The sequence below is a fragment of the Serinus canaria genome, chromosome 4 (assembly GCF_022539315.1).
Source record: "Serinus canaria isolate serCan28SL12 chromosome 4, serCan2020, whole genome shotgun sequence".
Lineage (NCBI taxonomy): Eukaryota > Metazoa > Chordata > Aves > Passeriformes > Fringillidae > Serinus > Serinus canaria.
In genome coordinates this window covers 44,618,118-44,689,703 of record NC_066317.1, presented here as the reverse complement: position 1 = coordinate 44,689,703, position 71,586 = coordinate 44,618,118, and the positions used below count along the sequence as shown (strand labels likewise).

At 43.7% G+C, this 71,586-nt stretch overlaps 1 protein-coding gene across 2 annotated transcripts; it reads left to right on the top strand.

Moving 5' to 3' along the window:
- The first annotated feature begins 22,016 nt into the window (after positions 1-22,016).
- On the top strand, positions 22,017-56,277 carry PDGFRA (platelet derived growth factor receptor alpha). Of its 2 annotated transcripts, none has more exons than XM_030238722.2 (23): positions 22,017-22,244; positions 29,463-29,523; positions 30,866-31,180; positions 33,941-34,204; positions 34,858-34,988; positions 36,301-36,472; positions 36,575-36,764; positions 37,248-37,363; positions 37,833-37,959; positions 38,461-38,654; positions 39,110-39,204; positions 39,314-39,446; positions 43,484-43,588; positions 44,260-44,370; positions 45,085-45,238; positions 46,246-46,412; positions 47,596-47,684; positions 48,209-48,331; positions 48,913-49,024; positions 50,612-50,711; positions 50,822-50,927; positions 51,632-51,867; positions 52,906-56,277. In XM_030238722.2, exons 2-23 carry the CDS (start codon positions 29,475-29,477, stop codon positions 53,051-53,053), a joined length of 3,237 nt encoding a protein of 1,078 aa, XP_030094582.1. In that variant the 5' UTR covers positions 22,017-22,244; positions 29,463-29,474; the 3' UTR covers positions 53,054-56,277. The 2 variants fall into 2 exon arrangements, with proteins under 2 accessions (XP_030094582.1, XP_009098751.1); XM_009100503.4 differs by having other exon boundaries at positions 22,019-22,244; positions 47,569-47,684.
- The last annotated feature ends 15,309 nt before the right edge of the window (positions 56,278-71,586 follow it).

Sequence of the window (71,586 nt, the reverse complement as noted above, 5' to 3'; positions counted from 1 at the left end):
TCATTGACTGCAAGGCCAGTTTCTAAGATAATACTGACTGAGTAAGAACTTCAGAACTCTGAGCATACAAACCCCAGATTGTAATGTCACACAGGACAGCTATTCCTCTGATATTCTTCAATGTACTCTACTCCTCCAATCCCAACATTTTCAAACAACAACAGCAAAAAATGTGCTTTACTAAATGCTCAGGGAGAGAATTTTTACATTGAATTTTTGTGCCCAATTGTGCACAATAGATATTACTGTCATTTTGTGGACAACTGATTGCTGGCTTTGAGATCCAGGTATCTATTAAGCTTTACTGCAGATTTTTGGGAGATATGTGTATTTCTAGCATTCAATGTGAAAACTTGCAGCCTTTCCTCTGAAGATGGTGGGGCACGATAACAAGTGCCCATTCATCAAAAAAAACCCCCAAAAATGCAAATACAAAAAAACTTTACATACAGTAAGACACCTTTGGTGGAAATACAATTTTTTTCTGGTTTTGTTTTTTTCTTTCAAGTGGAAATGTTTACACTGGTTATTTTCTGTTAACAGTGAATGGTAACAATTTAAGCATACACCTGAAACCAATTTTCTTTTAAACACAACAACCCAAGGAAAAAAAAAATAACATGTAAAAAGCATAGGTTTGTCTTACTATTTTCCTTCATGGACTGTATTCCAGCCTGCTCGAATAAACTCTTAGACTGCATTCTTGAAGTGAGACAAAATGAGCCTTCACTGGCAGGAAGAAAAAAAAATACAAGCATTGGTGATGCTATATGTTTTACAGGGTGTCAGAGCTGCCTGTTATTCCACATTTCCCCAGACTGCAAAAATGTGAGAACTGCCAAAAACAAGACAACCACCCACCCTCTGCTCTAAGTAATGATTATAAAATGTTGTAAGTATACAACATTGTCAAGGGGATATTTTTACTTTTAACATGCCTTAAATATTCAGCAGTGTGTTCAAATTCTTTGGAAAACAGTCATTATAGTGCATAGAGGATTTCAGCTTGAAATACTGAAAGAGTGTCAGAGAGAGACACACACTTCACTGTAAGCAAACATTTCTGTCACTGGGAACACAAAAGCTGCCTTGTTCATAGTGTTTCAAGTGAACCATTTTAGAGGTGCTGTAGTGGATTTACAAGATGAGTTGACAGTGCTATTGTTAATCCCACTCATCAGTGTAAGTGTACAAGGATTTCCCCTTGGGAACCAAGTCCAACAGGCCTTTGAATCAGAATACTTTCTTATTTGGTGATTTCTTTACTGACCTGGTCCTGCTTCTACTTCTGCAGTAGGTTAGCTGAAGGCATGGGCTTTAAAGAGAAATCTTGAGAGCAGTTTCTAACTAGAGGGAACAGGGGATTGATGCTCTTAGCATTTAATGTCCATTGCATTTCTTATCACTATGGCTATACACTGGAAATGTTCCCTTTTAATTAGAGAATTCAATATTGTGAGCACACTTCAGAGGTTAAGTATGTGATTAAGTGCTTTCCTGAATCACTCTCTGGAGACACCTCTCTCTCTCTTTCCATGAATGCAGAGGCAACCAGCTCAGCTGCAGACAGAAGGCTAGAGCTGGCTACTCTTAAGTTCCTTCTTGGTGGATATGACTGTAAAAGGAGGCTAGATGGTTTTTCATTTCCAGATCACACACAACAAGTTCCATCAGGCAGTGTCTTCCTCTCCAAATCTATCTGGTGTCATTAAAACCTTATTCAAATTTGCTTTACCCTCCCTTGGGCAAATTCTGCTGCTCAATATGATATAGCTCTGAAGGCTGCAGCAGTGGGTGTCTTCTGCTCACAAGCGTGTCTGACCCTCCCAAGAAAGACTTGCTTTCTTACTACTATATGTTAAGCCTTAATGTTTGGGAGAAAAGTAGTTGTGGATGCATTCCTTGCCAGCTCAGAAATTATGATGAGATTTTCCTACATTTTCCCTTTTTTTTTGGGAAGTGATGTTGAAAGAGCTGGATTTTTCAGGTGTGGGGCTTTTTTATGTGGGTGGGAGGTCTATTCTCCAGTCCTGCCCTGTCTACATTCCATATAATAATCTTCACCTCTGTGAACTTTTAATGGATCTTCTTTCCTGGGGAAGGTTTAGAGTGAGTAGTAGCATCTCAAAGGGGTTTTATTTTGGATCAGGTGATCTAACAGTGGAAATCTGGAATAATTTGACTTAGGAAGAGCAGTTATGGGCAAACGCATAGTCAGTCTGGTGTAGTGACTAGACATTAGTCATTTGGTAGGCAAGAAATTAAATCCACTGGCCAGAAAATGTGGAATAAGTGAGGTCAAGCCCTTCGCTCCTCCCAATTCCTCCATCCCCATCCAACCTGTGCAATGACTGTTGGAGTGTGGGGTGTGCTTCAGAGTGAGCTCATCAGAGCACTACACACTGGTTGCTGTATGGCATGCATGTCAGAAAAGAGCAGGGATTGGGATTTTCTGGTCTCACCATCATGAAGTCAAGAGCTATTGAGGCAATGCTGCTGATACAGTCTTGACAAAGAGACAAAGATTGGGCAAAACCTTAAGAGGCCTGATTGGTATCTACTGTGCTGTTTTGACAACTTTATAAGAAAAAAAAAAGAGAGGGTAATACCATATTTATCTAATACATTAACTTCTGTGAAGTTTTAGTTAGAAGCACCTTTGCACATGATATAGATTAGTTACAGATGGAGAGAGCACATACAGGATAAAATATTTCATACTCTTTTATTAATGACATTGTTTCTTCATTTTGCTGTTGACCTCAGTTTCAGGTCATCTTTGTAAGGTTTTTTATTGGGCCCCAGATTTACACTGCATGTATATTGTCCAAACTGGAAGGGTTTCGTGGTATTCTCTGCTTCCTTTCCTTAGACACTGCTAATTCATGAAGTGCTTCTGCAGAGCCAAATTTGGTAAACTCATGTTGTCCAAAAATTTGGGAAACCCATGTTGTCCACCAGTAATTGGATCTGGCATGTTGAAAGAAATGTTCTTGTGATGGGCAAGAGAGAATGACACCTTTTTAATGGAAAAGAATCTATATTTTAAAATACAAACACATGTGTATAAAGATTTCTTTTTCAATTACACATAATACAAATAAATAATAATTTTAACAAGTGCTTAGTTTGTGAATTCTCTCAGGTGATTTCCTAGAATAGTTTATATAAAATGGCAGGTAATGTACACTTGCTTTTCTATTATTTTTGCTATTCTCTTACCTGATTCTCCTTTCATATACCAGGGGTGAAGCAGTGGTGTTAGTTCAAGGGGATTCCTCCTGATTTGGACCTCATAGGCAAGAGTGGGATCTTTTTGTGCTGAGCTGATGAACATTTTGTTGAACTGCTCAGGAAAATATTTTGACTGATGAGAGAAAATGCCTGTAATACAGCCCTCAATATGTTCAGTTGGTGTTGCTGTCATTTAAAATCGTCAGCTGAGCTTTGACAACATGAATGTTTGTTATCTTTTCCCAGGAAAGTAAAAATCTTTCTTCATTTCAGTGGTGCAAAAACTGGCCTGTCAAGAGAGTATTGCCATTTCCAGAAGGCCATTTTCAGATTTACGGGGTTAAGTCCCTGACAGTTTGATTTAAAATATAGTTATGATGAACTGTGTGAAGGTTTCGAATGATGCATTAGAGCAATATTGCTTTTTGCAGTAAAATGACCAACTGTTATTTCCATTCCTCCAGAGTTCATAAGAGTTATAGCCTCTTCCTGGAATTTGGAAAACAGTGCTGATTCACTCCACTTTAAAAGCAGCTTTAAAGCACGGTGGGAAAATGTTGCATGCCACAACTCCTTTGAGCAAAATTGCCACTGCTGCCTTTTTAATATATAGAAAGGGCAACACCAGTGAGAAACCTGCAATCATAGACTTTCTTCTCACATAGAAACAAAATCAACAGTCTCAAAAAGGACTATGACTTGGCAAAACAAAAGCTGTGGAAAAAATATATACCCTATAAATATATATACTATATACAATAGAAATACATGCACCCTAACTTGTTGGTGTTGGTGTGTTTAAGATGACAGGAATTTTTTTCTGCTTAGAAACCCATAGCAGATGGAGCACTGTCCATCTTTTACACTTGCCTTCTCTCCTGTAAGAACTGAAATGTGACAAAAGAAGTCAGTAAAGGACTTTTCCAGTTTTATTTTCAATTGCTTTACTTGCATTTGATGCCTTTTTATCAATATGAACTTGAATCCCAAATTTCTGGCCGCAAGCTGAGCTACAGCTTTGCTTCAGAACAGAGCAGTTATACCAGTGCAGAAGGCTGCAAGCATTGTCTGGGATAAGATGTTTAGGACTTGCTGCACTGCTTTTAAGGGAGAAAAAGACACAGAGACTTTTAGATGACAGACCAAGGCAACATTTCTGGGGTAAACTCCTGGGTGGCAGCTGGGTGACAGATGTTCTGACACAGCCACTTTGCACTCCAAGCAGCTCTACCCCGCTTGCATCTGCCCAGGGAGCACCTCCCATACAGCCATTCCTTTTTTTTTGTAGTCAGAGATGGACCAGGTGAACTTAATTGGCTTAATGAAGTGATTTTGGCTAGCCCAAGCCATTTTAGGAGAAACCTATCAGGGAGCAATCCTCTGAGCAGCTACATGGACAGGACAGAGACTGGTGGAGCTTCCCTGTGGGGATGGGTGCAAGGAGCAGAGGAGCTGGGAAGCTCCAAGGGCCAGCTGCTGTGATGTTAACAAAAATGTCCCTCAGCAGGTTTTATTAGCCTGGGCATGGTGCCACGCAGCTGAGGGGACAATGTGCAGCCAGCAGTGGCTCTGGGGTCTCTGCAGAATGCCCTGCTGTGTAGTGTAGACATCTACTTTGTGTTTTCTTCAGACCATTCATGCTACAGCTGTTTCTAAGAGGCTAAAAATGCCTCAGACTTGACAAGATGCATGGAGCTGAAGCCCAAAATGAGATTATTCATTTGTCTGATGTGGGCTCATGTATATCTCAGGTTATTAAATTTCACCTACTTGTTTTTTGGAGTCTGGAGCTGATCCAAAGCCTACTGCAGCCTCTGGAATCACTCCAGAAAGTTCAATGGGTTGTGATTCAGGCTTTGAGTCAAGCCTCAACTTTATACATTTTTAATTATTGAAAGGACTCTAATCCCCTTCTGCCTCCATGTGTGCTGATACAGAGACCTCATTTTCCACTGGTTAATGCTGAAATTTGTCACTTTTTGCAGGAAACATGCAGCATTTTCATTCAAGGCAATCAAACTGTATTTTTCTAATTGATTTTATGGGTATGTTAATGGAGTTGTGGCACAGAATTAGGATGGGGCTGATACAAATTATCTCTAAAACTCAATGAGTTGTGAGAATAGAAATTGAAGTATTGTCCTTCAGCTTCAAATCACAGATCTCTGCTCCCTGTGCTGCAGGTGATGTCCCCAGAGGTGAAGGGTGAGTCATACCCACAGAGATGTCTCAGCATCCCTATTCAGCTAAGTATTCCCAAAGCTCTGAGGAAAGAAAAAAACTCTGGCTTGTTGCTAGAGTATTGAAAAGCAGGTATTTGCCTCACATCATTCACAAGAATAGCAAGTGGAATGCAGAAAATTTATTTCAAGACAAAATATTTCTGCTTCTGGAAGCAGAAGAGAAGAAAGGGAGATAGAGAAATGACAAGGAAACTCACAAAGCAAAGGTGGCATTTGTCATGTGAACCTGAGCAAGCAGAACCTGGGAAAATCTCAGTTTGCTGTCTGTCAGCAGCAAAGAAGCAACAAGTGTAAGCAAATGAGAAGAGGTTGGCACAGCACCAGCACCATGTATAAAATTATTTGAAGAAACTTAGATGGTGAGTGCTGAAAAGGAGAGAGAAATCCTTGAGACCAGACTGATAGCAGCTGTGTTCAGAGCTACTTAAGAAATACCCACAAACTTAATTCCCTTTATCGTTTCAAACAGAAGATAGAATTGAGTGTTGAAAGAAGAGTGCAAGGGCTAATGTTTTACAGATATAAATGACATGAGGTCCAGATCACTCTGCAAATATGACTTCCAGTTTTGCCTGATTTAATGGCATTCCTTTACTCATGGTGGTGTAACAAGATGGTTCAGCACACGGCTGAGGTATATTTAGTGAAATGCTGGCCCCTCCACACCACCTTTGAAGGGCTGTGTGCTGAGAAGGAGCCTTCCCAAGCTGATGCACTAACAATGTGCTGAGCTGCCCTCAGAGGAGAGTACCAGCTATCAGTGAAGTTAGCAGGTTGCAGCTTTGGTTCCATTCCTGGTCTTTTTCTTGCCTGCTCTCCCAGCAGTTTAATTCAATACTGAGGACTAATCCTGGCTAGCAGCTAACGACTGCAAACTTCAGAAAGGTGTAATCTTCCTGATGACTTGCCCAGTACTCTAGGAAATTTGCTTCATTACTGATGTTTTATTTACCAATATATTTAAGCACACTTCTCTTTCTCCTCTTTTTTTTTTTTTTTTAAGTATTCTCCCCTCTGGTATTTACTCTGTTGATAAATTTTCAAGACATTTATGCTTCAGTTCTCAGTTTGACAGACTGAGGTAGTCAAGCTCTCCAGGTGTCCTCCCGCTTTCAAGGAAGCTCTTCTCCTGTACCTAGGATTTCCTTTTCATGGGTATTCTTGAATACAGCTGAACAAAGTGAACCCAGGGCCTTGCAGAATGGCATTTGTTCTTCCATCTCTCTGACGATAACTTCTATCCTGATATATCCGGTTATCTGTTTGCTTTTTTTTTTTTTTTTTGACCTTTATGTCTGTAGGAGATTAAAATTATCCCATCAGTCTACAAGCCTTTCTTATATCCACAGGAAAAACTGTTCATATCCCATTGGTAGATGGTCTTGCACTTTCTTATGCCAGAGTTCATCTTTCTCCTCTCACTTCAGTCCATAACTTCTCTTTTGCCCACTGTCCTGTCCTTTTGCCTACCAGTGATTCTTCCCAGCTCGATGCCAATAGACAATATTGGCTGACTCTCCCTTGCTGTACTGCTCTAGAAAGGCTTTTGAAGAGCAGCTGTGGCCTTTGCAGTCCTTGGCCTCCTGGAAGAGCCGCCATGGATACAGCATGTTGTTACTGGCTGTTCACCAAACCCAGCCTTGAGCTTCATCACCTTTACATATATACAACATCTGGGACTGGAAACTTACTGCACTGCAAATTCTATTTCTGACTTTTCCATCTACAGGATGGCCTAACGGTTCTTAAAGGCAGTGACCAACTTCAGTGCAGACACCTTTCTGTATTTCTGATGATAAATATGAATGAAAGGAAATCACCTAGCTTCTTGACAATTGTGTCTATTTTAAGTTTTGCCTTTTATCCTTAGTGACCCAGAAAACCCCATGTTCTTTCTTCAAGATCTTCCTTCCAATACAGGTAAAGAATACCTTACTGTTTGTTTTAAACATTTTCATGCTTCTCTTTATGAAATTTATGATGAAACTTCCTTATAATTTTCTGCCTAATATTTGCTGGCTGTAATTTATGTTTTCTTTATCAGGCTCTCAAAAAAATGATTTCTCCTTTTGACTTTGAGTCTTTCCAACCCTGCCAATTTCTGTATTGTTGTGCGGTTCTCCTCTCTCCTGAGCCTCTAATGATGCTTCTTTCCAAGGGACTCCTTGATGCTGGATGTGCAGAGGCTAAGACTCTGCTGGGGTAAAAAGTGCAACAGAAAAAATTTATGGACACTGGGAATTATTAAACAGAAAATATTAAATGTCTCCTTCTGCATTTGCCTCTATTTCTGTGTTACTATTGACCATGGGCCCGTGGTCTGGCTCAGTACAGCTGTTATTGCTGACAGTCTTGTCCACAAATCCTGGGCTTTTCTGATTTCCCTTAAACTTTAGCAATGTGAGAAGCTTTCTGTTTTACTGAAATGTCCCCTTGTGAACCCCAGGGTGTCTGGAGGGTGCAGCACCAGCATCACCTCCTGCACAGATGCCCACAGTGCAGCAGCACCCACTGCTCCACTGCATCTCCCTCTCACCTGGAGCCAGGCCAGAGCAGCTGCAGTGCTGCAGACCTCAGCTCTGCAGACTGCCCCTGGGACCACTGTGACACAGGGGCTAAGCACTGTCACACTTGGCCTCTCAGCCATGTGACTGCAGACTCCGGGACAGGCTTATCTATATTTACATGTATCCATTTATAGATATTCCTGTATATAAAAAGCATCTTTTGTGGCAGGATACTAATCTTGACTGATTACATTCTGCAAAAAACTCCCAAACAAGCCACTGCTGGAAACAAGCCCAGGTGTGAAGGGAAGTGTAGATAAATTAGGAAAGTTGATGGATAAAATATACTTGCATCTATAAGCACAAGGAAGGCTACAATAACAAACTGCTTCTGTATATGGTTTATTCATATGGTTCCCTATGTCTTATTTTTTCAGTTCTTCCCTCTGCACAGAAGTGAAGCTGGTTTTGGCACTTTCTGTATTAGTTAGAATACCAAATAATAGATTTTTTTCTAATCTTTCTCTGGAAGATGTGACTTATGAAGTTATCTACACTGATCCAGAAATGCAATATCCTTCTCTTCTGAAACTTACAGACCTTTGCTAAGAGATGAAAACACAGGAGAAGAATTGCCCAACTTTGTTAGTTTATGGGATTATGTCAGGTCATGTAAATAAAACAGCATTCTTGAAATCAGAATATAAGGTAACACTACCAACTTGAAAATATGCCTATGTCTGCATATTAGGTAGCTATCAAAGTGGCAAGTAATATGCAATATACTTAGCAAACTTGGCAAATCTTTTTCTTTTATGAGGGAGTGATTAAACTTTTTTTTTTTAAGATAAAAGGTTCCTTGTAAAAATATAAAACTCAAAGATTACAAAAACAAACTAGTATGAACAAATAACGTGACAAAAATATTTCAAAGGAATTTCAAAACAGATGCTTGAGATAGCATTTCAAAACTGTGCTAGTGGGACTTGATTTTTTCAAAGGGTTTCTCCAATAAGAATCATAACAACCCAATAGTGATCAAAGTTTGTAATGAAGCAAATTCAATGCCACGATACAACTTTTTGATCTATGTCACCACACCCTTCAGAAAAAATGAATGACCTTTGCACCTCAAAATCCTTTTAATATAAATATAGGAAAGGAAAAATCTTTCCAAAATGCTATTTTCTGTTCAAAGCAGTTGTCAAATAAAGTAAATAATAGCCTAAATGTTATATGCAGTCATATTTCCTGATATTTTCTTGTATTTGTATTACCTGCATTGCTGAAAGTGCTGCGTATCTCATACCAAACACTTATCAATATTTCATAAAATCATGTATTTTTTAAAAATTTCCTATCTTTTTGTGTACCATAGGAGCATTTAGGATTGCAATCACCCTGTCTGTTCAAGCCACAGCGAGCCACATCAGCTTCAACCAGATGACACTGGAGGCAGAAGAACCTGGAAAGGAGCTGTGTGCATTTTTTTGATCCTGTTCCTGGTTTTTGCCACTCTCTGTTCTCAGAATTGTTTAGAGAAGCCTTGCATCCCCAGGCTGACCAAATCCATCAGAATCTCCTTCCCTCTCAGGTCTCTATCAGCTGACTCAGTCCAGAACTGCAGCAATAATCTCCTCTGCCTGTGCCACAGGCGCAGCTCAAAGCCGCGGCGCTGGCTTTGCCACAAAGGAGCAAGCACTGACCTGTCTTTCTCCTGACCCAGTTTTTCTCTGTCCCTGGTGCAATAAGTGGGAATGTGCTGCAGTCTGAAGACAGACAGATGGAGGAAGAGTCTCAGGATGTGACTGTTGCAAGAGCTTGAAAGTGAGCCAGCAAAACTTAATCATTGCACAAAGGAGTAAACAAGCTGAACTGGAGTATGGAGCTGAGATAACCCCGATGTTCAGTGTCAGCTCTCAAGCTGGGGAGAGTCACCATGCCACAGGGATGTTTCCCATTCTTGTCTCTCTTTCTCTCTTTTTTTTTTTTTCCTATATTCTTTGAGAGGAAAAAAAAAAGAAAAGGAAAAATTAAACTCAAAGAAATGTGGAATATGGGAACCTGGTAGTGTTTTAAGTAGTTTTCTTTTTTCCCCTAGGCTATGATTTAGATCTTCTTAATTTTGTCTAAAATGAAGAGATTTCTCAGAGAAAAAGAAAAAATTTCCACAAGAGTCTATTGAAAATTTCCAGCAAAAAGCAGCAATCTGTTTTGGCTTATTGAAAATTTTAATTTATGTTAACAACTGTCAGAAGCCCATTTGAAGCAGTGATTTTGCACTGTTTGCCAGAGAGGGATTTGGGATGGAAGATATCCTGCTTGATGGTAGAATATCTATCCTGTCCTGACAAGCTACATTCAATATTCTGAGTTTCTTCCATAGTGATGCTGAAAAAGAACCCCTGACATGAGGAGATGTACAAATTGGTACAGCTTATTGAAGTTTTTTAACCACCTTATAGTGAGTTTTAGGAACCCTGATCTTAACCCAGCTTCAGGTAGCATGGCCAAGCAGAAAGACTTTTTACACATGATATGCAGAGGTATGGGTTATGGAGCTCCTGATTAGTTCTTATGTAGTTATTATAACAATATTTTTTTGTGTTAGGGAAAGAGAAATGCTTGCAAAAATATTCTGTTGTATCTAATAAATTACATTTCAAGATGAAAAGCTAATATACTACCTCTGAGTAATGTTGCTCACTACTTAAATCCTTCATCAACTTCAGAAACTATTTAGTAAAATATTTAGTATGCTACAGCACATTTTAAACTTTTTTTTTGAACTGCTTTATACCAGAGTGGGCCCTACTTCATGAGAGGAGAGGGAAGCAGGAGGGTGGTGGTTTACCTGTCTATAGCAGGCATAGGCATCCCAACAAATTTAAGACTTTTATTGACCGTGTTGTCCTCAGGATCAGGACCTCCAAATTTTAATAGCTGTCTGGTGGCTACAGAAGCCTCTTTATCTGCATCCTTCCTCTACATGATAGCAGCAAATCCAGCGACTCCACCAGATGCAGTGCACAGCCTCTTTAAAGAGTGTCAGACATTGCTATCACAATGCACCTCAAACCCAGAGAGCACCAGCCCAGCTGATCTGTAGGGAGTGAAGGACTGGCTGGGTGATATCTGCCAGGTCAGGAGCCAGAGCCTGAGAATTTCTGCACATTTTTGGGAGTATTTGTGCAAAGCAAGTAGGATGCCTGCTGCCTGTGAACAGAAAGTAGAATAATGAAAGACAATAGGAAGAGGAAGGAAAGAAGCAAAATCTGAAAGCAGCCTTTACAGGGCTATGGAATGATTAAAAAAGGGTCATGAGCTGTCGTGTTAGTCTGGCTGCAGATAGGAAAGGATCTCCTGGCCCCATCACCCTGGGCACTGCCACCACGGGGCCTTGGGGCCCTTCTGTCCCACCAGCTCTGCACACACTGGAATCCTGTCGTGTTTCTTCCAGAGGCGCCTCTAAATCTCCAGGGGCAGGAGTCAGTTTTGGATGGCGTGCAAGAGCGCTTGCAATGCCTGTGCAGAGCCTGCTCCTCTGCTGCGAGAGGCTGAGGAATCTAAGTGAACGGTCAGCTTCTTGAGATTTAGGAAACAGTCTGGTATTCAGGCTAGAGTAAAAACAAATGTTGCCTGCAAGAGCAGATGAGGATGCTGTCTCTCACTTCCTGGAATTTAGGGCTGGCAAATGCAGAATCCTTTTAATTCATATCATAGCAAGGTCTTCTGCACATTCCTTCTGAATGGGAGATGCTGGAAGTGGAAAGTTGGCTCTGGTTTTTATTGTTTCCAAAACAAAGTCCTTTTGGTGATATTCCTGACAGAAACACTAAAAACTTTTCGTAGAACCCCACCTCCAGTACACTGATTTTTCTGAGAGACGTCTAACGGATCCCTGTAGGTACAGCCTGTTACATAAAATGTTGTCCTTACAGATTTTCTGATTTATCATTTCAGTTTTCAAAAAGTGAAAAACATCATGAATGATCACTATGAGTTCAAAGGAAAAAGATGTCCTCTTGATCCCATTCTTTTCTCACTGTAACTTTGTGGATTTCAACCATTGTCCCTCTTTTACATGAGTGAAGTTACTGTAATCAGTATGAAGTGATTGGTCTTTCTCCCTGTACAACTAGCACTAACCTGAGTTGATCCATTTAATTTGCTTGGTTGAACCAAGTCTTCTGGACCATAACTCCAAAGGGTATTTCATGTGTTGGTATACATGGGCCCAAAGTTTTCTAAACTAATATGAACAGAAATAGTGGGTGGTCTGAACTTTCACCTTTGTAGCCTTGTAGCTTCTTTAGTGAATGCTAAGGGGATAATTAACATAAATGCCAGCATGAGGGCACAGGCCTCTGCCTATGCTTTCTCCCCAGGCTTAGCTGCTCTGTCTCTTCTGGATTTTCCCTGCTGGAGACATACTCATGCCACTAAAGTGGACCTAATCATCCAATCATCAGCAAAAACACTCTCCATCCAAACGGAGGATTTGAGGAATGGCAGCAATGCATTTCAATATGCCTGGAGACCCCCACCTTAAAGACCAGGAGGCACCCTGCCTGTACCCTCTGCATGTGGCTGTACCCCCTTGCACTGTGGTCCTGTTCTGATTCCAGGTCTCAGCATAATCCCTGACCTCAGGAGACCACAGACTGTGTCTTTTCCAACAGGAAGCCTGCCCTCCAGTGTGCTACTCTCCTGTCCCTCTGGCTACATCTCTGGGCTCAGGTGTGGTGGGACTTGGGTCTCCTCAGCAAATGGCAGAGATGCAGGTCCACAGGAGTTAGTCATTACATTGCCATGAGACACACTCAAAGTGACATCAGGATGACATCCTATTTCTCAGCACTGACTCCTTACCAAAGCCACAGTGCTGCCATGTTTGGATTCATTACCTGCTCTCATAATGAAAGGGTTACTTTTTAATCCAAACAGGTTCAAAACAGGTTCACTTTTTAACCTCTGTAGAGATCTGAAAGGTTTTCTCCCTGAAAGGACACCTCACCACAGACTACTCTGGGTTTGACTTATGTGGTGTCTCCTTTCTGTTGTGGTTTCTGGAGATGATGCAGGAGTTGCAGGGTTGGCGAGGCCATGGAGCTGGGTGGAGGGAGCCCATGGTGCCTGTGCTTACAGACTATGCTAATTTTATTTTTGCTTCTGGGTGGGAAGCCAGCAGTTGGTTTCAATCCCAATTTGAATGTGTCTTTCTCAGAGTCTGGCTCTCTTCTTGTGTAACACTGTGACGCTGAGATATTCTGGGACACTTTTACTAATCATGGCAGAGATGCATTCCTGGAGACTGGAGCGAGGGTGTTTTTCAGTGCAGGGCCACATGTTTGAGTGATTCCAGCTGGGAAACCCACTCTCTCTGGTGGTCTGATGGAGCAGAGGTTTACTGACCATCATAAAACTGTGCCACCCACCGCAGCATGACTGCCTCCCCCCTGTCACACACATTCCCCTTCACGCTGCACACCCCTGTGACCTGGGGCTTCACCCTTGCTTCTCCTGGGTTTGGGCAGGCAGAGCAGTTTAGAAACAATGATGGCAGAGAGAAGGGAGGAAACAAAGCTACCCAAAAATGACAGCAGATTTTACTCAGGCTCCAGTGGATGCTTTGAGGGACCCAACATGGTTTTTTGAAAGACGGTTTGTTACATCCTTAATTCCAAATAATCCTCACTGCTGAAATGGAAAGCAAATATCCTCCACTGTGATCCTGCTTCTCTCCTGCTCTTCAAAATAATTGAGGAGTGATACTTACACAAGGTGACTGCCTACCCTAGCTCCTCTTGTCCCTTTATCTTCATTCAGATGCTAATGATGGTTTAAACCAATGTTTGTGATTCACAGGCCTAAAGCAAAGCTAGGCAGAAGGTCTGTAGACAGTAGGGGAGCCAGCTATTTTTAACTCTCCTCCTTCCCTAAGTCAATATTAGGATAAGCAGCAATGAAAAAGGCCAACACACGGAGAAAGAATTTGAAGCCAGGAGAGCTGCAGAAGCCGTCAGAACAAGCAGCCTCACAGGGCAAAGGGCAGCAGAGAGACACTGGCAGGTGCTAAGAGGGCTGGGGGACCGTTTGTCTCCCACAAAAAAAAAGCACTAGACTCCTGAGATATTTACAATGGCTTCTGTCCACTCAAAATGTCTAACTACCTATACATTTTAACCTCCCCTAAACAGAGCTGTGTGCCTCCAGCATCCCTGTTAATGCAGGGGCTATGGTTATACTTCTGAGTGCAGTTTTGATCAGCCCCCAGCTGTACAGCAGCTAATGTTTCTGGGGTAAAGCATTTCCTCAACCCTTCATCTTGTCAAGTTGACTAAATCCTACAATGTTTTGGAAAGGGATAATCTGAACGGGCTTCAAAGATTCTTTCAGACTACCAGAGACTCTGCTTGAAGCTTGCTTAGCAAGAGATTCCCAACCTAGTTTCATTGAGGTGTAGATTTCAGTAATATCTTTTTCCTACAGAAATATATAATGCATTGGGAGGAAAAAATCCAAGAAAAGAAAAATATAAGTTTAGTGATGGAAATGATGGAAAGGAATTGCAAGAATTTATTTGAATTTATGTTGGCTTTACAAATGTTTTCTCCTATTGCAAAGAGAGGGAGAGAATATTCTGTACTTTCTTGACAGTAAGAACATGCTTGTATTTCCTTTGACTATGAAATAAAAAACAGAGATTAAATGACCTGTGCCTATTCCTTCTTCTTAGTGTCCATGACTGATGGACAAAGAGAACTGTTCTGAACTGGGCATTTCTTTGTTTCCTTACCACTATTCCTTCAGCACTTAGCCTGTTAACAAGGGACAAAGGAACAAAAACATGGATGGAAATAGGAGCCAGGTTGGTGAGGGATTACCCCACAATTCCCCTTCTCTGAAAGAAATCTCAAATGTGTAAAATCCTGGCTCTTCCAGTAAGTGTTCTTTCAAAGCTGCAGTCTGTTCTCCTCCCGTGTTTGCTTCCTGCATCCTCCCAAGGCATTCATGCAGGGCAGAGAAAGGATGGTGGACAAGCTCACTGCTGGAGGAGGTTGTGTGATGTGATGTGTTAGGGTGCTTCCTAGTTCTACAAACCTGCTCAACAGAGAGATTAAAAGATTGCTCTGTGAAAGAGTCAGCTTCACCATGGTGTCTTTGCTCACTGATTCAGCAAGGAGTCAAAAAAGAAGGCTGACAAGGCTTGCCACTCATGTACTTTTGAAATAACAAAATAGATTTGACTCCTCCTACATGCCAACCCCACTTAAAAAGAGCAAAATACATTTTCCAAATACATGTTCTTCATACCCCACAAGGAATCAAAGATAAATGACCTTTTGCCCTTCACCCCTTCTTTTCCTACACACCCTGAAGAGAGATCTGATTAATCCATGATCAAAATCTGGGGCCAGTCAAGAGCATGATAAATGTCCTTATGATTTCATTGGTGCTGAAAGGCAGACCTAACAAAAATTGCTCAGCATCTTCTCACCAATTGCAATCAAATTATGGTAACATATTTTCTGCGATGGGCATGGGCCTAACAGATACAGTGACAATGGACATAGAAACTGTTAAATGTCATCTCATTTTCTTACAGAAAATTGTGTAGCAATTTATAGTATTTCAGCATTCCTCTAGGAACTCCTTGCAGAGGTTGCTTTCCAGGGTTACTAAGGAACTAGACAATTTCTCCTTCTCAATGTGTTGAGTTTAGCAGTCAGATAACAAGGTTTGCACCATAAAAAACCCATGTTGATCAAGGTCTAAATTCAGAATTATTTCAGTGCTTGTGTTGTGGCTAGAGCAGTGAAATTCGTTACTTCAACAGCAAGCAGAAGTTTGCAACTGCCACAGCAGCATTTGTATCCTTTTAATGGAATTTGGTTTTTTTTGGACAATGTCCTGAAAAAATTAAAAGTTTCTGTACATAACATTATAAGCACTGTTACTTGTCAAGGGTTAACTTGGTCAGTGGAACGTAAGTGAAAGTTTTAAAATACTGCTGTCATAGAGAACAAATGCCTTCAAAGTGTCTATAGCATATGTTATTTAAAAGAGCATTGAAATAAAGTCCTGGGTTTAATTATTTTTCTTTGCAGAACTTCTCTAACTTTATTGCCAAAGAAAAGACTTCCAGAGCCAATTTTTAATCTTAATTATACCAGATTCAATCTGGAATATTTCCCTTGAAGTTAGAGTTACACCAGGTTTACACAAAGCAGAATCTGGCCCAGTCTCCACATTAGACTCTTTCTCAAAAGATAACGCAGATTAAAAAGCAAAATATCTGACTAAAAAAGACCCCAGCAGTCTAAGGATCATAATGTAACTAAATGCTGCTGTATCTTCTGTTCTTGAGCCACATCAGAACTTTCCTGTCAAAACCTGAACTGTAGCTTCACATGCATGGCTATGGGAACCTTTACCTGCATTTTCCTCTCATCTCACTCTCTCATTTCTCTCCACAACCACCCTGCTCAAGAAAGTGCGTATAATTGAGTTCTCTGAAGGATTGTCAACAACAAACAGGCAAGTGATCATGTAACTGAGGCAGAAAGTGCTCTCTGCAGAATTACATGAGGTACAGACTAAAACAAGGGGATCTCGGAGAAAAAGGCCAAATAGTCTTTTGGAGAAGTAACAAAAAAAGGGAGGAACTGTTTTCCTTGACATTTCAATGTTTCAGTCTCTCCTGCATCTGAACTAAAGAAAGGAAAATGAGGACATGGGCATTGGGCACAAATGGGCATTGGAACTTGGAATGGCTTGAGGTGTGATTGGTGCCTGCCTGATTTCTTCCATCACTGATTTGGGCCATAGAACCTTGAGTACAGGAGACATGCAGTGCTGCAAGAAGAACGAACATGTGATTTGTGCCTCCTGCTGACATACCTCCAGCATAATCTTGGTAAATATGAGTAAAATGAGTGAACTAATTCAATGACCAAGAGGAATGGCTGCATTCATTTCCAGGTCTGGAACGTTTTGCTGACTGTGACAACTCTTGCAGCTCTTGTAGTTCTTAGTGGTGGCTCCACACAAATTCCAATTCTGCAAGCTCTTAGGAAGCATTAATGCCTTTCCATCTTCTTAATCCTTGGGCTAGGGTAGATCCAAGTTCAGAAACACTCCATGCCACAGAAATAGAGAGACAATGTTTTATTTGTGGGGGTATTTTGGAGCTAAATTGAGGAGAGGGATCCTTTTAGAAACCTAATTACAATTAATAAACCTTGGCTGTAGCTCCAGTATTTCCACAGCAAATCACCCCAAAGGTGTGTGTTAATCACTAAGTGCCAGAAGAAAACCTGTTGTGAGATGAAAAATGACATCCCTTGCCTGGAGCATGGGCGGTTCTGGGCACTCAGTGAACAGATGCGTTTCTCTCCTGAGTCTGACACTTTATCATGCTCAGCCTATCTTGGTTCTTCTGTGCCCATGGTAGGAATGTATGGTGGACATGATCAGCCCAGAAGTACATGGGGACTGACACTGACACAGATGTTGGCACATGCCCTCCGTGTCACAGTGAGCACAGCCGCGACATCCACGGTGGCCTCCACACCATCCAGCTCCCCCGTGCAGAACTCAGGGCTGGGCTCCCAAGCACAGTAGCCCGAGGGGAGCAAAGCTGGTACTAATATTAAATAGCTGCAGAACGAAAGCAGCTTGGTCTGGCTGTGGTTTTGTCCTGCTGTAATCCATTAATTGCTGCAGCTCCAAAGAACAAAGGCAGGGATAATGGTCTCGGGAGTTACGAACTGAAGTCAAACCTGGGCTGTATCAGCAGACGATCCTTTGATTTCAGAGGGAAAATTTATCATTTGTGGCAGGGGAGGAATTTATCTCTCTGCTTTACTTGCAACACTCCTCATCCCCCGAGCTGCTGAGCCGGGTGCTGGCTGGACCTACGGTGCTGGACCTACAGGGCTGGAGCCATTGGGTTCCCGGACGGCTCCTCTTGCCATACTCTCCAGCGCCGGTCGGTCTCTGACGGAGCCCGGAGGCAGCAGCGATGCCCCTGCCGGGCTCGGCCGTCTGCTCCCGCGGGCTCCGGTGCCCTCTAGTGTCGCGGGGGCGGTGGCACTGCCCGGGCGCCCTCGGCCGGCGGTGAAGGCGCCCCGGAGGTGCCCGCACCCCGGCGGCGCTGCCTCCCCGCCCTGCTCCCCAGGGCCCGGGGACCGGAGCGAAGCGGAGCGCAGAGCCAGGCGGCGGCGAAGGGCCAGGCGGGGAACAACCCCTTTCCCCTTTGCTTTGCCTCGCCCCTAAGTTTCGTTCAGCCTGCTTCGGAACCAGAGCGGGCTGTTTATTCTGTCGCAGTCAAAAAAGTCAGGGCGGGAGCAAAAGGAAAAACAAAGTCTGTTTTTCAAGGAATAAGGTTTCCACGGCTGTTTTGGCATCTTTTAATGTCGAAAGCCGAACGCAACAATGAAGCAAAACAGCTCGACGTCGTGGCAGCAGCGGCCTCGGTGGGAAAACGACGGGCATGGGGAAGGAAAACGACGAGTGAGGGGAACTACCTCAAACAGCCATGTGGCGAATAAAAATAAAGGCTAGGGAGGGCAGGCTGGGCAAAGTTAATTTCTTTTGTCTGGCTGCCTGTCCTCCCAGTGAGACGGGATCCCTGCTATTCAGAACCAAATTCTGTTGATCAAACAAAATGAGGGAATCTGCACTCGTGGAAAGATGGAAAGAAATAAAAATCTAAAAATCTGATAGGACTGTAAACGTACACAAGACCCTCCTGCCGCCAGAACACTTTTCCCGGAGGGGCTCGGACCCTTGGAGTTCCCGTGCTTAGCTCTCCTTCCAGGTGAGGCAGCCCTCACCGCTGTATTCACCTCCCTAGGCGACGGATGTGAGCACAGATGTGAGGCCGCTCTGCTTTCTCCCTCTCTCAGGGGTTTGAGGGGTCTCTGCTCCAGGCTGTAGCTGCTCTTCACGCAGGGGTTCCTGCTGCAAAAGGTAAAAAGGGTGACTACTGCCCAGTGTATCGCGGAACGTGGGTAACGATAATCAAACCCAGACAAGCCTTCCCATCCAGTCAAAAGGCTGCGGCCCCTCAGTGGGGACTCCCGCGGAGCCCGGGCCGGGGCAGCCCCTCTCGCCTGCCAGTCCCGCCGGTGGCCACACAAGCCACCTATTAGGTTGTTCAATTGGCTTATCCAGTTAACCGCTCCCCGGCTCACCCTTGGGAGAGAGCCGCAGGAAAGGATTTATTACTTGAAGCAAATTGTGATTTCCCCAGGGACGGGGATGCTGAGCGGGGGAGGGAGTGAAGGGGCCTCGAAAGCTCCCAGATCCCCTGGAAGCGTCTGAGAGTGGAGAGACCCGCCCCGCAATAACCCGAGCCGTCGGTGCTCCTGCTGCCCGGACTCTGACGGCGCCGCTGGCCCGGGGAGGGGGACACAGACCCCCGGGGGGCAGGTTGGGAGCATAAACAGGCGAGAGCGGCTCTAGCCCGGGTGCCGCACTTTATTTGAGACGTGCATCTTCCATCTGTTACCACATAAACACACGCTAACGGAATGCTTTATGCTCCAGCCCTTCAGAGGAGGGGAAGGCGGGAGGACAGGGGAGAAGTAAAAAATCCCCCCACCCCCAGCCTGTCCTCTCGCTAACCCCATGTCCCACTCGCCTCCCTGGACGGGAGCCCCCTGCACCACACGGGGCGGGAGGCAGAGCTCAGCAGCCGTCCTGGAGGGTTTATTTTAACTACCACCTCCTCTCTGCGGGACCAATCCATAGGCACAGCGGAGAGGGATCGGCCCAACACCCAGAGCGGGCAGAGCCCGGCTCCCGCTGGCTCGGTGCTCCGCTGCGCAGGCGGGCCCTTGGTGTGGGGAAGGGAAAGCTACGTTGGGGAAAGCGCCACCGTTCCCACAAGGGTCCCTGAGCGACGGAACACCTCCGTCCCTGTCTCCACAGAGCCGTCAGGCCCCCGCCAGAAAGGCCAGACTGGCCTAGCAGGCAGCCTTGCCAGTCGCCTAGTTTACAATTTTTATTTTTGGCTGGGTCTTGTGAGATCCCACGTGGAAGCCGTTAACGACCTCTCGATAATGATCGTGACAAAGGCATTATTCAAATGAGGCAGGTAATTGCAACCAGAAGGCACCTCCTCCCCCCTTTCCTTTTGCTCCTTTCTTTTCGAAAGAGTAACTCTCGCATTACATCCCATCCTGATGGTATTTCGCCAGGCATCACCCCGCACGTTGAACCAGATACGCTCACGCCGGTACATCGAGGCCCGAGTCCTGCAGGATCGCCCTGGCGCTCAGGCAGTTGATGCTCATCTTCGAGGGATTTAAATTTGCGAGAGCCCGCAGCTCTGATCCAAGTGATGATAAAGCATTTCCCTCCGCAAATTAAGGGGTTTAGGATGCTGGGTGCGCTCGCCCTCTCAGATGGAGAGCTCCAGGGTGCTGTGTGGGTTTTTTTTTCCTCCTGTGTTGTTTGTTTGTTTGGTTGGTTTAGCTTTTTTTTTTTTTTTTTCCCTCTATGTTTTTTGACTCACTGGGAGCCTGTTGTTTATTCACAAGCATTACGGTATCCTGTTAGCATTCCGACCAGGGGCTGCTCATAGATCTGACTCCGATGATTTCCTGGAGGAACATGTGGAAGCAATAGCGGGGTTGTGCACTCACCCGGGCCGAGGACGCACTAGGGGAGGGCGTGCAAAGGGCCGGGAGCGCCGCGGGAACCTTGAGAGCTCAGACAGGGGGTACCTCAGCCCCGAGCGCGCATCCTTGGGAGTTGGGTCTCGTTTCTGCCTCTGTTCTCTTCGCGGCATCTTCGTTTCAGAGGCTGAACTCTCCCTCGCTTAGGGAAGAGAAAAAACACTGGGTCCTGGCTCTTGACTTGGAGAACAAACTTTTGTTTAATACTAAATGGGAGAAAAAGATGAGGGTGGTGGTGGTGCTGGACTGGGGAAGGAAGGAAACGGGAGAAGCCCCAGCACGCAGCTGTGGGGCCGGCGTCCTCCCCAGAAGGCAGGCGGCGGGCAGGGACCCGCTCGGCTCCGCTCCGCTCCGTTCCTGGGGCTGCAGTGCCCCCTCTCCCGCGGCCGCCGCATCGCCGCGCCCCGCCGGCCCCGCTCGCCGCGCTCCGCACGAAGCCTGCAGCAAAAGGGCGGCGAGGGCAGCTCCCCGGCAGCTCCCTCGGCCACCCCTTATCGCCAGTGATAGCGAAGGCCAACAAAGCAGAGACACCCAGTGCTGGTTCCCCGGCGGGGATCAAAGCTCCGTCTGGAGCGTGTTCAAACAGGACGGGCTTGGACGTGAGCTGCCCGCGCCTCCGCCGGCACCTCCGGCCCTTGTCGTGTCCCTGGTTTGGTTATTACTGGGGTCTGTTTGAGCGGGGCAAAGCGAAGGCAGAGACGAAGAGAAGAGTGTTCTTGGTCCCGTCGGAGCTGCGGGTTTTGGGGAGGCTGACTCCCGGTGAAGGTTACCTTTCGTTGTGTCTTTCATTCATAAATGTTAGTGATTCGTCTCTCCCCCTGTCTCTCTGTGCCTCCTGGTCCTGGCTGGCTCACGGCCGTCCGTCCAGCTTTCTAGCCCGAACCCGAGCGCAGCGGTGTACAAAGGACACGAGGAAGCCGCGAATTCGTTTCCATATCAAACTCCCCGTCCATAAACTCACACTGTAAGCATGGACATCGAGCCCTGCGCCCGAGCCACCGTCCTGGAGGGTCTGAGGAGGGAAGACTCATTCATGAAATTTGGGAGCACTCTGAGTTTTCATGAAAGTTTTTTGGGTCTTTTTTTTTTTTCTTGCCGTTTTTTTTTTTATTTTATTTTCTCCCCCTGCAGAGCAAAACTCCCCTCTTCCCCCTTTCCTCCCCCTCGCCCCTGCCATATGGCCAACCTCCCCCTCCCCTGCGAGGCTGCTGAAATCTGGAGGCAGAGACTGGCCCCCCTGCCTGCGTAAGAGCCTCCCGCCGGCGCGCCCGCCTCCGGCCGCGGGGCTGGGGGCGCCGGGCGAGCCAGCAGCTCTTATTCTGAAGGGAACTGAGGGGGGCTTCATTTCCTGACAGCTATTTACTTAAAGCAAATGATTAGTTTTGGAAGGATGGTCTATAACATTGAATCAATTACGGGACGCGGTTTGTGAGACCATTACAGTCGGATCGGGAGGGAGGGCGAGCGAGAGGGAAAGAGCGCGGCTGAGCAGGGAAAGTCACAAAAGACGTGGACATATTTTGGATGTTTTACAATCTGCAGGATTGGGGCTGCGGATTGTAAAGGAGAAGGTAAGAGGTGCAGGGCATTTTCCCCACTTTTTTGGTTTTTTACCCCTTTTCTACCGCAGTTTTTTCCTCGTTTATTTTATCAGGTTTTCTTTATTTATTTGTTGAGGGTTTTCTTCTTTTTCTTTTTTTCCTTTCTTTTTGTTTCTTTTTTTTTTTTTTTTTTTTTTTCTTTTCCCCCCGATGCTCTGAGCCGAGCGGAGGGCTTCCTCTCTCGGGGCGCAGGCGGCGGGCGCTGGCGACCCCGCGGAGGGGAGTGGGGGTGCAGCGCTGCGCCGCTCCGGCCGTCGGGGTGCGGCGGCGAGCAGCGCGGGCAGCGCTAATGACAAACACATTGGGACGGCGGCGGCCACCGCGCCGCATTCCTGCCGCGGGGGCGGGAGCGACCCGCCGGGGCTCCGCGGGCAGCGGCAGTGCCCGCCCCAGGGGGGAAAGCGGGGACGCGTACCGACCAAGTAAGCGGCTCCCTCTCTTCTCGCATCCCTCTCTTCCTTCACCCCGCTGCTCTCCCGTCCCTTCCCCCACCCTTTGTTTTTCGCCACCTTCCCTCTTTTAGATCCCCTTTCTCACCTCGCTCCCCCGACCCGGTAGCCTAAAATGCCCCTAGATCCCGAGCAGAGGCACGCACACAACCTCCGAAAGGCGACCCGACCTCCATCCCTGCGCGTCCCGTCTTTTATTTTTAAGTGTTTCCGTGAAAAGGAAGATGCTGAATTTAGACAGGGCTGGTACCTGGAGCCTTTCCAGCCTGCAGCCCCTCTCTCGACGGGAATGCCAGCCCTGCCGTATGCCCTGCCGGACTGCTGGACCCCACTGCTTCCTACCCCGGGAAGGGCAAAGTCTTCGCGGCCACCTTTTGGATTTTGTCAAGAGCAGAATTGCAAACTTGCCAGCCTCTGCCAGGCTGGAGTCCCCTGGAAAAGTCCTAGGAGCAAGTAGGAAATGGCTTTTTGGCTGTCCGCGGCATTGCTCAACATTTTTGGACGCGGATCCCATAGCTCAGGAACCGTTCCAGAGAACAGGACTTGGACAGCTTTTTCTGGAGCCAGCAGCGACAGATCTAGCAAGGCAGCAGCAGTCCCAGGGCACAGCCACCAGCCCCCGGCGCTCGTCCGCACCCCGCCGGGGAGGCGGGAGCGCTGCCCTGGCCCCCACCAGCGCCGGGGGCACGTTCCCAGCGTCCCTCGACGGTATTTTCGGCGCGTCTCTTGCCAGTGTTCGAGCTCCCTAGCGCTCCTGCGGGGCCCAAGTCTGCACGCCCGGAGAAGGCAGCGCATCGCCTCGTCCCTGATGGGAACCTACGAACCCGTTCCCTGGGCTGCGGGCGCATCGCTCCCTCTTGGTCCCACAGCTCCCGGGGGGCACAACCTCCGTCCCCCGCCGGGACTCCCGCCCCTCTCCAGACCCCGCGCCCTGGGGCTTCGTGCTTTGCCTGACGAAGAGGGCTGGAGAAGGAGCGTCGGGTCGTAGCACCAGCTCCGTAGGGAAACAAGTCTGTGCTCTGCTCCTGTCCGTCTTCCCTTGTCCCGCTTTTTCTTTTCCCCGGCTACCCCGCATTAAGAAAAAAAAGTAGTCTCTCCAGCTTGGCAAAGGTTTTCCTATTGTTTCCCACACAAACAGTGAAGTAGCTGGGAGCTGCCATCTCTGCTAGGTTTGCTCGGTGTCCCGGGCAGCCTTTGATCTGCAGCGGCTCCAGCCGTCGGGCTGCGCCGAGGGTGGGCTGTCCCGCTCCCTGGGGGCTGCCGCCCGGGCTCCCCACGGGCCGGCAGGGTCTGTCGGGCGCCTGCAGCCTGATGGGGGCTCGAGGGTGTGAACAGAACTTCCCACCACCACCCACACCCCGGTCCCGACTGGCTGCAGGCGGCCGCTGTCTCCCCGACGAGACGCACCGGGGGAAGCAGGATGGCTTGTTACGCTCTCGGCATCTCCTAGGGCCGATGTAGAGCCCAGCTGGAGTCCCAGCTCGGCTGACTAAGCTCTGTGTCCTTAGATGGGATAAGACACAGGATCAAAGCAAGGAGACAGGCATCAAAGATTTCTCTGTCATCGTCTCGTCAAAATCTGAACTGTGGAGATCCGACTTTAACTCTGCGTGTAGAAACGCTAGGAAAAGATCTCCCGACAAGGGACTTCTGCTTTAGCTTCTAGTTAACAATGAGTGTTTTAGAACGGCCCTCAGCTAAACAGCGGTTTAGCCAACCTCAAAGCTTGGGGGAAAAAAGTTTGCAGAAAAATGAGACCTCACAAAACACTAGCATTTAAGACTCCACAAGCAAACCAGCTCTCTCAGCCTGCAGGCACTCTAATGTTGCTTTTAAACGAGATCCCTTGTTCTGGTACTCCTCTTCAGGCACTGAGGGGCAGGAATTGTGCCAGTGCAGCTGCCGTCGAGTACTGGGGCCATCTTTGCTGTTACCAGTTTGTTGATGTATGGGAAATCTTCATGGGGCTCTGAGGGTAATACATAGGTATTAGGTTACAAGAAAGCAGGAAGTAATAAATATTTTAATAAAATACCTCTATTCTCTACTACAGCATTGGGCTAGGACTGAAGTAAAGTATACATAGACAGAAAGTCTTGCATAGCCCAGACCTCACAGATTATTTTCAGCTATACCCATTGGTGTAAAAAGGAGGCTGAAATGTATAACTTTATATAATCCTTGCCTTGCTTGCTTCTTTATTTCATCATGACTACAATCACACCTTCTTTTGTACGTGAACTCTAAAATTTTTAATAGAAGATGTTTCCTTTTTTACCTTTGAAGAATTAAAGACAAAGGAATGACTTTTTAGAGGTGATTTTTCCTGGTGGTGGTGAGAATTGCTGATAATTAAAAAAAAACCAAACAAGAAAGCAAATGATCCTTTCTCTCCCTTATGCCTTGCTCTCCTGCTTGACTCATCTCTTTCAAGCCTATGAGGCTTTGTGTGGGTGCCCAAGGGAAAAGTTTGCAATAGCAAGGCTTCCTAGCTCTTCTGGTCAACAGAGATGGATGTTTTTTTCTGCACAATGCTTCTCAGCACTTGAGTTGAGATCTGAGGTGTTCTTTGATTTGATTCTGAGAACCTAAGGAAGATGTGTTACTTGGAAGTGCCAGCTGGTTTGTTTGTTTGTTTTTTTCTTTTTCACCCCTGTTTTCTGGGACAGTCTGGAAAACTCTCCTAGGATCAAGCAAGAAAATTTAGGTTTTGCAACTCCCCCACCACCCTTAGCTCCTAGACTGAGGGGCTCTGTCCTGGAGGGTTAGGCTGAAGAATTGGGACTGACTAGAAGGCTCATTGGGAGGCAGCCTCACTGTGTCCTGCAGAGCACAAAGTACTCAGCAGGAGACCAGCATTGGGCTATCCTTGATGCATGGCTATTCCTTGGGTTTTTCTTGATGCATAGTTTTTCTATGTACAGGCTATGCTGGATTCAAATATTTGTAAAGGGCCATGGAGCAAGCCTCATTTTGGGAGAATATTTATGCCAGTCTTTTTCATTGAAGAGCTTTGAGCCTTTCCCCAGCAAAACCATCAGACCCACATGTTAGCGCTGCAGGGCAGCACTGCTCTTGTGGAGAGTTGAGTTTGCAGTTTGGGAACTGAGGACCAAGAAATGTTTCAGAAGGTCCTGTCTGAACATTTACATTCAGCTGGTGACATATACCACAAGAAAGAAATGTCTTTTCTTGGGCTGGCCTTAGCTCTTCCTGGAAAAGATCAGCTTTCCCAGAAGGACAGAGTGCCATTCTGACAAAATCACGACTGAAATTACCCAGCCCTCTCATAACAAGGATAATCATATCATTACGTGCCAAGATTTACAATCCAAATACTCTCCTATCACTTATGTAAATACAGAGAAAATGGGACCAGGGTTGGTGTGTTGTTGCTTTTTGGATTTTTTTTGTTGCTTTTTGGTTTGTTTGTTTGGCGTTTTGGTTGGGTTTTTTTGTTTTTGGTTGTTGCTGTTGGGTTTTTGTTTTGTTAGTTTTGTTTTTTTGCGAAATTAAAAATGTAGGAATTTTGAATGTTAAGTTGATCCGGAGAGCCAGTTTGCGCTGCTCAGTTGGAGACCAGCGCAGCCTTTCGCAGGACTGGTTAGTGCGGATCAACATTGCCATCCCGCGGCCGCCAGTGCGAACTTCTGCACTGGGCAGGAAATCAGCCCAGCATCCCCGGTGCTCGGGAGCTGGGCTGGTCTTCTGTCTTGAAACAGCTCTTCGGTTGATTCACAGCAGTATGAAAACAACATTTACCCTTGGCTCTTCTAGGTCCCCCTCCGCTCTGTCTCTTTAGGTCACGTAGAGCACTCACCTCGGAATATCGTAATTTCCTAAGCATGTATTTCCGTTGAGTTTCTGAACATTGATTTTACCTTGTCTTTTGTGGCACAGTCAATGAAACCTTTCTTAATAGGAAGGCAGTGCTTGGCAGTTAGTGTTTGGAAAATTGACTCCTAACTGATAACAGCTCTTCAGGATTAGCTTTCTGACTTTTCTGTTTTTTTAACCACAACATTTCACAAGAGAGATACCAGGATTTCAGTCAGACCCTTTCAAAATCTATGTAAATTCAATGACTGTCCAGCGCGGGGCAAACCCCTGCAGAGAGTTTGGCAAATCTTCCAGTGCATTACCTTGCTTTTACTATACACCCATGCTTCTATTTCAGCTAGCAATGTCCTAAGTATGCAAGAAAACAAGGTTTGCTCAAACTCACATTGTATGTGTTGTGCTAATACTGGGTTTCAGCTTGCATAAACCTACTGGCTTCAGCAAGGCTACACCAAGTTATGGATTGGTAGACCAGTGTTAGCCACTGAACCTGAGGTATTTATATCCAGGGCTGAGATTTGGATAGCTGGGGACAAAGACAGCTGGTCTGCCATAAGGAAGGTAAAGAAGCTAAAAAGGTGTATGTGATTGTAAATATAGAAAACCAGGATAGGTGTACCTGCTTGGTGTTGTGGGAGTAAGTAAACTCTCTTGCCATGAGTGTGAAATGGTGCCTGTGTAAACCTTGAGCCCAGCATGGATGTGTGAGGGTATGCTGGTGATGGCACCAACATTCCTAAGTCAGATGCATGATGTAACTGAATTCAAATAGGTTTTGAATACAGTGATGTGAATCCTTAGTACATTTTTCTGTCTTTCACAATGAAGAAATGTTGCTCTGGGTCTTGATGAGATTAATGGTCATTGAGGAAAGATCAAAGCTCTGGGTTGCGAAAGAAGAGCCAGACGGAGAAAGCAAATTTAGTTAAGTCCTCGTGTTTTTAAAGTGCAATGCTACATTGAGACACTCATTGATTTCAGTGCCAGCCCAGCCAAGACAGCAAGTTCAAAGTAGCACTTTAGAAATGCCATCACCTGTATTTCCATCGTTGGGCTTCAGTCCTCACTTACACACACAGCTCTGCAACAAGTCCACTTCAGCAGAGCTTCTGGTGTGCAAGAGATGAACCAGCTTGGTTTTTTCTCCTCCTTTGCTGCATCACTTGCACCGAATAGTCTGGCAAAACAACACAAGATGGGGAGAGAGTAGCTTTTTCAGTAAGAAAAGGGAGGGAACTTGGCAGAAGTGGGGTAACATTTTTGTCTTGTTGATCTTGGGAGATTAGGAGCCAGATCAATAAAGCTGACCATGGTAAGTCTTTAAAGAGTCACAGAGGGTTACTTTATTAGAAAAAAATGCAGGGTATAAATGTGATAAAAATGAGTAAAGGGGCTGAAAGGGAGAGAACTATTTGATATACAAGAGTCTGTTATTGATGGGAGACAGATACATAAACACATGGCAATCACTGCTAATTGAAGAAGCAGGCAAGATGCCTTTCTCTGCTGGAACATTGCTAGCCGGATTTCTGAAGGTGTCTGTACACGTTTTTGAGGCAGTTAGTCTCCTCATCCTGCTTCTGAGACCTTTATGTTTGAATACAAAATTTTTTGCTCTGCAAAGGGGTGCTGTCTGCTCCACCCATTGCAGGAGAAAAGTAGGACTAGATCAGAAACACTCCTTGGCATGTTGTAAGCATTTAGTTCCCATATGGCACTGCCACAGTTGTAATAACTAGATGCACCTACGTGCTTTCATATCTCAGCATCAGGAACTGAATACTAGAGGATGAATAGAAACTCTCCAGAACCTTTGAAAAATAGTCCCTGTCTTGGCACATCATTCTTTGTTTTACTCCTTGGTCAGTGTTTCAAATTAGGGGCTCTTCTGTGCAGTGTTTTTTAATCTATATTGGATTTGGACCAAATCCAGTTGCTATTAGAAGTCACCAACAAAACATCTGCTGGTTACAATGGGAGCAGGGATTGCAGGATCTTCTCCTTTAGAAATTACCTAGCATGTTGCTAGAGGGCTTTATGTAAAAATGTCATTACATGGCACAAAAATGACATAGATGCTGATTGCTTTTGTTGCCTCTATACGACAGATGCTTTAGGATTATATGTTTGAAAGCTAAAATAATTGCATGTGATCTATGAATCCGTGCACTGTTGGGGAGAATAGATGCTCTGTGAATGGCACTACTGGCCTAGAGTCTGTAATGGATTTATTTCATTAGAAAATTTCAGCATGTGTTTTAAATAGCATGTCTCTCGATCAAGAGAATTCTTGCTAAATAAGCAATAGGCGCTATTGTATTACATTGTATTCTGTAAGCTATATATACACATTTGTACAATGGCAAAACAAAAATATCACTCAGGGTTGTACTATTTGTAACAAGAGCAGCTTTAAAAATGTACTTTTCTCCCATAAAAGCTGCTTGCAGCTGAAAGGTCAGAACTTACTGCATGAAGATGAAACATCTTCATTGATGCTTGTGAGGGTGCTGCCTCTGTGCAGGGTTGTTTCTGTGGGCTTGGTCCCAGAGGCTACAGGGGGACCAGAGCTGCCTGCAGGCTGTTGGAAAGGGGATGCACCAGGACTTGGCTCCTTACACCAGGACTGGGCTCCTTACACTGCCAGTGGAGAGAAAGGGTGGTGGTGTCTCATCTGCCTGTGATCAGCCTGTGGCCACACGCACCTTGTGGCAGTAGGTGGGTGGCATGAGTCTCACTGGGCTGTGGCCGTGAATTGAGGTCCCTGGGTCACTCCTCTTCGTGACACTGTGGGGAGTGATGGGAAGCTGCCCTTGGGCGCTGCAGAAGAGGGGTCCTGCTCTTATACAGTTGTCAGTCCATTAACTATCTCTCTCTTGCCTTCTCCTTTCTGTTTCAGTTGTTGGCAGCTATGGGTACTTACCCACGGACGTTCCTGATCCTGGGATGTTTTCTCACAGGTAATGTTCCTCAATTCTTTAAGTTTCCCCATCCCTAATTCTTCGTAAATCCGTGTTTAAACTCGCTTTCATTCTGCCCACAATAACAAATGCCACATGGTTGCCAGCTGGTCACAGACCTGGTTTTTCTGCGTTCCCCCCCCTCCCGGTCGGCTATGACGAGACCTCCTGAGAAGGCAGCACTTTCACTGGCCCCTTTGCTGCTTTGTCCCTCCTGTGCTGCCCCAGCCTGCCCCCCGAGCGGGGTGAGTGTGCGGGGACAGTGCGCTGCCCGCCTGCAGCGTCCCCGCCCGCCCCCGGGGGTCCCGGCCGGGCTGCCTGGGTGGGCTCCCCGCATCCTCCCCCGCCGCGGCTGCCGGCCCAGCCTGCGGCATCGCTGCACTCCTGGTGATGGCAGGCAGGGCTGGCCGGGCCACAGGGTGCCAAATATAGAAAGGGCCTCTGGAGCAAGGGAACTCTGGGCAGGAGTGGAAAATGATTTCAAAGACAGTCTGGATCCCCGGTGCCGCTTTATTGCAGAGAGTGCCAACTTCACTCAGTGGGCCTAGGTGCTTGTTTATTGTACAGGTCACTTGGGAGACTGAAACCACAAACATATTTCCTTGGTGAGTTCCTCATTTTGTACGGTTTGGATCCTCTAATTTTCTTTCTGAGAGTTGGACCTGCACCAACGCACCTGCAAATTAACTAGACTTGCACATCTGAGCCTGTAACTGGAGATTGCATCTGAAAACCAGTTCCATCTACAACGTAGTTCAATGAATTGCAGTTTTATTTGGCTACAAGCCTTCTGTACATTTTGGCTAGAGGTATTCCTGATGTACAAGCTCTTGCTCTGGCCCTTTGCAGAAACTAAAGTCAGATGTAAAATGCAGGTTTTAGTCTTGAGAGGTGGTTTCCGAATTTCAGCTATGAGCTTGCTTGAAAGCTTACAGGACTGCTGGTTTCCTGACCACGGCTGTAAGAAGGTGTGAAATGCCTGTGACCCAGCAGCCAGGGTGTGGAATTCACTGCTCTGCAGTAGAGCTGTGTACAGCTTAGGGCTGGAAAGCTGAGGTGTGGATTGGGAGCTATCTCTAACTTCACCTCCGTCCGTCTTTCACCTCTTGATTTGACAAACAGAAGTCAGCAAGCAAACACTTAACATTTCAAAGAAAAGCCATTTGTTATTCCTCTGGCAAAGCTTTGGCTTTTAAGAAGAGCAAATTTCCTGGGACATCAGCAGGTCTGAAGTAGTCAGAAAAGAAAGCTGCTCTGGACTCCCTCCGCTTCCTTTCACATCCCTGTGCTGTGTATTGCAGTTTTGTGTATTCACGTGCTATTTATTTGTGTCTTTTTGCAGGACCACTCCTAACATTTTGCCAGCTTCCTCTGCCAACTATTGTTCCCAATAGGAACGAAATGGTGGTACAGCTGTATTCCAATTTCACACTCAAATGCTCTGGAGACAGCGAAGTGAGCTGGCAGTACCCAGTGACCGAGGGAAACCACCGGATAGACATTAGACACGAAGAGAACAACAGCGGCCTCTTTGTGACAGTGCTCGAAGTAGGGAATGCCTCGGCCGCCCATACGGGGCTGTATGTCTGCTATTATAACCACACACAGGAGGAGGATGGCGAGGTGGAAGGGAAGGACATCTACATCTATGTGCCTGGTAAGTGGGGGATGCCACAGCTGTACCTGGAGCTCGGGGTGGGAGAGGTGAGCCATGGATGTTCAGAAGAGGTGTGTTGCTGGTGGCAATTTACTGTCTGAGGAAGAGAAATAACCCCAGGATTAAATAATGTGTTAATTAAAGCCAGCCCCTGTAAATCTACAGATGTCCTTCCTTCTTTCTATTGGTTTTCACTTTTTGATAAGGGTTTGAATTCTCAAGTAGAGTGATGAACTCAAAACTTTAGACCTGAGGTCTTCTGACCACCAGGGGGCTGGAAAGCAGACCTTGGTGGCCAGGTCAGCTCATCTGTGGGAGTATGTCCAGCCTTCAGGTTTGCCTGGCTCCCGGGGGGGATTAACAGAAATTCCAGGCTTTTCAGGGGGCACTTGGGTGGATATCTTGGGATGTGTACTGACCAAACCAATGTATGTACTGACCAAACCAATGCTGTGTATGATAGTAAAGCTGCTGAGGAAGGCCATATCCTGTTCTTAACCTGAATTAGGCTTTAACTTAGAACTGGAAAAATCTCATGTGTGGACAGGGCCTGGGAAGTGTAAAACAATGGAGATGTCCTAGAGGTGACTGTCCGAGGGAGGGGAAAGAAGTGTTCTTGCTGGCCAGCCTGACACAAGATTAAACACATGCTGCTACTGTAATTTGAAGTGCCCTGTAATTTTCAAGGCAAACACAGCCTCCCCAGGCCCTGCATTGCATTTCTCTTTAGAGGTGGAAAACTGTTGGACTCAGAAGAAATGACATCCCTTCTTTTTGGAAGTGCCTATTTCCAGCTTTGCCTTCCCACCCCCTTGCTCTGACTGGAAACCTTCTTAAAGGCTTTCCACAATCTCTATGGGATAAGAATCTTTATTGTCACAGCTGATCAGCTGAGATAGCTGATAGCACCAAAGGCTGAGCCACGACTGACTGCTCCTGTAAAGCCCTGTCTGGATGTTTCCTCGGTGTTGGCTGGGCTTCAGGGGGTGAGGGTCACAACTGCAGGGCCAGAAGAGATCAAGCCACTGGATTTGCAGTAAACATATTGAACAGGGAACAGAAGAGAGGAGAAGAGATTGCAAATCATCCTGCAAAACTGCAGCGTGTTCTGAAGGAGTGATGTCTGCAATGGCAAGGAAGATTCTGGAAGGGCAAAAAGCCAGGATGCAATAACAGGACTTGTTTTAAAGGCTATTTTGCAGTGGCATTAAGTTTTTGCTGTGGACAGTGTGTGATTCAAGGACAGTGATTCTTCCAAGACTTTCCATTTGCCACAACAAATGTAAAGTGTTTGCATTTATTCTTGAAGCAAGATGTTTCAGCAGAGCTGGATACTGCCAGCTTTGGCACATATGTCTCAATATCCAAGCAGCTCTAACCAAATTGCCAGAAGATGCTGTTTACGTTAAGCAGTCATGCAACTCACCCAGTGGAGGAATATAAAGGCAAAAGCTGGAAGATTTCTTCAAGAGGACTTTTTGGTTTGGTTTTTTGAAAGCCTCTAGACATCAGCCTACCAGATTTGCAGGGCAGAGACACCCTGTAATTTTTTCCACTTGCTAACCATCAAGATGTCATAAAGGCAGAAACATATCCTTTTCTCCAAATTATAGAGAATGTCTTTGTTTCCACTGTAAACTTTGTCCTTACAATTGCTTTTCCTGCAATGAATTAGGAGGGCAATGGGTGGCAGCAACCCACTGTAGCCAGGGAGGATTATGCTGGGACTTCACACAATGTCCTATTTTCACTAGCAGCACATCGAAAACCAAACTAGGTGAATCTTGTTTCTGTTTTAAATTACAGTGGGAAAATGAATACATGGAGTTGGCAGCATTTTTGGGATGGAGCGCTGTGTTTGGAATATTGCTACAAAGAGCCTGCCAGTGCAGCAGAAAGTCTATTGTTGGAGGGATTTGGATTGCTATTTATTAAATTTTATTATAAAGCTTTGCACAGAAGCTTCAGGCTAGCAGGGATTACTTGTTTATTCTGAATGGCCAAATGGAGATGATTTGAGGGCTATGCTTTTTATGCATAATGTTATGCAATTATGTTTTAAACTCAGACTTTAGATTGGCTGGATAGGAAAGTTGGCATGCATTTTGTTGACTTTAAAAGAAATAAAACTACCAGGTCCTTGTTTGCTTTTTTTTCTAGTTGAATACTGTGTTTTGAAAACCACATGCTGTGACCATAATTAACTATGTCTCATAACTGTAATGTTGGACATGTTAGAAATACATGAAGATAAGTACCTTGAACTATTTTTGATGAAATGTGGCTTTAGTGGTGCTCAACATAAACAACATGAGACTGACTTCTACTTTTTTTTTTACTTGGAAAGTGTTTGGAATTTTTATTTTATTTTTATTTTACACCCTGCTAATATATTGCTTAAGAGACAGCTACTAATAAAAAAGGTGAAAAACATCTAACTTAAAATCATGTGAGTTGTGGATAATAACACTTAACATTTGGGGGTGAGGATCTTATGTATTTTTCATTTTGCATCCTGAATTGTCACAAAGGAACCTAAGCCCTTTCCTGTTTTGTCCTTAGGAGAAATGTTTCATTACACAAGTAGCTAAAATGAGATACCACATGAAATTAGCAAACCTTACCTGCAATATCTGAAACACTGGGAGAATGAACTGTGCAAGTTTCACTTATGACCTATAAGTGGTCATTGATATGCAATTCTTGTACATGGACTTGCTGCAAACAAGACAGTGTAAGATTATCTCTTGTTTTTTACAGACCCAGACATGCCTTTTGTTCCTTCTATACCAGAAGACCAGTTCATCCTGGTAGAAGAAGGTGATCCTGCAGTTATCCCTTGTCGGACCAGTGACCCAGAGGCTCAAGTGACTTTAGTTAACAGTTTAGACAAGCCTGTGCATGCTTTATATGACACCAAGCAAGGCTTCATAGGGAATTTTCCTGCGGGCTCATACACGTGCAAAACAATGGTGAAAGGTGTGGAGTTCAAGTCTGATGAGTTCCTCATCTATATTATAAGAGGTATTTATTTCTATTCATTTTTTAAAAAATAAAAAGTGCTTGTGTTCTTTCTTCACACTGTAAGAGCACCAGCATCACGGGGTTGTATCAGATATTTCTCCAATGATGAGCTCCTTGCTTCTAAGGTGTCCCTAACTTTATCTTCTCTCCAAAATTATTGCAATAAAAATGTTTTGTAGTCCATATATTTTCAGTCTATTTGCTGAAACACAGCTTAAAAGGCTGGTGTTTCCCAGTGGCTTTGAACTGTAGAACTCTGGGTAGTCTGAAAAACATAATGATTTCATTACTTTGAAAACATTTTTCCTGGCCATCAAGGAATTCTCAAAGACAGTAACTGATTAGCAAAATGGGAAATTGCTTTTCTACCAAATGCCTTTGTACAGGGGGGTTTGAGAAATGAACCTGTAATTGAAATTTTATTTGTGAGATTGAACTGCCTGTGCAATTCATCTTTTAAATACAAATTGTTTATATTTATATTTTAAATACAAATTGTTTATATTAGTATGGATCAACAATACTTTTAATGAATTTTCAAGGTGATTCTTCAGTACAGGAATTGAAATGGAAATCTTCCTCTGAAACTACACCATGTGAAAATTGCAATCTTTTAAAAATTAAATGAGATCTCTCTCTCTCTCTTCTCTTAGCTACTTCACAGCTGCCTGTTGAAATTGAAGCTCTTAAAACTGTCTACAAAACAGGCGAGACCATCGTAGTAACTTGTGTGGTCTTTGACAATGAGGTGGTCAATTTACAATGGAATTATCCTGGGAAAGTGGTAAATATCTCTCTTTCTATTTTTTTTTTTCCCACAACATTTGTAGTTATTTATTCAGCAAGCAAGTGAGGTTGTAAAATATTCTTCTCTTATCTGAATGAGGGCTGCTGAGGAGAGAAAACCAACTAAGTTCTTTTAATTTTACGTTATCATAAAAGAAAGTCAGTCCCAAAAGGTAAATTTGCTGTTAGTAACTAAGCAAAGCATGAGAAGAAGGTGAGGTATGGCTGAGGAAGTAATGCTGTCTCTCAGGTCTTGTGCTGCTGGAAAAAGAGAAATGTTGTGAAAATTGAAAGATCTACGTATGTTGAGCATCTGAGTAGAGCTCTGCTGATGAAGGTCTGAGCCTCTAAAACAGCTCTCTTAAATCCTGGTTCTTGGGTATAATAAAGGACAATGAAGAATCAAGTCTATAATCTTTAGTGTTCTTCATTATGCGGATGCAAACTGAAATGATTCTTACAGTCACTGAATTTACTAATGAGAAACATAAGAAAACCACGTAGAACCCTGAAATTTTTTAAACTGGTTTAACATCCTTTTGCAGTGAAAACTTTTTTTCAGTGGAACTTGGCTAGGTCCAAGCAACTTCAGAATATCCCATGTAAAAAGTCTGGTTGCTGAAGGAATGATGTAATTGAAGTCTACCTAATTGTCACTCCAAATCCCACTTTTTATTTAAGTTAGGAGCCCAAGAGGAAAAATTATTTGAGCAAGTTTTGTCTTGTTTTCCATTGTACACATCAGATAGTCTCTGCTATATGCCACCTTTCAAAACTAGCCCCCACATCTTTTTGTACCAGCCCCTCATGATAACATGGTGTGTCATTTTCACCATGCCTTTACTCTCAGGAGTTTTCTCCTTCTCAATAAATTATTCTTGATTTGAGAGTAGGCAGTACATAGCACCTATTAACTGGTGACTTTTTGTCTGGTGAAAGGGATAAAAATTCATCTTACTTCATGGACATTGAACAAAAGGGACTCAAGTGGCTTTTACATCTGAGGAAAAGGTAGTGCATAAAGAGTAAATTTCTCTGTCAAGTTGCTTACCCAAATTTTCAAAGGTATTTTGCTTTTTGTGAACAAAATATGAGCCCTCAACCTCCTGTGCCCACCCCCAAAAGGGTGTATTTTCATAGGCACAGCTTTTCTGTTGTGGCTGAAAAAGGCATCCTTATCTCAGTAAACAAGTCTTCTGCCATACAGAATTTAGATGTTTGCTCTCACTTCAGGGGTATCAAAGATTCTCAGTGATGTGCTTTCAACTCAGTTACTCAGGCAAGGTTTTTTTTCCTTCTCCAAACTACAGAAAGAAAAAGGTCTGATAAAACTTGATGATATCAAAGTGCCATCACAGAAGCTGGTTTACACCCTGACCATTCCTGAGGCATCCGTGAAAGACACAGGGGATTATGAATGTACTGCTGGGCATGCAACCAAGGAGGTTAAGGAAAATAAGAAAGTAGCCATTACAGTTCATGGTATGGTCTGATTTCAGTGTCTAAAATTATCAACACATTGGAAAACACCATTCCTGAAAAATGTTGCATGGTGTTGTTTACACAAGGCTTTTTCATCTACAGACAAAGGCTTTGTTCACCTGGAGCCTCAGTTCAGCCCTCTGGAAGCTGTCAACCTACATGAAGTCAAAAACTTTGTTGTTGATGTGCAGGCTTACCCTGCACCAAAAATGTACTGGTTGAAGGATAATGTGACTCTGATTGAAAATCTTACAGAGATTGTTACTACTTCAGGAAGAGTCCAGGAAACAAGGTAAAAAACCTTCTGACCCTTACTTTGCCCTGCTGACTTGAGCTCCTCCCCCAGGAAACTGGGCACTACTCCTGCTCACTCTTTACTCCTCAGTTTGTTGCTTCTTCCTCAGTGGCATTTTAAAATAGTTTGTTTTCTGTTCTAAAGGGCAATGCCTAATTTACTTCTTCTTACTATCTTCATAACATCAACCTCTTCAAGGTTCCTGAGCTCCCTTTAACATGTCCCACACCAATAATTCCTGGCAATTTCCAGTAAAATCAGGGCTTTGTCGGGCCCCTGCAGAGAGTAACTAAGGCCACTTCTTTCTCAGTTGTATGTTGATAGTTATTTACCACTTGAGTAATGACTTAGTTGAAGGCATGCTAGAAATGCTAAATGTCACTATGTTATAATTGCAACATACCCAGATTACATGTTGCCCCAAAATGATTTTTTTAATGTCTGCTTTAAAAATACAAACAAAAACTTGCATTTCTGCAGGTTTCAGAGTATTTTAAAATTGATACGGGCCAAGGAGGAAGACAGTGGATACTATACTTTGGTTGCTGAAAATGAAGATGAGATTAAAAGATACACCTTCTCATTGCTAATACAAGGTAAGCAGCCCCAAAGCCTGGCCCACCAGAACTCATGGCACACAGCAAAGACTTGATCCACTCAGCATTGCCTGGAGTATGGAGACATGAAAGGCACGCACCAGGCTGAGCAGAGGAGTGCGTGTCAGTCTCTGGAGCTTTTCTAGCCTGATCCTGGCTTTCACTTCTGCACTGGCCTTGAGCCAAAAAGAAACTTCATCCACCCGGCTAAGTAATTCCAGCTGACAGTAGGATGATAGCTCATTTAACATGACATGAAGACGTGGCACAACTGCAGCACTTCCTTCTCACTGCTCTAGCCTAGAATCCACTCTGTGCTACAGCAGATAAGCACCTCCTGGTTGAGTCCATGTCTGCAGCTCTTGCTAAGGTGTTGGCCAAACAACACCTGTCCTGCTTTGAAATTTGAAGCTGGTTTTTTTTTGCAAGCACTGACAAATATTTTAACAAACTCCTGACTCCTTCCCAGTTCCAGCTCTGATCTCAGCCCTCGTGGATGATCACCATGGCTCTGCAGGTGGGCAGACTGTGAGATGCTTGGCAGAGGGGACCCCACTTCCCGATGTGGAATGGCTGGTTTGCAAGGACATTAAAAAGTAAGAGGAGTGGGTGTTTTCTTACCTGAAATATGACCTATATCCTCAATTATCTTAACATAATTAGTTACTGTACCATGTTTTCCTCATCAAGAGACAGTAAGTTTCAGATAATTCTTATTTCTTTTTAGAGGTGTGCTGTTTATATTTCAAGAGATGCTGTCAGTGCCCTTGTTTTTACATCCTAAAGGACACAAAACAATGTGTCAATTCAGCTTTCTCTCCTAAAAGCTTTCTGTTCAGTAAGCTGACTCCAAGGATTTCACAGCCCAGGTTTGAGTAAGGATTTTGAGAAGTAGCTGTCCCTCCATTCAGGGAGTATTTTTATTTTGAAGGAAGAAAGGTGCAGGTTTTTCAGAGATGCAGTCTAAAGACCCTTCTGGCCCTTAAATGTGTTGTTGTCAGAAGAAATTTGCAGGGAAAAGTAATTCTTGTTCTGTTCACTCTTATTTATCCATAAGTATACCCAACGCCCATTTCCCCCTTTATTCTTCTCTGCAGGTGCAACAATGACACCTCATGGACCCTTTTGACTAACAATATCTCTGATATCCACATGGAAGTCCACCTGGATGAGAAAAACATGGTGGAAAGCCAGGTGACCTTCCAGAAGGTAGAGGAAACCCTGGCTGTGCGATGTGTGGCAAGGAATGACCTCGGTGCTGTTACTCGAGAACTGAAGCTTGTGGCTCCCAGTGAGTTTGTTTTGTCCTTCTATGCAATTACAACAGCCAGTTTGGCCCTGCTCTAACTCCCCCCAGCTCAATCCTAATGGATAAAAATATGAATTGTTGTAGATGATAAATTACAGTGGATTGTTTTTTTCACCCCAGTATTTCTGAGGATGAGGCCTTTTACAGGTCTTTATGGTGCATCTGCTTTTGGCTTATTATGTGGCTCCATAATTCATTTTATCATTTTATTAGTACTGGCTATGGGACATTCTTTTAGACAATCTACATTTGCTTTTGAAACATGATGGCAGAGCAGCTCTGGGCTTGGAAAGGCTTTATAGTCATCAGCCTCAGGAACTGCTCCTGCCACCTCTGCAGGACACAGGAACTGCACTGATAGGGCAGGTGGGTGTCTTATGTATGTGATGTTCCTCATGGCTCATGAAGAAAATATGGTCTATCTTTTTACTCTACAGCCTTGAGATCAGAGCTAACTGTGGCTGCTGCTGTCTTGGTGCTGTTAGTGATTGTGATAATTTCCCTGATTGTCCTGGTCATCATATGGAAACAGGTATGTAGAGAAGTGTTTCAGTTTGGGTGCTGAGCCCTGCTGGGTTTTGATCTGCTCTAAAGTCAGGTCCAGGACTAATGCTTGGTTTTGCATTCAATGTGCTCTGCAGAAGCCCAGGTATGAGATTAGATGGAGAGTCATTGAGTCTATCAGCCCTGATGGCCACGAGTACATTTATGTGGACCCAATGCAACTGCCTTATGACTCCAGATGGGAGTTTCCTCGAGATGGGTTAGTGCTTGGTAAGTTTTCTGTGAGGGACTGGCCCCATCCTTCTTTGGGGGGAAAGACATTCAGTGACCATTCTGAGGTGACTGCAGGATTTGCAATGGAAGTTATGGCCACAGACAGAGTGTCTGTCTGTTCTCATCAGTTCTCCTTCCTGACCCTCTTCTACAGTGGCATCAGCCCTGAGCTCCCTGTGTTAGTGTCTCCTGTGCCTGCATTCCTGTTCTCCTCCTGAGTGCAGGTCCACCCCTACATGGCTTGGGGGAGTCTCTCAGTGTTAGACACCCTTTACAACCCTCATTTCTGCTAAGGCATCCACAAGAAGGACACAAATAATTATTTTTTGTTTGCAAGACATTTATATACTTATGTGCAGAGACCAAGAAAATCTGCAACTAGTTATGTAGTTTTATTAAAAATATTTTTTAAATTATTAATCTATGCCATGCACATATCAGTGGTGAGTAACTGCATATTTTTGTGGCTACTGTCCTTCTTTCTTCTTCCTTCCCCTTCTGCTTTCTTGCTTTGCTATTCCTCATTGGAATTCATACAGAATCGTAATTATTTCCTCAAGGCTGGCCCAACCTCTCATTTGTATCAATGGAAAGTATAATGACTATAGAAAATTTTAATGCTCTATCAAGATAGTGCTTTAAACATACAAGGCTTCCCTTTCTTGGAGATAACCGTGAACCAAATTGTATTGCAAAACACAGGAGAAGAAGATGAAATGTGTCTTTTGTTTGATTTTGTTTGATGTATTTCAAGAAACATATTCCCCTGGTGTATTTCTTCACCATCACAGAGAAAGAGTTAATTCTTGAAAGAAGCACGAGAAAAATTTCCAGTTCAGGAACAATATCCTTTAATTAAATTCATGTTGCTAATTGAAGACTAGAGGAGGGTGAATGTTTTATGGAATTATTTTATTACAACCCAGACTTTAATTATATGCCTAAATAGGATTTGTCAGATCTGAGTTGTTGAAGACCACCACTGTGACTTCGTCTCCCTCTGACTCATGAGCACAGCCTGCTTCAAGGCCTTCTTGTTTACAAGTGTATTCAGAATAGTCAGTAACTTTCAAACCCAGTGCACCATATCCTTCTGTCAGTCTGGGCTGCACAACTGCTCTACTTGACACACTCACCTGCTGGCATTTTTGCCATATTAAATTCTTGCTGGTGAGGGGGGACCCTCTTTTGTTTCTGGGGCTGACAATTCTGATTTGTGGTGATTTTCTCTTATCTAAGTGGTAGATGACAGCAAAGCAATTACACCTTTAGTTCAGGGAGGCTCTGAAGCAGGTCACAAACCCATTTTGGCTCTGCCAGATTAGTGTTTTCCATCCTAGCTGTGTAAGCCAGCTGGCATTTATTTGTTTTTTCTAGCCAGTAGTGCCTGGAGTGCAGTGCTGTGTTAAACGCCAACTCTGAGCATTGGCTGGATGGAGCTCCAATTGATAAATTTGGGTTACACTGCAAATTTCCCTTTGCAATCACTGAAACACCATCTATGCAGTGCACTGCTCTTTAGAGGGCTCCTGATCCAGTGCAAGTCCAGGAGATGTGTACCAGAAGGAGCAATGCAGTAATGCCATGAGCTGTTTGAACACCAGTGCCTTCTCCTGGCTCTGCTGAGAGTTAGTGTGGTGCCAGCAGGACCTGGACCTCCTCTTCTGGCTGACAGAGCTGAGAGCGTGCCTCTTGGGGCTTGGGGTCCCAGTGCTGCTGCTCAGGATACCAGGGAGGCTGTACAGAGACAGCAGAATTGCTCTCATCACTTCCCAGCAAGCCACTTATTTGTCCTGGTGACCTTAATGAAATGAAATGCTGGTCCGACACAGAATCTGACCCATCCCTATTTGAAAAAGGCAAGTTAAGATTCAGGTCACACAACAGTCAGAGATGTGGTACCTAATTTCATGAGTCTAGAAACTGGATGTAGATCATAAAGCTTGACACTTGTTTGGCTTTTAATATAGTCCCAGAGAGTTATGGTTTCATTTGGGGTGGGTTGATTATCCCCGGCCAATTTTAGAAAAAGAAGCATCCCACTGAGATGGCTGCATCTGGAACAAATTCACACGCCCCACCCTGGTATCCCCTGAGCAGAAAAGCAGCACCTCTCTGGCAGGCACAGCAGATAAGCTCTGTGGATGGGTACAGAGGCTGAATTAGCTGCTGTTCCTCCACTAGTCTGAGGAATCTTGAGCTGCTGCTGTGTCTGCCCAGTCCCTCTGTGGTGGTGAAGCAGCACTGCTCCTTCAGCGAGCAGATCACAGCAGTGCCTTTACACTGAAAAGTAAACTCACGCTGTAATTTTGAGCTTCAATGAAGCACTCATCAAGAATGTGATGGCATTACAGATGCTTAGGCAGTTAGCTCCCACCTGGCTCCAAATTTCAAATGCAAAAGATGTGGGGCTTGGGCTGCATCTGCAGAGAGGGTTGAAAAGGGGAAATAGCAGTGGTGGCTCCCTGCCATTCCGGAAGTGCTCTCACTGCCTCCACATGCACCCCAGCCCAGCAGAGGTGATGGAGAGGGAGATGTGTGCCTCGTGCTCAGCTGACAATATGGTTTTGGGGAGGAATTGGCTTGTGAAGACGAGAAGATCAAGGAGCATCAGCAAATGCCATCACATTCTGAAAGGCTGCATCCTGCCATATGGCTCCCAGACCTTCAGCCTGGAAAGTTTCAGGGGCCAAATTTCAAACTCAGGTTGTTTGAATTAGTCTAAAATTTAGTGTGAAGCTTTCTCACATCCTGATTGGGAAGGATAAGTTTTGGAGCACGGGAATCTTGAAAAGAAATCACATAGCTTCTGTGTGCATGACAAACTATGCTGTCATAATCTTGGAGAGGTTCGCCAGTGTTAGCTAAGCATTCTTTAACCATTTATTGTGCTTGTTAAAAATGCAGATCTTGTTTGGTTGGAAAGTTTCTTTTGAAAGCATGTGTACAATAAAAGTGGGGGCAGCAGCTAGAGGATAACAGAAACATATGGCATTGCATGCCAGATAACACCTTCAGAAGTGTAAAAGGTGACAAGTTCAAACTGCAAATGAACGTCAAAGACAAAATGCTGTGTATCTCCGTAGTAAAAGTTACTACTCATTCTTTCTGTGCTTCAAGTTAAAAAGGAACATAAAACCAAAGCTTGTCAGGCATGTGATTATATTTGGGCATCTGGACCTCATACAGAAGGTATGAGGTTCACATAGTGTTCACATAGTGTTCCCTTGATGAACTTGGTTTTCAATGCAGGAGCTATGAAATACAGCATTTTGGAGTATGTTTGTGCAGTTTATATTTCTCTAAAATCTCAATCTGTACAAAATTCTTCTGGAGACTATATCCATATTAGAAGACGGAATATATTAATCCCAAATTTTTGTCTAAATTGATTTGTAGCAAAAGGGTCTATAAACATTAGCTGTTTTATTACAGCACTTGGAAATTTGCAATACAATTTATTCCAGCAGATGTACATTAGACTTCAGAGAAATTTCCCCTCATATGTGATCAACATGTATTTCAGCTTCTTGCAGATCTGAAATAGTGCCTGTCTGTTTCTGAATGGGCTGTTGATGTGCTTTAGTCCATTTTACTGCTGGATGTATCCAGTATTAAATAAAAGACCAAAACCACAGCTGAGGGACCCAATTAAGATTAGTAAGTCAGGAACCTGTATTTTAATCAGGTGTTGATAGAGGCAAAGAGGTCAGCTTAAGCCTAGGACAATCTATGTTGTGAGAGGATAAAGTGAAGATGTCACAGCACAGGAAGGGATGAATTTGAATGAGCTGAGCTTCCAGATGCAGGTGTGCTCTTGATGTTTGCTGGCATCTTTTTAAGAATTGTACTTAATGATAGCACCTCATATCTGCCTTTTTTGCTTAAAAACAACAATAACAGCAGAAATACTGGTGGTCTGGCTAAGGGATTGTGCCCTTTCCACAATAATCAACTTGTAGAGGAATGGAGATAGGAAAGGAGCTGAATTGCTGTTACTGTCTGAAATGAATAATGCTCTCCCTTGTGTTCAGGTCGGATCCTTGGTTCGGGTGCCTTTGGAAAAGTCGTTGAAGGGACTGCATATGGATTGAGTCGCTCTCAGCCGGTGATGAAAGTAGCTGTGAAAATGCTGAAACGTAAGTTGTCATGGTTCCATTTCCCAAGTCAGGTAGGGCAGGTTCCCACAGGGTTATTCGAACATTGCTTGTCCTAAACTAATTCTTTGTATCTGAAGTTGAAAATGAATGGTGAAATGATGGGATTTTCAAATTATATGTTAGATTGCTTGATGGCATTTCAAGCCCGAAGGTACCCAGGCTTTTGAAAGCATTCAAAGTTTAGGTTTAGCTGAACAGCTACAATAACTCAACAAATACTGAGAAGGATAAAGTAACCATGAATGCCTGTGAACAAGTGAGGGCTATACAACAAGGGGAAATAGGCAGGTCTTGTATAAGTTCACTGAAGATTTCCTTCTTCATGAGAACTGAGAATCTGATGTAGTGATTCTGTAGGAACCATGGGGAGCTTGCTTGTGTTGAATGAGCAGCTTGTAGAGTGCTTCTGTGCCATGTGGCAATCCACTACACCTCTGGTGAGGGACAAACAGACCCAGTCAGCTACTGAGCTGCACCAAGGGAGTCCCTTATTCATCATTTGCAGCTCCTCTCCAAGTCTTCAGAAAGACACGTATCAAGTAAAGGACATGGTGGCAGCAATGTTCCAATGAGGCAAGCAAGGAGAAATTTTTTGTTAATATGAAAAAGGTGACTGCTCCCACAGGGTGGCTAATGTGTTTTTTCTACAGCTACAGCTAGATCCAGTGAAAAACAGGCACTCATGTCTGAACTGAAGATAATGACACATCTTGGCCCTCACTTGAATATTGTGAATCTGCTCGGAGCTTGTACAAAATCAGGTGAGTTTGGCTGAAAAAATAAAGGTTTGCTGTGGGATAATTATTCAGTATTTAACAAGCACATTGATGCCTAAAGATTTTCAGCTTTTTATGTAATCTTCATGTATTTGTAGACTGTTAAATGCCTAGGGACAATTTTTAGTACATTTCCAAATTTCTTTCCCACAATGAACAAATATTTATTGATGCATTCCTTAAATTTTATCTAGTCTTGCCTGTTAGTTTACTGAGGACTTTTTATTTTGCACCATGTAATCATAGACACAATAAAGATAGGGTAGGAGACTGGGGGGAGAGGTCCAGTGGGGCAGAACCCAGGGTGGAGGTTACCTAACCAACTGCTCCTCAAATTGGATAATATTGGCTAGATATTTTAATTGCCCTGTACAAATTTAATTATGAGCACATATTTTTTTTGCCATACTGTGTATCTGAGGGCTTTTATATTACCATTTTAATGTTATTTGGAAAAGCTTGTCTTCTATTTCCAGGCATTGACACAGCTTTCAAGTAGATGATTAATCAATAAATATAAACAAATATAGGTTTTCAGAAAACTTCTTGATATTTGGTAATAATTGCAGTCAAAACTTAGTAGATAGAAATGCATTAACTCACAACTCTATTTTCTACTACATTTGGAGTCTTTTTGTATTTGTTTCTATTTTTCAAAAACCCCGCTCATCAATGCATAATTTTGCTTTATTTTAACAGGTCCTATTTACATCATTACTGAATACTGTTTTTATGGCGATTTGGTGAACTACCTGCACAAGAATAGGGACAATTTCCTGAACCGACACCCCGAAAAGCCTAAAAAAGATTTGGATATCTTTGGGATGAACCCTGCTGATGAAAGCACAAGAAGGTGGGAAAAAAATGAAAAAAAGAAATCAGTGATCTGCAACTTAAGGAGGACTTAAGCCATTATAAATCCTTTTTGCATTACTCTCATTCATTGGTTTAAACTCCTCCCTAATATTTCTCATTAGACTTTTATTTGTCACATTTCATAAATCTGGGAAGGTTTCAACAGTTTTTATTCAACCTCCCTGACATGTGTCCTAGATTTGTGCTTCCTGCATGCCTGCAGTCTGAGGACCCCTGTGGTTTCTCCATAGATATCCAAGTGCATCTATCTGTCTTCTTGTTCCAACGCTTGGGGAATTTCCAGTGTCTAAAACTCCTTCCCTTCAAACAACCTGGCAGAGCTTGTTCTCCAAACTCAAGCTCCCTCCTTTATCTACCAATGGCTTAGCCAGTCTCAATAGTGTCCTAATTGTTAATGTTCATCCCAGAACTTTTTCCAGATGATGGTTGAGGAAGCTTGTCATCATATATTCAGCAACAATGTAATGCTATAAAATGAGCCAGGATTTTAAAAAGTGAACAAAGATTCATTCAAAAAATCACTCAGAGAAATAGATCAACTGCCTTGGTAGCTGAGTAAAGCCAGTACCATTCATCTGGGCATGGGTGTGCTCAGCAGGACTGGATTTGATGCAAACTGTCTTTGTGAATAAATTACATCTATCATTTGGAATACCTTGAGCTAAAAGCCCTAGGTAATGATTCTTGAGTTCAGTGGGATTTTGGGATTAAGGCATGGTTACATTCATGACTGTTGGCAAAAGCCTAAGTTTGGAGCGCTTGTGTTTGACTACAGTAATACACAGTAAATGTATTAATAAGTGATGGTTATGTTATACATATGATATCTGGTAATGATAATTATTTATGCATATTTCCTAACAAGAAGCCAGCTGTTGAATTTCACCTCAATACAATGGTACCCCTTAAATGAAAGGTTAGATACGCACATGCTCTGACAGGGAAGTCACCACCTGATACACTTGTGTTTTTTTCCAATTTCAGTTATGTGATACTATCATTTGAAAACACTGGAGAATACATGGACATGAAACAAGCTGATACCACTCAGTATGTGCCAATGCTGGAAAGGAAGGAGGGCTCTAAATACTCTGATATTCAGAGATCTGTGTATGATCGGCCTGCTTCGTATAAGAAGAAATCCATGTCAGGTAACGTAGAACTGTCCCTTCTGCATATATCATTAATACAAATGACTCTTGTGTAAACAGGTATCTGATTTTTGTCCTCTAAATGCACACAAGCTGCTTAGCTCTGCTCAGCAAGTGTGAGCATAAGCTGTTAGCTAAAAGCTTGTGTTTGTGTTCTTCCATTCTGCTCTGGGGGTAGGAGAGCATGTTGTGGGGCAGAAGGGGCCCTGCTGTGTGTTTGTTTCTGTGCTGAAGCACTGGGCAGTTGTGCTCTGCAGTGGGGCTGTAGGCACTCTTTGGAGGCAGTGATTTTATCAGTCCTGTAGCTTGAAGGGTTTTGAGCAATAGCAACGACCAATAATAATAGTAGTTTATATTGTACTGTATCCACTTACGTTTCACATTAACTGACTCTTAGCAAATGCAGAACACTCCCAAATACTTTCCTGGATTATGTAATGAAGATAATGAATGCATCCTATTCCCTGCCCTGCTCTCAGAAACGAAATATGCTTTTGTTTAAAAAGAGACACCGCCACTTCTGCCTCCAGGATATGGTTCAGAAACTGAACCATATCCAGCCCCAGATTTACATGGCAGACTTATCTACTCATGCTCTAGGACAGTCAGGGAAAATGAATCACTGAATTCTGACTGGTTTTTTTCCGGCATTTTTCATAAAATAAATATGAACTGTTGCCATGAATTCCTGACCCTTTTTGCTGGTATTGGATTAGTCCCAGTGAATACTTCCTGGGAAACAACAGGGTTCAGCAAAAGTAAATGGATAAGAATGTACATGCATGCAAAAAACCCTATTGAAGCCATCTCCTCTAAACAAATATTTTTGTACCACACAATGAATAAACAACCTGTGTGACAGTCAAGTAATGTCCAGCAACACTTCTTTCTCACTTTACTTTTGCTGTTCCCAGGGGAAAAAAATTACAGACAGGAGAAAACCCTAACCTGCTTTTTCATACTGGCTGTTTTTAAAAATGCAGTATGTGTCAGTGAGTGATGCAGACATTAAAAGTGGCAATAGTTACTATGAAAAGACTGTTTTGGTCATGGTACTCTGCTAAAATTATCAGCTCGGAACCATGATAGGTAGGGGAAGATGGATGCTCCTTTCACACTCTACAGCAAAACCACATCTTTCTTCTTTTTTTGATAGAATCAGAAGTCAAAAATCTTCTTTCAGATGACAGTTCAGAGGGCCTCAGCCTATTGGATTTGCTGAGCTTCACCTACCAGGTTGCACGGGGAATGGAATTCTTGGCTTCTAAAAATGTAAGTAAATAAAAAAGTAAGCAAAATGGAATAAGGTGTCAAAATGTCTTTTGCAGCTATGGTTTTAAATTTAGATTTTGAGCATATGACACAATATAGGATTAGTTTTGGAGATACAGACAGCTTTTTCACTTACCTGGAAATGGAGATCACTGTGATGGGAAAAAATCAAAGCAGCTTGTCTTCCCCTGCTTCATCCTGTGACCTTGCTGGAGTCAGGGTAAAGCAGGGTCTGGATGAAGGGTCCATGCAGTCACAAACCAGCATGGCCAGGAGCACAGGCATATCATTAGTAGAGGGGTAGGATGGGAAGGGGTGATCTCACTTTTGCCTCCTCCTCCCTAAAATGCATCTTGTGAGTCCTCGCCGGTCCTGAGGCCTGGTGCCTCCTTGCCCCTGCTAGCAGGTGCTTGTTCAGTAGAAGGTCTTGTTAGGACTGCACCTAGAAAGCCAACCCTTTTGTAAGGGCAGTGGCCCTCATGGAAAAAGCATGTCCTTGAACAACTTCATTTTTCTCCATACAGTGTGTGCACCGTGACTTGGCCGCTCGTAATGTCCTCCTGGCTCAAGGAAAAATTGTGAAGATCTGTGACTTTGGGCTGGCTAGAGACATCATGCATGATTCCAACTATGTCTCCAAGGGCAGTGTATGTACTTAATCTCTGGAGTTCTGCTTTAACTGAAATGAAAATTGTCAGTTTTGAATGCTATTTCATGTTCTTGCCATTCAGTGTTGGTCACAGTAGTTGACCACTGGGATGTATGCTCCTCAGAACAATTCATCTTCAGATCATTAATTCCTGTAACTTTTCTAACTCTGTTTTAAAGTGAAAAAATACACATTCAGTACTTCACAGTCTGACATTTCTAAGTGGCAGGTTTTGTGACTGGATAAATTATCAAGGAACTGTCAAACAGTGACATATCAGACCTAGTTCAGCAGTGCCAGATTTTGCATCATACCTTCAGTCATTTACTACCTGGTTATTTGCCAGTAATGAAATGAATACACCTATGGTTTAAGTAGTTTTTGTGGGGAGCAACAAGTAGCATTGCTTATAATCATGGTACCTCTGTATTAAATTGAAGTAAAAATAAACACTAACAGGGTTAACATAAATTTTCTTATAGAGCGATGTTATTCCTGGCTATCAAACAACAATTGCAATAGTAATAATTTATTTAATGACTAATCTGTGTGTTTGGGCTTTCTTTCTTTTTATTACAGACTTTCCTCCCAGTAAAATGGATGGCACCTGAAAGTATTTTTGACAACCTGTACACAACATTAAGTGATGTCTGGTCTTATGGCATTCTGCTGTGGGAAATATTTTCTCTTGGTATGTACTGTGAATATTTTCCTATGTGCAGTGATACATGAAGTATTTCAAATTCTGCATATAAAAATATATGCATGAAATCCACTGTTAGTTATTCCTCTGTATGGGATTTCAGATTCCAGTATTAGGTGTGAAGTGAGATATCCATCTCACTCCTTTGGGAGTGAGAACTCCCAAAGTTCTCCTTAGTTTTGGTACAGATTGGGTTTTTTTGTTTGTTTGGGGGTTTTGGCTTTTTTGGTTGTTTTGGTTTGTTTATTTTTGCAATATACTTTTTTTTCTGTAAAACTAAAAGAACTGTGTGAAAATCTTTTGAGGAAAAGTATTGGTGTGCCACAGCAGGATTGATTTTCTGTCTAATATGAGAAGGAACATGTTTCTCCCTTGCAATGGGGTGCCTGGGGCTGCAGCCCAGCTCAGCAGCTGCTTTGGAACAGTCTCTTCATACATGTTTCAAAAGAGCCTGTCTTAGTCCCATTACAAAATGAAAATAAATGTCAATCTTCTGGGACAATGATTTCTCATTTCCAGGTCAACACTGTTCACACAGCTGGTTTATGGCAGCGTGAAGTGGTTATGACAATATATAGCAGTTACAGACAATGCTCAGCTCCCAGCTGGGAGCAGCCTGGCTCTCTCCTCAGCCTCATTAATTAATTAGCCTCCTGGATGGCTGGATGGCCAGCTTCAGCAAGCCTACATTGCCCAGATTTACTGCCAGCAGAATTACTCATGAGTGCGTGGTATCTCCTGCTGCCCCACAGCACCCCCAAGCCTAATGTCATTTGCTAGAATAAGTTGTCACAGAGCTGCTTCTCAGAAAACAACAGTTGCAGCACTATTTATGGTATTGATTCCTGTAATCTCTGAGAGTCATAGCTCCTGTAAACAGCCATTCCCCGATATCCCTGGGAGGCACTGGACAGCTCAGGAACTGAACCACTACACTTCACTGCTCTACCTGTAAAGAAGGTTCTGAAGCTCAATTTTAGGTGAAAATCCTGCTTTTGAAAGGGCAGAGATTTCTTAAGTAATATCATAGTATGCCTTCTCCATCTGAGAATATTGTTCCTTTTTGGAAAGCAAAACATGTCCTCAGCAGTGTTTGTTAAAAAGGTCAACTATAACATCTTGCTACCATGTTGACTTCAGCTTGAATTACTCTTTTACACATCAGCAACAACTGAGTATGAGAGCAATGATATCTCTGTGCTGCAGCCCCAAATTATTGGTTAACTGTGTTAGCTTGGGCCAAGCCCAAACTTTTTGAAAACCCATGCCAAATGCAGGCTGATGATCTGATCCAGGTATCATCCAATCTCCGTCCCCAGTACATTCTACAAACTCTGTATTTTTTTTTTCTCACTATTACCTACTTAAAACTTTCCTAGCCAGTGTTTCACATTAGGGCTTAATGTCATCAAGACAACAGCTCTGATGTGAAACCCTGGCTAGGGAAGAATCATTCTGATGTCATGTTAAATTATAGCGTTAACACTTGATGACATGAACAAGAAGACAGTATTTGGGAACTCTGCATGGGTATTTAAGTACAGAGTAGTACTTTTGCTTCTCTGTTATCTGCAGGTGGCACACCGTATCCTGGCATGATGGTCGATTCTACTTTCTACAATAAGATCAAGAGTGGATACCGAATGGCCAAACCCGACCATGCCACCAATGAAGTGTATGTGTGCATTTGGCTTTTCCACACCTGCCCAGTCTCCAGAGAATTTTGGCTTTACTTTCTGTTTGCTCACTACCAGCTGGTTAAACTGGTTTCCTTCTTATCGGCAGGTATGAGATTATGGTGAAGTGCTGGAACAGTGAACCGGAGAAAAGACCTTCTTTCTACCATTTGAGTGAAATTGTGGAGAGCTTGTTGCCTGGAGAGTACAAAAAGGTTTGCTCTTTGTAATTTTCTCTGTGTTTTCTGTATACTGCTTCAGAGGGAATTACAAGCATTGTTCCAGCCATGAGAGCCATGAGCACTGAACTGGTACATTCTAAGCTATGTGAATTATGTGATTAGCATGGGGACATTGCATGTTCAGTTTTTTCAGTCAAACTTGCTGAGAGAAGCAGTTCTGCAGTATTAACTGGGAAGCAGAACCCTTTATGTCTAATTAAATCCTAACAACTCAATTTTTCTACTGGAGAACTAGTTGTATTTATTTTCATAGGATTTTGTAGATGTGAAATAATTATATAAAATGGACGTGGCCCATGTGTATAATCTCCCTGTCTCCTTCTTTGGATCCTGACACCAGCAAGTTTTCCCCTCACACTTCTGATAGCTCTTGACTATTTGTGCCTTCCCCATCATTCAGTGTTTCATTTTTCCCACCTACCTTAACTCCCTTTTCCCCACCCTTCTTTCACATCTTTGTCTGCTTTGGGCTGCCACAAAGCTTTGCTCCTGCATCATCTAAAACTTACATGCCACTTCTCCCTTCAAAGCAATTGAAGATTCTGGACTTCTTTATCCAGCGTTGCTGGGTCCTAGGTCAGAATATTTGCTAGGCTAATGAATCACAGCTGCCCATCTGAAGAAAGGCAGCCTTAGTGAATAGCATCTAACGAGGGGGTTGAAATGATTTTTTTCAGAGCTATGAGAAGATTCATCTGGACTTCCTGAAAAGTGACCACCCAGCTGTCACACGCATGAGAGGGGACTGTGACAATGCTTACATTGGTGTCACTTACAAGAATGAAGACAAGCTAAAGGACAGGGAGAGTGGATTTGACGAGCAGAGGCTGAGTGCTGACAGTGGATACATCATTCCCCTGCCTGACATTGACCCTGTTTCTGAGGATGAGCTTGGCAAAAGAAACAGACACAGGTAGGTGCAGTTTACAGATCACTTAGCCCATAGTCACCACTTGGGGTCATGTTTGGCAATGTCCATTTACACTTTCCAGCATTCTACTCTGCAAATGGTTTCCTTAGCTCTCTTCAGACTACTTATTCGGGGAGTCACACATAAATATGTGGTATGACTTCCCACAGTGTTTTCAATGGGAAAGAGTTAATGTTGCCTGTCTTGTGGTTTCCAGGGTAGGATGACTGCTGGTAGGGGGCTTCCATATGTTTTTGGGACTCCTATAATAGCTTGGTCAAGTCACAGTAGTTGTCTTGTGGATTTGTGGGCACAATTTGCAGCACATCTTGCGTCCTTGGGGCTTTGTATGAGATCTCAAAGGATTGATTTCTTTTTTTTTTAATTGATATCTTCTATGTTCTATGTCTATATATCTTCTAGTTTTCTATGAAAGCAGGGTGTCCAGAACTTTTTACTTCTTTCTTGTCAATTTGCATGGCCAATGCCACTACAAGACAGCACGGCCTGACCCTTATTGTGATTGGTGCAGGTGTTATTCAGTCCTTAATTCATGGTGTATAGATTCAGCAACCTAGAAATGCCTTTTTTCCTTCTTTTTTTTTTTTGTATATTTTTGTGCTTTACTCAAGTGAGGGAAGAAAAAGGTCCCTAAAAGTACTATCAAAATTAAGACATATTATCTCTCTCTCTTATCTTACTGTCTGTTATTACTATCTTATTTTCACCTGGCCTCCCCAGATTTACCTAAGTGACCTATTGTCACAGTAGTGTCATAAAACTACTTCTCCAACAAGTAGCTGGTTGAAAGTGCTTGGAGGAACATAAGAACAGCATGCTCCTTTGAATTCCAAGGTGTTTCACTACTTTTGATATACAAGATATGTCATGTCCTAAGAAACTGGTGGTCATAGTCACCTAAGATTGCACCGTGGGTCAGAAAGCCTCTGGGGAGGTAGTGTTCAGTTCTGCCAGAGACTGGAGTATTTAGCCAGCCACAGTCACCAGGTACCTTATCTCTGAGATATCTGTCTCTTCCAGTTCACAGACATCTGAAGAAAGTGCCATTGAAACTGGTTCCAGTAGCTCTACCTTCATCAAGAGGGAGGACGAGACCATTGAGGACATTGACATGATGGACGACATTGGGATCGACTCCTCAGACCTGGTGGAGGACAGCTTCCTGTGACCCCACGGACACCTGCCAGCTCTGTGCACGGGGGAGCTTCCCCATTTGTCTACAGACTTCTGCTCCACAGAGAAAACCACTTTATTGCAACGTCAAGGATGTGAAGAGGAGGTGGATTTGTAGAAAGGAACTCCCAGAAATGGGCAGAGGACTCAGCCTGAGTATAAATGAAAGAGACATGTTGAAGATGGATTTTTTTTTTAGTGTTGCTTCTTGCAGTACTTCAGTAGCATCTCAGTGTTGTTTGCCATTCCAACTGGTAGGAGGATGAAGGGAAAGGCCACAAACAGACTGGTTTTGTGTTTCAAGGGCATTCATATGACTTTGATGGATCAATTTCCCACTGCAGCAATACTTTGCCGTTGTAATTATGTAAATAATTGTCTACTCAAGGATCTTTTGAGGTGCACATTGAACATATGCCATGGATTTTAGAAGAGGTCATTCATGAATTCTGTGTACTTCCTCCCTCAATCTCAATGTCAGCTGCTGTTGAACTACCATGTGAATTGAAGAACATGCAAAAACCACTTTTGGACCAAAAAGGTCTAAAACCATAAGGGACTGACCGGTACTATAATACATGTTACTTTCCACCATTAATGCAAGTAAAGGGGAATAATAATGATAATAATAATGATAATTAAAATTCAGTCTATAATAGGTGTTAGAAACCTAGTAAGTCTTTATTAACTATAGAAGGTAGCTGTTTTCAAAATAATACTACTACTGTTTTCAGTAACACTAAATGTATATTTTACAATCCATTGTCCTTCAGTAAAAGCACAATATCAAAACACTTTTTAAAGTGCAGGGGAGAAATTTCCAGCCCAAAAAATTTTATGAAAAATTTTTTTCATTTTTTTATTTACACAGTATGGTAATTGTTCTGGTTAGTTAAAACTACTTTAACATGGAGAAAAAATTTAGGATTTTTTTTCTTTCATGAGCTGAGTAGCTTTTCTAATCAAATGTACTTCAAGTAGAATTAGGTGAGGTCCTAAAAATTTCAATTAAAAAAAATTATACCAGATTTCCAAGATGCTGGAGAATGGAAGATTATGATAAACCACCAGCAATACCCAGCAATTAGTGTTTCATGGTACTCAAAAGAAATCTTATCCTGAGGTTAGCTCTGAAGAATTGATTTGATATTTAAACTGTTCAAGAAACAAAGACATTTCTTCTAGCCTGAAATGCAACTTCAAATAAGCAGAAAAAACATGCAGAAAATATTCCTGTCTTAGGTTTTCAAGTTTAAACAGGAGCAGAAATCTCTACTATCTTTGCAGACTGTATCTACAACAGGTAAATGCTTCTAGGAGTGTTTTTTGGAAGAAGATGCATGAAAATGAATCTGCTCTCAGCCTGCAATTGTTGGTTTTTGACACCACTTAAATGAACAAAGAATTGTGATTACTGCTATCACTGTACAATGTGTTATTGAGCTATGATGCTTTGGAAGACTTACATGTGAAAAAAATTATATCACTGCCAAGGGCTCCATCCTTTCTGGTACTCAGCTTTCAAGCTTTGCCCTAATTCAGTGCAATGAGCACCTCATAGGATATGCCCAGCCTCTGTTACCATACAACCAATGCAAATGTGGTGCAAACTCATTTGCAGTATTTTCCTAGGAAGTGTGAAAGAGTGACTGACAGAGCATGCTGCCATGTTAAACTACAGTCTACCTTCATAAGGCCCTACAAAAAGCCTTGTAAGTCCCCTTGACGTCACTTGTGGACAGCTACAGATCAAATAAAAGCCAATGCAATACTGGCAGTGTCACAGCATGGGACACTGCACAGGCAAGTAATTCTGGGTCTGGGTTTCAAGCTGTCACCTGGCTGAGGCCATGCACAAGATCACAGCAAGTGTGAAAAGAGGACCTGAAGCGAGCCCCCACATTTTCAACCCCGATGGAAGCTGACAATCAGAAGGAATGGTGATTGATGGTGCATCCTCTACTTCTTGCATTCGACAGATCAAGAACAAGTGTCTTCCTGGGACCATGCTTTTGCCAAACATGTCACTGAGCTCTGTACGGGGACAACTGTGAAACACAGACTCCTGATATAGCCAGGACAGATGAGATGGTGTGAAATCTCCCTCCAGTTACGAACTATGAATTGAGGAAACACAAATTGTCTACGGACATCGCAGATATCTGGATGGCCACTTGAGATGACATGTGCCTTAATTTGCATGTATAGTCTTTACAACTGCACATTCAAATTAGGCAAGCAATTTCACCTGCATTTTTGCACATGGCCTAGTGTTCTTCAGGGTTTGAAAATCAGCCCCAGCATGTTTTATTATATCAGTTACTGGAATCTAAGGACATTTTCATGCAGCTTTGCCTTCCCCTCACCAGCCTCATTCTGTATCTCACAGTGCATCTCAGGCTAGACTCAGCCAGTGAACCAGAGCTGGCTCACTTTCTGGAACATGGTAATGTTAATTCCCCATCTTGTCATGAGTGATGTACAGATCAATTGCATCCCTGGCAAGGGTCTAGCCAAACCCAGCTCACTGCAGGCTTGGAATCAGACAAGCTGGCCTGGAAACTGGAATGAGAAGGAGAGGAAGAGAGAGGTTTTACTAGAGTGGGAGAAGGGTGAAAGGATGAATTGTTTAGTTTCACAATGTTATCAGTATTACAGACTTATTTTTTTTTTATGGCTTACTTTTTGAGAAGCCACTGGAAGAGATATTCCCAAACCTTTTGCTACAGTAATTGTATAACGACAATCAGTGTTATCCTACGAAATGCAGCTTTTGATTTGGAATGGCCAACCAATTCCTTACAGCGTGGTCTGCAACTTGTACAAAATGGTCCTATAACATGATGAAGGACGTGAGATATGATGATGTTATACATCAATATGTATATAAGTATTTTTATATAGACTTCTAGAATACTGCCAAAACATTTATGACAGCTATATCACTGCCTTTGTTTATATTTTTTTTACTGTGATATATTCCACAGGCACGTTAACTGTTGCACTTTGAATGTCCAAAAGTTATATTTTAGAATAATAAAAAAGGAAGTGTTTCCAAAATGATGGCTGTTGTGAAATGTTTGAAGAAGGGCAAACTGGCCTGAGTGATGGTAGGCACAAAATGTATTTCAAAAATGCCCCTATTGATATTTTGTCTTTGAAAAAATCTTGTAAATTAAGATCTCTATATTTCAATAAATGATATATAATTTAAGGATATGTGAGGGGTCTATACTCACTTCTTGAAAGATGGTTATAAAGAATCAGTCTTGCTCAGGGATTTTTTTCCCTCAAGAGGTCTTTGAGTTCTCTGTGAAGCCATCAATCAGTAATGACAACCACGTCTCCGAGCCCTTCCATGGGCACAGTGAGGGAGTGCTGGCAGCAAATGACCAGGATGCCAGGTGACATCTGTGGGCAGTCGTATTATCTCCCAGCACACAGCAGGTATGGGGCTCCAGCACTGGGTGGGTGAGTGGCTGGGCACTGGGATCCCTGCACAGGATGAAACCCTTGGCCTTGGCAAATGTGTGCTGGGGGGTTGATGCCTGCTGGTCTGCACACACTCAGGAAAGGCCCCTGGCTACAGGAACCCACCACCATTGTGAACCACACCAAGTTTTTAGTATGGTTCTGTGCTCCCACGGTAACCAATTTTACACAGCGTGTGTAACTGAATGTGAATTTGAGAATATTTGGAAGATTTCAACCTGAAATCAGAGTTAAACTTGGCAGCTGCACTTCCTGCACGAAAGCCTGTCACGGTTTTCCAGAGGGAGCCAGGCAAGGCTGGCTCTGGGAATGCCCTGTGAATGGGTAGGTTAGCAACCCTCTCTCCTTGGGGTGGTCACTGTTCTCTTGCTGGGAGCTTGCTGGGAGACGAACTCTCCATCTAACATATCCCTGTCCTCACTCACATGGGGTGCAGCATCCTGGCCCTCGCCTTGGATACGAGTTACAGTAGGTTATGGCTCTCCTTTGTGTGTCCTTGCTGAAAGGAGCCTTTATCCTGTAGCCCTGCACAGACACAGTCCACTTCCTGTCACCACAGGGGGACAGGAAAGAGCCCTGGACGTGCTTGTGCCCTTACATCCTGCTGGGCTGGGCACCTGCTCTTCTGGCAGCTCAGCAGCTGTGTGAGACACAAGGACCAAAGGACTCGTCATTCCTGCTGTGTGGGGCTACCAAAATCTCTCTCTATGCAAGAGCCTGGCTACAGAGCATCCTCCTGAGCACAGGGCATGGCTGTGTGTGCCTGTGAGCATATCTATCCATGCTGGGGAGCATGGAGAGTGAGTTTCTCACCTTCTTGCTGAAGCAGACCCATTTGGGGCAAAATTCTAGCTCCTTGCTCCACCAGACTGGGGGTCCAACATGAGTTCCATGCATCATCTTGCTCCCTGTCTCAAGGCCTCAGCAAGTATTTGGCTGGAAATGTGCTGAGGGCAGAGGCAGTGTGCCCAGAAAACAGGAGCTGTGAGAGAGCAGCACCGTGCCAGGAGCAGAGAAGGGCAGGCTTCTGGCCAGGAGGATAGGAAGAGAATTACTTTAGGTTATGCAGGTAAAAAGATTTTTGGCTAAGCTGTGTTGCTATGAGTGGAAAAAGCAGCAGGTTCACAAGCCAGGAAGAAATTATCCAGCCCCCTTGAGATGCCCCCATGGCTCTGGAAACCTGAGGCATGGTGCCTTTGCAGCTGTCTCAGCAAGATCGCTGTGTCCCATCAAGTTATCCCCATTGTTAGAGGCTGTGTGGTATGGGAGCTGTGTGCCGGCCTAACCCCCAGGAAAAATGAAAGGGAAACAAAGAAAAGACTTTGTAGGCTCAAAAACAAAGCAGAGAGAAAGTGACCTCATGGATCTGGGCTAGCTCATGAAGCCAGCAGCTGAAGCAGAGCCCGCACTCTGCCAGAGTCCCATCACTGCTGCCTCTGCCGGGTGAGGGTGGGGCTCAGCACTCGTGGGCTTGTCCTCCTGACCCCATCTCTGTCCTGCACCCCTTGGCACAGCAGCTCGTATGAGACCAAAACAGAGTGTGTGTCAGAGGAGTCACCAGTCCCTTCCTCTGCTGGCATTGGTGTTCAATGCTTTTCAAAGGGAAAACCTAGCTCCTAACCCCAATTCACTCCCATCCAAGCAGCTGGAGGTAAGGATTAGAACCACCTCTAAAAATTCCAGTTTCCTTTCATTTGTTAATAGTAACTTTACTGAAATAAAAACCCATTTTTTTCTTTTCCAAGTTGGCCACAAGATGGAAGCAACAGACAAAAATTATGTGAAATTGTTCTTTTCCTCATCTTTTCTCTGGTTTTGCTTGCACAGCAACACAGATGTATTGCCACTGCAGAGGCAGAATAGCTGGAGCTCTCAAAGCAATAGGAGGAACACAGTGTCCATCAGCTCCAACTGTTTTGTTTGGAAGAACTTTGAACCTATTGTGATAACTGTAGTTTTTCGCAGGATGAGACTGGCAACTCCTTGCTATTTCTGGTAGTGCTGAAGGGCACTCTGCCTTTTGCCTCAAAAAATTTACCTCTTGTGGAGAGAGAGGGAGGGATTTAAAATAAAATAGGATTTAAAATGAGGCAAGAAGTGATACCTTAGATATCCTAATAACACCTGAGATGATGTCTTTTTCTCTGCATTCATTCTTTTGTTGCTTCAGTGCTGTGCTGGTGCTAGATGGGGAGCTAAAGCACTGCTGAGCTGAGGGCCAGGTTCATGTGCCTTTGTGAGACTCAAAAAAATAGTTGGGACCAGCCTAATGTATGTACCAAGACCCCCAAAATGTAAGCCCCAGAAAGCATGGGGGTTGGAGGTTAGCTCGAGTTTGCAAGCTATTCCCTGCAGCAATCTGATGTATCAGACTTTGCTGTATCCACTCTGCCATTAGCTCTGCTGGCCTCTGTCAGCAGGAGCATTGTCTGCTTCAGCATTTCTCCATAAAAGTGATACAAGCTTTGTAAGAAGGGGGGTGTCATTTATTAGACCACCTGACAAATCTGAACAAAATGAGAGAAACTCACATCAGGTACTCGAGCCCTTTGAGGTGGGGCTTGGGTAGCTAAACCTGGCTTGGGTTTTCCAGCTCTACTCATTGGCTTCATAAAAGCCTTCTTTTGCATATTACTTCTGGGTGGCTGAGACAACAGCCCTTGTGTTGCCAGCAGAAGCATGTGCCAGCTGATACCCAAGTCTAAGACAAGCCATTTAAAGGCAGCTCTAAAGCTTTGCAATTGCAGCCACCTTGTCTAAGGTAAGCCAAGCATGTGTGGGTTCCCAGAGACAGCTCTGCAAAAAAGCATTTACAGGTGTAATTGTATTTATACCAAGTGCATTTGTGATCTCGTTGATTGAGTGCTTTAAAAGGTAGAGTTCTGCTTTTTTCACAATCTATTTGACATGCAAAATGATGGCTGCTTTGGTAGACAAAAATGCTACTATATTGATGTGGGAATGATGTCAATGCTCGAAAGCTAATCTTCAATTTTACAAAAAATAGAGTCTACTCTAGTCATTTAACCTGGCATGCTGCATGATACAAACCAGAGGGTTTTCCCAGATTAATTCCCATTTGAATCAGAGCCTGCCATCTAGAAAAAAAATACCAGGCTTTTCTCATCTCTGTGAATCCTTGTGTAAATATCAGGTTTTGCAGCTGCTTACATATGAGACAAGTGTTCTTAGTTCAACACTCTGGGCATGCACCAAACCAAGACTTATATTTTCACACTGTTTGCTCAGAGGAGCTCAGAAACCCTATCATTTCTAGTCTGATGGGCTGGATGAGCAGGGAAGTGGGATTTCATCAGCATATTTTAGTTGCTTTTAGTGTAGTTCCTGGTGTCTGCCTCCAGCAGTCCTGGTTATGTGTTTGCAACACTGATGCTCTGTGTATGAAGGGGGAACTCCTTTGGCTAGAAGTTAGTGGAGGTGGACTGGCCTGAAGGAGAAAAGAAGCCTGTAGGAAAAAAATAGCATAGCACTTCTATTCAGTAAAAACATGCAGGTGAATTTAGTTAAATGTATTTTCCCACTCTGTCACAAGACCTTCCCATGCTTCTTTGAGCTGTGTCTCCCTGGTTTTGGCTCAGAGAGATTTCTCAGTGAAGAGCAGGAGGAGCACCACTGCCAGCCCCTCCTGGGCTGGGTCAGAGCTGCTTGCCCTTGGTTTTTATGAATGCAAAAACAGGAATGTATAGAGGACCCTCCAGAGCACTTCCAACTACAGTGTAATGTAGCAACACGGAGGCTTTGAAGCTGCCTTTGGTTGCAAGTACAGGGGTCAGCTGTGGGCTGCTCAGGAGATGCTCTCTCTTGACTGCAAGGCTTGGCACAAGTAGTGAGGCAATGCTGGGACATGACACAGTCTGCTTTTTCTGCTGTCTCACTAAGACTGCACCATTTGATCCAGGGTGCATTTGACTTGGCCCTTTTCTCCTGTGCCTACCCTTTTCAGCTTCCCCTCGGAGAAGGGCTGGGAGCTTTGCTGCATCTCTGCTCCACTTCAAACTTGGACAACACCAGCTGCTGCCAAGGGCCAGAACTGAAGGGGTCCAGTGCCACTTTGAGCTGCTCTTGAGAGCTGGCATTGCTAATGCATTTCCACGGCTCCTCCCTGGATCCTCGGCTGTTCCCCTGGCAGTGAGAGACCCTGAGAATGAAATACCGTGAAAAAGCGTTGTTGAAAATGTTCAAGAGAAACTGCATTTCAAGAGAAAATGCATTTGAAAATGTCAGCATACTGTAAAAGAAGACGAAAAAAATGGTGAGAATATATGTTGCTTTACTGTCAAAAACTGAGCAGCCCAAACCTGTCCTGAGCTGCCAAAAATTAAAAACTTTATTTTTTGGCTTGAATATTTTGGTATTCAGATTTTTTCCTGGAAATTCCATTTTTGCTATGGACTAAAAAGCAGGCTATTAGGGTTTTTTTGACCCGGTTGAAATCCACTTTTACCTCCTCCGTCCTGAGGTTCCAAATAAATGTTGGGAGAGGATAGAGGATAGAAGATAAAGAACTGTGTCTGCTGGGTTGCTGCTCAAACTGTGGATAAGGGATGCCCAGGCATGAAAGAGACATTTTGTTCCCCTGCTCTGCACTGTGGCAGTCGGCTCTGGGAGCCGGTGGGAGCCTCCTTTCCAAGGGGATCCCCAACACAAGGGCTCAAATGTGTGAGCACAATGCATTGGCACGTGTACGTGGGCACATGTCTGCCTGCTGGCTGCCTCCTGCCCACGGGCACCTCACCTTTATGGCTCAGGAGTAATGGGAAAGAGGGCTCTGAGCCCCACCACAGCCTTACAACTTCACACTGGTCAGAGACGCCACCGGTGCTGCCTGGGTTTTGCCAGCCGTGTGGATGGGGCTCATAAAAGACATTGCCAACCTGTGAACATATTAATCCTGAGACCATCTCAGCCAGGGAGCTCTGCTGTGCCAGCACTGAATTTTGTTACAATACTCCTCAGGTTATCTTCTTCTCCCCACCAGGAAGAGAGCAGGAGGCTCGTGAGAGTCCCAAGTCAGTAGAAAAGAAGAATTTCTTACACGTCTGCTGAGCAGTGATGATGGAGCTCATGACAAACCTGCCTCCCTGTCTTCCCCTCACTCCAATACTATATATCTGATTCCAGCAGCCCTCTATCACGCTGTCCCCAGGCTCCTGATGAGGTCCCTCACAGCCACACACATACTACCACACACAGAGCAGTCCCTACTGCTGAGACCTGTCTCACTCATGGTGTGGCAGGAACACTAGCTCTGTTCTAGGAGACCTCTCCAATAACAGGATCTGCTGCTGGTGTGGGAGGTAGAAGGACCCCTGTACAGTTGTAGATGGTAGGAGGGGGAGCCATACCGTGTAAGCACTAGGCAGGATAAACACCATATTATGGCACATCCTAGAGTGCTAGCAGGGATGAAACCCTCTCACCTTGTCCAGGACAAAGCACCTCTGTTCTCACTCCCACAGGAGCATTGGGCAAGACTCTGGTCAAGACCTCTAAGTCAAAAGTGTGACATTCCTGGATCACCAAGAGGGACAGTTAAGGATTTAGCCTTGAGGTCATCACCAGAACACCTTCACAAAACCTTAAAAGAAACTACTGCATAGAAGGAGGCTCCTTTAGGGCTCAGAGAATGTTGTGATTCTGGCATGAAGTTTTGTACTTCTAGATGTGCTTGCCATCACTCGAGACATCCTTGCTGAGTTTGTGCATTGACACCTCTCTTCTAGGGAGTAGTCTGAGAGCTTTTTTGGCACTGTCTGGAGAAGAGAGGTGTGGGTAACCTAGAGCAAAGGGAGTAGGCCACTGTCTCATTTTACTCCATACAAACATCTGCCAGAAGGTAATGGCAGTGATAGTTCCATTGCAGCCTGGGCTGGTTTTGTACAGCTGACAACTGATCCTTCTGTCAACTCCCCAAATCACCCATTCTTCATTTTACCTTGAGTTTTCCATAGCAGCCATGCAGCAGCTAAAATACTGTCAGATTATTATTTTTATGTCACTATATTGTTGAACCTGACGTGATGTCATGAGATTAGACTGTCTTTATTTATATATACATAACTGTACCTTCTCTCTCTTTGAATAGACAAGCACTCCAAATATTGGGAATGTTTGCGAGTTCCTAATTTTTTAATGAATCTGGAAAAAAGAAGATAGTAAAAAATAGTTTAAAAATATAAACAATTTAAAAAATAGCAGTAAATAAAATAAATTAAAATTCAATTATTATCTATCTCACATGACCCCCAGCCTAGGCTGAGATCAAATCTTTTTAGTACAGCAGGCACATCTTGAAGATATACCATTTTTGCAAACCATCTGCATTCTTCTGGCTTTAGTAGCTCTGTGATTGGAAGCACTCAAAGTCTAGACATAAGTACTAATACTTCAGAACAAAAGTGAATATTCATTTATTACAGAAATTGTACATCTTTCAAACTTTTCATTACATTGTCATGACTACATCAAAAATGGCTTGTTGAAATGCAGTTTTAGCTTATCAACCTTTGCATGTGATCTTACTTGTCAGTAATTCTATATAATAAATTCTGCTAATTATCTGAATGTACAGCTACAAAAGGGCAACAGTTTCTCAGCAGAGAACATTTTGCATGAAAATGCAATTATTGTTTTGGATGGAGTAATGAAAGCAAAGGATGTCAGGTAATGAGAAGGTTCTGGGAGAGCTGGGGCTACCTGGGAAGTGGCTGTGCCACTCATGTCCTATCCCAATATAATCCCCTCACTTTAGGTTTCAGCAGGCTCAGCTCTTTTAGCAAAGAAATTGGCAGAAATATTCCTTTGCAGGCAACAAGCAGAAAGTGGCAACTGATAAATACTTGTCTTTCCTGCTTCCCCCCCTCCCTCCTAATTCTGCCAACATATAATTATGGAAGTCACAAACTAACAACACTTTTGTCCTTTCCTGTCCTTCCTCTCCCTTAAGGCCACATCACCCCTGTGATATGTCTGTGGTCAGTACTTTGGAAAATCAGTTTGACTCCTTCTTCCCTCCCTGCAGGTGCTGTGAGTCATTTGCCTGAGCCTTGCTCTGGAGGACACAAATACTTTGCTCAGTGCTCACTGAGGTACTTTGCTTCATGCTCACTGCAATACTTTGAATCACATAGTGGCCTTGGGTTTAAAACCTACAGGTTTTGAAGGGCCATACATGTGAGTAACTGTGCAGGAGCTCACTGGGATTGCATCTTTAAAAATACATATTTTGATGCAATGTGCCAAATGGAGAAGCAGAGAAGCAGAGAAACTGTATTATCAAAATGATACATGGACAATATGCACCAGTCTCCCAAAATCCTCTCCAGTTCCTCAATTAATGACTCTTCAATCCTTTGTAAATTAAGGCACATTTTTATCTCTGCTTCCAAAATATTATCAAAGGGTTATTTTAAAAGTCCTCATATGCTGTTTCATCCCTATTCATCTTCTAGTACAAGTCTGGAAATATTCCTACTGGCATAGAAAGATTTTGACTCAAAGTCTGTCTTGATTACATAGTGGTCAATCTGCTCCTTTCTGGCTGACCTTATTAACCCTGATTGATGCCTAGGAGGCAAAAAGATTATGGTGCTCAAGTAAGAACCTGAAGCACTGCTGTACTAAATAACAGGAGTCATAAGCTGATCCTCCAAGGCAGGATTTAAAATCTAGACAAAACAGACTGGGTTCTTTCAGTTCCACTTGATGGTCTTTAGGTTTGTGCTTTTTTCACATGATGTTGTTTATCTTAAATGATGAAAGTTAGCAGTGCACAAATGAAAGTGAAAAATCTGTGATTCCAGTAGGTGGGTCTTCACCATCCATCACAAAGACATGGCAAAGGAGTCTGGTACAGCCCATCACCAGTCCCACTCTCCTGCCAGAAGTCCACAGGAGCTCACAGATTACAGGGCTTCTCCAGAAATTCTCTCTGTGGGAAAACCACCAGCATTCAGCTGATTAAGTAGAGTTGTATACTCGGTTAAGTGGTTTGTCAGGGGAAAAAAAAAATCCTTTCTCTTGTCTTTTTCAACTTGCAAGTAACTTTTAAAAAATGAGAATCCTGGAGTCTGTTGCTCAGTAGTTCTAGAATTTGCCTGTTGAGCTTTAATAACTAGCAGCAATCTAAATAAAACTGAAAGAAAGTTCAGGAGCTATACTGAGTAGGATATTCAGGCACTGCCTTCAGTCTCAGATATTCACACCCATAAAGCAGAACTGTAAGAAAGCCATGATTAATTTCTATTTATCTCTCCCATTTCCAAAAAGTCAGGTTTATACTCTGTCCTATGTGCAGTCATTAGCCTGCAATAACATAGATAGCCATACTCCTTATCAAGGGGAGTTGTTTGTCTGCTTTTCATCTTCTGCAGGGTGAGATGGCTGTGTGTACACAGTCACAGGTGTACGTGCACGCTCTGCTTTGGATCTGACACTTCCTCTTTCATCCCATCCCTTCCAAGCCAGGCAGTGATGAGTGTTTTGTATCTCTGAAGTCCATTTCCCTTAGCTGCTCCTTGTCATTTCCTAGCAGGATTTGTCTGTGTATGTGAAGGCACAGCTGGAGAGGGGTGATGTTTGTCCTTTTTTTTCCTACAGCTGCTCTGTGTGTGTCGAAGCTGTCAAGGAGGCTTCTTGGTCACAATGAGGAACAGTAGAGGACTGTGACCTTGGAGTCTTCTCAGGACACAAATCAGCTCCCTGGTTTTAATTTGGTACTTCCTGGGGTTTTCGATGTATAATTATTTTCCCTTTTTGGTTCTTGGAAAATAAATTAATGAGAAATGGGGAACTGAGGAAAAAAAGCTGAGTGCCTTGGGTTAATGAGAAGAGGCAGGAAAAGAGCAGAGACAAGTCCACAGCTAGGGAAGGTGTTAGAGATTAAATTAATCAAAGTTAAACCTGGCTCAAAGTTTGCAGCAAAGGAGCAGCTGTAGATGAGGAAAGGCCAATATCGGAGGCAAAGGTGGTGTTTACACAGAGGCTGTGAAACCAAGGGCAGGTACTAATAGACTTCCTTCAACCTGTATTACGCCAAAGCTCTCATCCAACAACAGCATTAAAAGGCACTGAAAGCTGAATTTAAAATGTCCTTTTCTAGACTGATTTCACAAAAACTCACATTCCAGCTGTGACTGGCAGACAATTTACCAACAGAATGAGGGCTAGGTCCTCTAAGAAGAGCACATCTTACCGTGCAAATCTCTACCTTTTTTTGTTACAAGTGTGCTGTCAAGATGATACCTGCGTATTTCCTAAAATGAGCTAAATGTAGCTTGAGGATTACACCTGTCTTTGCCAATTTCTATCATTAAACAATTTCCTGTCTCCAGTTTTGTGCTTTATTTCCTGCTGATGTCTAGAGGATGCACACTGACAGCTGAAGAAAGCGACTGTTGTGAAACAGTGGCACTGCCTGTGGGGCCGTGATCAGCAGCAAGACTGACTGGTGAGCCTGGGTGAGATGTTTGCTTTTGTTTTGATCAATCGTTTAGCGTGAGAAAACTGTGGCTTTGGCAGATCTGGCACTATTCACTAATTGGGCTGAATGTACAGATTGACTAAAGCACATGCTTATGGTTTGGGTGATCCAAGTTCAACTCCGCCATCTGCTTCAAGCCTCGTCTTCCTGCAGCCCTTGCTGAGCAGGCTCAGGGCTAGGCAGAGCTGGCAGGTGCAGAGTCTCTCTCAATGAAGCTGTTACACTTTGCATGCAAAGATTAAATATTTATTAGTGCTGATGGTCCTCCGTGTCCCAGCTCCCACCTGGGTGCCCCGATCACTGCACTGTAAAGCTCCCTCTGGAGCAATTAGTGTTCAATGTAAAGTGCAAAATGAGACCACACCAAGGGGAGAGGTGGCTAAAGCCTTTCAGTGCTGTGCAACAGTTTGCAAGGTTATAATACAGTCTCCTGGGGAAGGGGTGCAGTTATGAATCTCCTTGTGCAGAGGAAAGCAGGGCAGAATTGGGTTTTCCTTCACTCTGAATATGTGCCAAGCTTGAGGCTCTGTGGAGTTCCCCTTTGGGTGTGGAAACTTCTCCAGTCTCGGAGCTGTGCAGAGGACCATGAAAAGTGCTCAGGAAGCCTGAGCCTGCAGGCAACATTTTAAATCCTTTGTACTAGCATCCTCACCTGGCAACTTTGGGGAAATTCAGCTAATCAGAAGAGCTGGAAACAAGTGGAGAGATGCTGGAGTAAAGGGCAGTAACACTCTGTAGAAGAATTAAAATAAGATTAGCTGCATTCTCTTTTGGCCTTTACCAGTTCAGGTGAGATAACCATTCAAGTATTTCTGAGGTCTAAAAATTGCCCCAATCAATGACACAACTGCAGAACTGATTCTTTCCTTCAAAATTTCACAGGCTATAGTACGTAAATATAATTCAGACACAAATACGTTTTTAGACGAAGAGTGTTCTTTCAAATCTTTTTTTCTCTCTTCTGAGAGTGCCAAGCAGCACCAGTTTGGAAGTAATTTCTGAAATGTGGACATCTGTCTTCTAGGATCTGTACTGAAAACACCATCTTTTTTCATATGGCTTACCAAACAAGTCATTCATTAGTAACTAGTTTTCATTTTAATGGCTTTGGGTCTGATTATTGGTTGTAACTCCTGAACTTTGTGCTACTGTCAGTAGGGTTTGCATGAGCTTACATCTGGGTGTAGAATTGAATCTGTCCCTCTTTCTGCTCAGACTAATTATTTCCATATGATGTTTCACAGGTCTTCATTGATCTCCAGAGCACTTCTAATGCCTGAGAATAAAAAAAGTTGCAGAAGAACAAATTACTCTAAAAGCAACAGTTAATCTCCTGTTTGAGATGTTAATTGATAGAAGGAAATATTTTGGAATATACCCTGAATCTTGCAATTGACTTGCTGTTTTCTTGAGGTGCTTAAACAATCTTCTTAGCTGAGAAAGTATGTGTTCTACACCCAGGTCTTAGCAGTAGTTGAAAGGTATTTCACATCAGTCCACACGTAAGAAAAAGTATTTCATCAGCCTGAAGTAAGGTATAAACAACCTCAGGAAGTTTGGAATATGTTATTAAAACTGTTCTCTAGTATCCTTCTTACAGGGTGTTTTGGCATCTCATTCTTTAATGTAAACTTATTATGTAAGTCACTTGTTGGCTCACCTCTGGTCCGTCCCATGATCTCTCATTAGAAAATCACGTTGTTTTGTAAGTGGGGTATGGAAAGAGAGACTGTGTGTGCTGCCATTCATTTCATGATTCATCTGACTTGCTTTCCTCCTCTTCCAGACCCCCTCTGTATCTGAATTTCAATCTATCTGTGTCTCAGGCATTTCTTCTGACTTTCTCTTTCCCAAGTTTTGGGCGCATCTGCACTCAAAGATGTCCGGCTTGCCTTTGGTCACTGCCCTGAGCATGGTGTCAGGGGAGTGCTGGCCCTCAGGCCCTGCTGCAGCCAGGGGAGAGGCCATGGCACCCAGTGCACACCAAAGCCAGCATTGGAATGTAAGGACACTGAAGAGGAGCCCCTTTGCTCCCCTGTTGTAGGGCTGGAGCTGAGCCTCCCCAGAAGATGGCTCTCTCTAAGGCCCGTGCACCACCCCATAGCAGGCGTGCTGCCACATTCAGGCTTTGCAAAGAGAGGGGATGGGGTCCCTAAACCTCTGCAGGGACCAAGAGGTGTTTAAACCTCTTTAGAAAGGGAAATGGGGCACCCAGACATTTGTGTTTCCAGTTTCCAGTCACTGCCTTTGCCTCTTACCTCACATTTGATGTATGCAACTAAAGGATGCCACAGAGAGATCGTGTACCTAGAGGATTTTGAAGATCAACCAAAATAGCACTCTTTGAAAAAAACTTTGAGGCCCTGTAGCTATGGATGCAGCAAGAGCTGTTCATTCGTGTTAAGGAGGTATAACTATATGTGGTCACAGGCAAATATGAAACACAAATATGAAATATTTACAGCACTGAACAAGGAAATGCATCAGGTAGTTAATTTTCTTTGACAGCATCTCTTGAAATGAACAGGTCAATGTGCTCCTAGGATGACATCTGAGACCTCAGTCTTCAAAAGTCTTCAGGGCTGTAGTCATCTGTCTCTTTAAAAGACTCTTGACCCCATGCTTTTATTGGTCAAGCTCCTCATGCTGAATAAAGTTCGTAAATCACCGTGCAATTCAAGTAACAGACCTGAAAACAGCTGAGCCATGGGGGCTGCTGAGCACCACTACCACCACCACCACCACCACCACCACCACCACCAAACAAAAGCAGCTCGAGCTTGTGGTGAGGTTATCTGACCTGCCCAGAGCCAGTATGAGCTCAACCCCCCAGGGCTCCCTGCACTGCCTGTGGGACCACCAGGAACCGCTGGCACCAGGGACACGGGTGCTGTGGCTCACAGGGCACCGGGGGTGGCTGCAGGAGGAGGAGGATGAAGACAGGGGCCAAGCAAACCTTCAGAAATATTCCTGCAGTTTCTAAGGCATTACTGAAATTTGACTCCATGCTCATGCAGGAGTAACTGGAAGAAATATTTTGGTGACAATGAGTCCAAAAAGAAACCCATTAAGTGGACATTGCCAGTGTTTGCAGATAGTTTTTCCAAAATTGCTTTGGAGGTGGAACCAACCCTGAATATTTCTTTGCTCTTCTTCATACAAAGAAATGTTTAAGAGATCATTTTGAAAAGGTTATCAAGTGGCTGCAATATATTTGGGACTTTTTTAACAGAGCTGTGAGGTGAGGGGTGAGCAGCAGGATCAGAGTAACCCGAACCTTGCTGTGGTAGGGTGGTGTGGCTGGGGAGGAGAGTGGGTGGCTGCAGTGGCCAGGAGGGAGGGCAGCAGCCTTCCTGTGGGAAGTGAGAAAGCCTAGGAGAATGTGCTTGCAGAGGGAGAAAATACACAGCAGCTGGTTACCTAGTCTGTCCTTGTGGCAAGTTGAAGCCCATCAGTGGAGCTGCTATGGTTGTTATACACTATAGTTATGATATATCACAACAGTTACCCACTATTGTCCCTCAGGAATTAGTAATGTGTTAATGATACCTTATCTATTAATAAGTACTATAATGTAGGTAACAGAATTCCATTCATTCTCTGTCTCTACATTTTATGCCCTCTAAAAAAGGCAGGTCTGTATCTACTTATTTGCTTATCTGAATTGCTTTTGCTGCTTTTGCTACCACTGCTATAAATTTCCTAGGAAACCACCCTGCAAAGCCACGGTAGGAATTCAAAATTTCTTCAAGGTCACTCACATCAGAGGTTTTGTTCAAAGCTTTTAAAATAGCTAGCCTGGTGCTGAGTCAAACATATTTTTCTTGACTTGGTTTGTATTAAATTCCTAAGCTACAAACCTTACTCAGGCAAAACTTTATTTTTGCCAGGGCTTTGGCTCCTGTTGTGTCCTGGCTTTGCTTGCTTTAGTAGAAATCAACCTGCATGATACCCTGACCCACACATAGAGTTGGACACTAGCCTTCTTTGACCAAGGCATCCTTGCTCATCCTGCAGGCAGATATGGTTATCACAACAGATATGGACACAACAGTGAGGGAGGGTTTGGACAAACCACTGGGACACAGCCATTTCCTGAACCTCAGGCACAGCTGAGTAAGGCCATCGTGAACACCCGACCATTCTTCTGGGACAGCAGTCAGATCTTTGCGAAATATTCCCCCTCAACCCCAGCACCATTGTCCAGCTACCTTGTTGGATGCTAACAATTGTTCCAAGGCCCCAGTTTTTCCTCACTAGAGCAGCAGTAGACTTATTAGCTTGAAATGTTATTTCAGGGAGTTCAGGGAGCAGGAGAGTGAGGTGAGGCAGCAGTAACGGAGCAGGAAACAAAGGTGGCCTGTTCATGCAGCACAGATGTTCCCAGGAGGTCCACCAGCTCCTGGGACTGCTCGGGGTGTGGGGCTGGGCTCTGCGACTGCAGGGAAAGAGCAGAGTATCTGGCTTGACTCTCAGATTGGTGTTTACAAGGCAGGCAGAGGAAAAATGGATGTTTTACTTGAAATGTTATGGAAATCGTTCAGAAATAATGCCTGCAGAAGGCAGTTCTCAGAGTCTATTTCTGTTCATGAAAGGCGTGCACCAGAATCAGAAATTCTGCAAATCCATTTCCTTTTGTTTTATCACTGCTAAGTTCATGGACTAAAAGAGGAGTCTGAGCAATTTGACTCAGTTTCCAAGGGGAATTATTAGGTTTAACTTTTTAAAATATTCATATACTCAAAATTATTGTTTTTTTAAGATAAGCTGGGATTTTTCCCTCCATACAACAATAGTTAAATCTGATACTCAGTTACTTGACTAAGAGACTGATAGGATTAAAACCTAAAAATACAAAAGATAGAAACCAGATTGTGTTATCTAAAATATACATCCTCTCCTGTCGTGCTGGTAACTTAAGTTCACACAGTGTAAACAGAGAACTAACAAGCTCTGGTATTGTCATTTGGGCTAGGGATTTTTTTCTTTTTTTAACATAAACTAGCTCCAAACAGCTCACAGAGCTCTCTCAGAGAGCAGGTACATAGGTTTCAATGTGTCCTCAGTCCACAAATGTTTGATTGATATAGCACAGTACTCCTGTTCGTATAAATATTTGAAGTTTGAAAAACCTTCTGGTTTTAATTCTGTTAGAAAACCCAAGTGTTTAAGCTAATTTCCCATGGCAGAACAGTACTTTCACACAGACACACACATATCCATGTGCAGATCTGTTTCTTGTGTGTAGATCCCCACCAAGAACAATGGGCTTCATGTAACGCTTGGCCCTCGCTGTTCCTTACAAACCAGCAGGAAGGTACCAGGGGCCTGATCCAAAGCCAGCTGATTTTTCATATTCCTCACTGACTTTGGAGGACACTGGATTAAACAGAGTTGGAGTGCTACTTGCTTTCTGGGTTTCACGTGTTTCTAGGGATTCCAGTTGCTCTCTTCACCCCTCATGCAAGCTGCAGTCCCAGCACAGCAGTTTCAGAGGTAAGTGTCCTCGCAATAAAAGGCTTGGACATCTCACA

Coding starts and splice junctions, on each gene's coding strand:
- PDGFRA (XM_009100503.4), top strand. CDS start 29,475: ATGGGTACTTACCCACGGACGTTCCTGATCCTGGGATGTTTTCTCACA. Junction 39,205..39,313: donor TGGTCATCATATGGAAACAG/GTATGTAGAGAA, acceptor TGTGCTCTGCAG/AAGCCCAGGTATGAGATTAG. Junction 50,712..50,821: donor GACCATGCCACCAATGAAGT/GTATGTGTGCAT, acceptor TCTTATCGGCAG/GTATGAGATTATGGTGAAGT.